Below are 72,089 nucleotides of genomic sequence, written 5' to 3'. Positions count from 1 at the left end.
ATTATGTATATACATATACACACACGTGTTGTGTGTGTGTGTATGGATACATATATACAGCATGAAAGAATATAACAACTAATTTGTCCACACAGAAGTACAGAGGGATAAATTCGCCTTACTCCTATGGTACAGTTCATATACTGGAAGTTCTTCAACTCAAGAGGGATGCTGTGTCTAAGGTTAAAAAAAAAGCAGACAGCTGAGTCTTCCATAGGGCATTGGAGGCAGTCTGGCCACAGGCAGGAAATAGCAGGTCAGGTCACCAACAGTTAGCAGCTCAGGAGCTTAGCAAAGCAGGCCTGGATGGGATATTGAACTCAAGCAATGCAAGATGACAGGATCCACCAGTCTCAAGCTCAAGTGATGTATACACCAGCAGTGTGGCAAAGCAGATCTTGAAGGAACCTCAAGCTCAAGTGACATGATCCACAGGTTGGCTGTCCCACAGGTAGTGTAGCTCACTAGTTGCGGCAGAGAACTTATTAAAGGATCCACACTCCAGTCCCATCAACAGAGAGCAAGAGCCAGAGGGGCAGGGATTTCTGGGCCACTTATCTCTTTGCTCTCCAAACAAACTGTCACTTTATTAATCCTAGATGTTCCCACTGACCAGGTTGGGAATCTATCACTCCTTTTCATTATAAATTAATAAATTTACCATATGTACACACCTATAACTATACTTCTATAAATAGTTTTTCCTCCTACTTCTTTCTTCTATTTACTTTCACCTTCCTCCTATACCACTATCATGCTCTCCCTCCATTCGGCTTTCAGTAATTCCTCTCAGATATATTTCACTTGATTAAACCCCACCAGGTGTTATACACCCCCCTCACCATCAATTTTAGATCTTTTGTTGTTCCCTCATCTCTGAGTTTGTTGGCTTCCCACTCAGCCCTCCCTGCTCCCTCCTCTCCCATGTCCCCTTGGAACCACAGGTCTAGTTTCTCCTTGGGATTGTTTTCCCTGCCTATCTTATAGAGATAGACATAGGGTGAAAGAAAAAGAAAAACAAACACACAAAAACCCCAATAGATAGTTCCAAGTCAGTCTGCTGAGCATTATGTATGTTTTCTCATCTGAAGTCTGATGAGGTGCTAAGCCCTGTCACCTGAGTCAGATGTCTATTTTCAGGATTCCTCAGGGACTTGGTTACTTTGCTCCCCTTGCTGCCTTGTTGCACTCCCTTTGCATTTCACCCTGCTGTGCATGGGGCAGGCCAAGCCCATTGCCACACAGTGTCTCCAGTGCTGACAGACATGATGTGAAAGAGAGGGGTTGGAGTGGAGCCCCAAAGCCCAACTGTAGACAATTGGTCATCCTCTCACACAGGGGTTACAAGGAAGGGACAACTCAACCAGAGTGCAGTAAAGCACTGATGGAAAACACACTTATTCCTCAAGTTCCTGAATGCTTCCTCACCCCCACTACTATGACACAGTTCTGCCATACAAATCTGGCTAGACTGGAAGTACACACATTGGTACAGATAAGAGCCCTGGACACATGGAATTCAGGATAGATAAAACCCCTCAGAAACAGTAGTGGGAGTAGCAATATCATCAGGGGACGGGGATAGTAGGGTAAGAGGAAGGTAGAGAAAGGGGGAACCCATCACAAGATTGGATATATAGCACCTCCCAGGAGGGTGAGGAGAGACAATGGACAGAGCAAAACACAAAATAACTATAATAATATATAATCGATCAAGGATTCATGAGTGTGGGAGCAGAAAAAAAAGAGGAGTTAATACTAAGAGTTCAAGTAGAAAGAAATTGTTTTGGAAATGTTGATGGCAAACTATGTGCAAGGGTGCTTAATACTACTGAATGATGGATAGTTATGAGATTTGTAAGAGCACCCTAATAAAATGATTAATTTAAAAATCAAAAAGGAAGAGAAACTAAAGAGAAAAGTAAAAGAAAAAATAGATGTAAACAGAAGAAAGTTAATAATGAAGATCAGAACAGAAATAATGAAATAACAACCCCCCAATATTAATGAATATAATTGGGAATAAAAGTGGATTCTTATAAAAGATCAAGACATAGACACATTCCTTGAGAGATACAGACTACCAAAGTGTAATGAAAAATAAATTGAAAACCTAAAGTCTGCATTTTCTGGAGAAATTGTACGGGGTAACCGATCTTTCTTCAAAGAGAACTTGAGGTTCAAAGGTGTTACTGGTAAAGCATATAAAACATTTAAGGAAGAAACGTACCCATCTTACTTAAACTTAGAAAATGGAAAAGGAGGAATATTTTCAAGTATGTTTCACACGGATCAGGAGGTTTCCCGTCAGTAAAACAAAACAAAGCCTGTTGCTGTGAGTAGATTCTGATTCATTTTGGTCCCATGTATTTTTTGATAATTTTACTGGAGGGCTCTCACATATCTTATAACAATCTATAAATCAATTGTATCAAGCATAAGTGTATATATGTTGCATCATAATTTTCAAAACATTTTCTTTTTACTTGAACCCTGTTATCAATCTTCTTTTTTCCTTCCCTCCCAGACTCTCACACCCCCATGAACCCTTGATAGATTATAAATTATTATTTTTTCATATCTTACACCATACACTGTCTCCCTTGACCCATGTTTCTGTTGCTCATTGGGATCTGTTCCCCCTTTCTCCCTTTGCTCCCCACACCTTCACTCTACCCTCATAGAATTGCTACTCCCATTCCTGTTCCTGAGTGGTTATCTGTCCTTGACTGTGTGTCCAGAGATCTTACATGTATCAGTGTACATGCTCCAGTCCAGCTCAATTTGTAAGGTAAAACTGGGGTCATGATAGTGGGGAGGGGGTGATCATTAAAGACCTACAGTAAAGTTTTAGGTTTTGTCAGTGTTATACAACATACTGGCTGGCTCTTCCCTTCCTGGTGACCCTTCTGTGAGCTTTCGGTCTCCACTTCAATCCTCCTCGTTCACATCAATATGATTGTTTTGTATGCCTGATACCCGATGCTGTCGACAGCCGGTGATCACACAGGCCCCATGTATTAAAGACAGAACTGCTCTATAGCGTTTTCTTGGCTCTAGTCTGAACAGAAGTAGAGCATCAGACTTTTCTTTTGTAATATGACTGGGTGGGTTTTAACCACCAACCTTTATCTTACTAGTTGTGGACTAATCATTTGTGCCACCTGACCATTAGTCATTTAAGAACTCAAACTCACTGCCATCTAGCAGTCACTGAATCACAGCAACTCTAGAGGACAGAGAAGAACTTCCTCTGTGGGTTTCTGAGATGAACTCTTTACCTCTTTACAGAAGGGGAAAGCCTACTGTTTCTCCCAGGGAGCAACTAGTGATTTCCAACTGCTGTCCTCCAGTGAGCAGCCCCATGGGAAGTCTATGCCCCCGGGGGTGATTAGCAAAGTGCAGATTAAAATCACAATGAAATACTATAAAAACTAGTAAAATACCCCAATTGTAAATGGCAAAATATGAAGTATTAAAGAGAACATGGAGATATCTATTCAGATGGTAATAAAAGTGTTCTGAGCAATTTCTACTATACATTAGCAATTATACATACAAATGTTATGTGATTCACTACTTAAAGAATTATACATGCATGCACATGAAAAATTTACTGTAATAATAAAACAGAGATAAAACCCAATGTCAATCCACATACGAATGTTCAAACCTACAGTGGTATATCTGCCAATAGAATATATATTTGTTATGAAAGGTGATATGTTATTGTACTTATTTACAAAATAAGTAAATATGAAATTATTATGATTAATGAAAGAACCCTCTCCCTAAATTACATGAATCCCTGAATATAAAATTCTGTAAAGCATAGAGGAGGGGCTGCTTGGAGAAAAAAGAGGATTTGGGGAGAGTGGAGAAAGGCTAAAGGAAACACTGGTGGATACAAGAAAGCTTTAGGGAATCAGAAAGCTATGTTCTCCTTCTTGATCTTGGTTATGGCTTTCTGTGTGTAAATTCATATATCAAAACACAAAAATTTGCTTCTTAAAACTGTGCAGTTTATGACACTTCAAATTGAAATGAATAAAATTGCTTATACAAATAAAGCTTCTTTATTTAAATTTTTGCATTTCTGTTTTTATTATCCCAAGCTACAAGGTTGAATTCTTCAAAGTAAAAATAATGTAAAGATAATAATTTTGCATTTAATAAAATGTGCCTTCCTGTAAATTAGTAAAAATCTGCTCTGTGGCTTTGGCTTTGACTTAGCAGTTGGAACTGATCAGCTGAATGTTTATTATAATGTCCTTTTTAAAAAAACATTTACCTGACTTTACTCTCTATGTTCAATGATTTGGGGATCCCTTAGGTTTTCAAAATATTAAACTTCAAGAACAAGATTTATTGTTAATTCTGGATAATTCATATCAAATTTAAATCTAGTTGTAACTTGGAATGTGCTATATATTTAAATTTTCTAAAACACATTAAGTATAAATAAATTTGAGTTAAAAGTAAAATGCCATAACAATTAATGAAGAATAAAAAGTTTTAATTATACACACAAATTGGTTATTGATAACTTTCTTATTTTTAAGGTGGCTTCTGAAAAGGGCCTTTGTATTTCTAGGGAAATGGGACCATGTCAGAACTGTTTATCGTCCAAAGCTGGAAGGTGCGTCCCAGGCTCTGGAGTGCATAGACTATGTCCTTGGCAGTGACAAGGTTGCCCTTAGCTTGCTTTGTGTGGATGAGGGCATTGTGGATTGAGTTCTCCACAAAAACCTTGAGCCTTCCACAGATCATAAAATTCAAGATACAGAATGAAATTAAGAGTTTAGTTATCTTGAAACCTGATTTAAATGCTCCTTTGCATAATGCTCTATGTCAACTTTATTGGTAAGTTGCCCCCACCCCCACCGCATGTGATTTTTTGAAATAGTAAATTCCCTGATTCCCCATTTCCACTCATTCCGTTTATCTGTCCCTCCCTGTTTTCTTATCTTTGGTTTTTGGGAAACATCACCCCTTTGGTCCTGTAGAGTTGATTGTTTAAGCATTGTTTCTCATATGACGTCACCTATTATTTGACTAGAAGGTGGCCTCCCAGAGTATCTTTTAGTAGGTCTAGTAAGTTTGTAGGTTTTCTCAGGAAAACAGTCACTGGGCTCGTCTAGTCCTTTATTTTAGGACTTGAGTTTTCACCTGCACCATCTTACCCCCATTCTGACTGGGACCTCTTTGTGGTCTCGGTGAGTAGTGGATGTTGGTCACCATAAATTGGCGGATTCTGGTTTCCTGAGAGAAGAGGGTGTAGTTCTTGCGGCCTAATTGCTTCCTTCGGTTCTCATGTTTCTTTGTTCTCATGTGCTCCAGGTGGTGAGAGACCAAAATGCGCTTCTTAAATGGCTACTCACAATCTTTTAATACTCCCGCATTACTCTTTGATCTAGGATGTAGAACGTGATCCTTATCAATTTTTGCTGATCGACCTATATATCGCCCAAGGCTATTGTCCTGAACCTTCAGATCCAGGCGTTCAATCTTGAAGTCTAAGTTGTTTCTCTGTGTTCCCTATTATATATGAGTATACTTGAAATATTTGAAACTATGTATGTAGAAATATCCACCACCATACCTATATACAATTGTGCGAGGAAATAGAGTCCTCTTTAGCATGTATATTTACTTATGTGTCTGCTCACAGATGATGGCTAATCACTGCGGTTTCAGGCTGTACATTATGAAACTTACCATGGTTGTCATTGACCCTGGCCTCTCTCTCCACGCTTCTCTTTACCACGATCTCACTGGGCGGCCTTACCCTACCTTATGCGTTGCGTTTCCCTTCAGCAGAGTTGACTTTGTCTACTGTCTAGTTTACCTCCACACACTCGTATTCATCAGAAAATGTTTCTTTTTGTGAATAAGCCTGTTCTCAACTTTTTATAATAATGGTCTCAAATGTCATCTCTCTTTTTGCATCTGGTTTATTTCTCTTGGCACCATATCCTCTAGCTTCAACCCTGCTATGACATATTTGGGACTTCATCACGATCCTTTTTATTGGATAATATTCCATTGTATGTATGTTTCTACATTTACCTAGAGATGAACTTTTAGATTGTTTGTATGTTTTTGCTGTTGTGAAAAATGTTACTGTGAACACGGGTGTGCATGCATGTCACCACTCATTTATGTTTCTAGCTTGAGAAAGTATCATATAGTTTATTAATACCATTTGCTATGGTTTTCAAAATCTTCTCAGTCACCATTTCAACAGCAGACTCTCTTTACTTATTCTTTCCATAGAACCTTATGACCTTGGGCTACTCCTTCGCTTCGTCTACTAGCTGAAGTTCTCACATCTCTTCATGCACTTTTCAGCGTCTCTAACCACGCATACGATTCTGCATGCAATAGAGCTAAAATGCACATTTCTTAGAAATGTGTACATGCAATGCTGTAGTCAGTAGATACAAAATGCGTATTTCTTTGAAATAAGTATTAAATTCAAAATAATATTTGTCTTCTGAAATACTTAAGAATACTTATATTCTGCCCTGGAAGTATATTACACAAGGTATATTTCTCTCAGTTATCACCCAAAAGTGCACCAGTTACTGCTACAAAATAGCTAATAGGACACATATTATTTGACATAGCAATATTTCCTTTGGTGGATGGAAGGCATCCAAATCAGGGTTTAACCCATTTCCTTCGAGGTTGTAGGGAATATCTTCACCTTCCACATACTTGGATAGAACTTTCTCTGGGTTTATCTCCTTCACCACATCAAATTACATAAGGGGCCAATGTACAGTGGCATAACTTTTATGGTATCAAAAATATTTGTGGCGGTTGCTATTGCTTTAAACATTCTAAGCAGTGTATCCAAATTACTGAAGGAGAAACCAGAATTGAGGCAATATTCTCTTTCATAATTCTTGAAAGCAGTTTCTTCCACTCCCTTTGGGTTAGGGAAGCACATATGTGCTCACATATACTCAAACAATGGGGGAAAATAACATAATGGATGCTCTGGGCTATTTTGCACCCCTCTGCTCAGAATGTCTAGCTTGAATCTATCCTCCCTCTACCATCTACTGTGCACCTGAGATGATGGGTAGGCAGGTAGTTAAAGTTCCTTGGTTTATTACTATTGACTGCTGATTCGTCAAAATAACTACAGAAACAACTCTGGTCAATGCTGTGCTTATTAAGTAACAGCAGCAAAAGAATAGCACTACATCTATAGATGCCATGCTATGGATCAGAGGAGAGGTGAGTGATGCATAATTTATTAGATTTGGGATCAGAGATGAACTGTTTAAGGAGAGACTTTCAATACGAGGATATAACTGATATAGGAAAAATCAGTGACATAATATTTTAGACTTATTGGCATAGTAAAATCATAGTCTTGAAGTGAATTTAATAAGTAATCACTTGTTTGCTAGGTAGATTTTGGTGGTTTTAGCTTTCTTGACTACTAAGCCAATGCACAGCACATGGGGAGCTTGTCTTGGCTTACTTGTGGTGGTGGTGGGCTTCCTCATTCGAAGGAGCCTAGTAGTGTGGTGGGCTTTAAACCTAATGTTTTACCTGCTAGCTGCTCCCCGCAGGGAAGATAAGGCATTCGGCTTCTATAAAGTCCGAGAGACCCTACAGGGGAGTTCTACTCTAAGGGGTGATGAGGAGTCAGGTATGACCCAATGGAAGTAGATTTTGCTTTGTCTCAAATCAGAAGTGTCCCTCTACTGATCCCTACTTTTCATTTGCAATCTCTTCTCTCTGTTACCTCAGCCCTCTAGGGACCATTCTTTGTGACGTACTCAAATGCCTTGATTCATTGACTCTTTAAATCATGCATTCCCTTTTTACTCAGTGAGCGGAACTGAAGTGGCCCATTTGATAGACTTGTTCTGTGACAATTCATATTGCAAGGATTACTACAAGATTAATCCTAATAAGGTGGAAGTTAAAAATGTCCTAAATTCCGTTTCCATATTCTCTACCATTCCATTATACCTGATATTAACATCACTCCTCCCTCTTGTTCCTCCTCCTGTACCAGGGTTCAGCCACTTGCTGGGAGTCTCACAGAACTCGTGAACTGTCAAGGAAATGACTCATGTCATTGTAGAGGCTGGTGAGCCCAAAATCTGATTTTCAGATGTGTGGCTAGAGGCTTCTCTTTATTCACACTAAATTGAGCTGTTGACTCACATGGCCGTGGAAACTGGTGAATTGAATCAGGCAATGGATGCCAGCTCAAGTGCCAAGAACCAGAGGTCGGGCCAAGGTGAACCAGATGCAGGACCCAGAACATGAAAGCAAACTTTTCCAAAGTTGTTCACAGAGAGGTCAGATGGCTACTGGAGTTCCGGCCCAGTGGTTTTCTGAGGACAGTACCTGGCATCTGATACACATTCATCACCAGTTTACTCAGCCCTAGTCCTCTGCTCATGCTCAGTTGTGGAACAGGGGGTGGGGTGAAGGGGTCACAAAGAGAGTGTCTTTTCTGTACCCCAGCCTTTGGTAAAGGTATGGTTTTTGCCTTCTAATGTTAAAAGGTTGGGTACTGCACATGGTAAAATCATTTTTGTGTATCTTAGTGCCTCATATCTAGTCTCAGCAAGTTCTGAGACCCCAGTCTTCTGCTTTTCTCAAGTACTCAGTCAGCTGCTGGTTGGCCTATTAATGGAATGGAATACAACCAAAAGTGAGTCATTTTTTCACACCGGCACAGGAGCCCTGATGGCATATGGTTACATACACATCCGGTTGCAATCTGCAAGGTCAGCCATTGGAAACCACCAGCCATCCCGCTGGAGAAGGAAGAGGCTCTTTTCCCATTAACTGCACACTCTCTGCAACTCACAAGGATAGTGCTACTCACTCACTCTATCTAAAAACATTTTTAATCATTTAACTGGGGGCTCATACAACTCTTATCACCATCCATATATACATCAATTGTGTAAAGCACATTTGTATATTCGTTGCCCTCATCATTCTCAAAACATTTGCTCTCTGCTAAGCCCTTGGCATCAGCTCCTCATTTCACCCCTCCCTCTCTACTCCCCCTCCCACATGAACCCTTGATTATTTAAAAATTATTATTTTGTCACATCTTATACTGTTGGATGTCTCCCTTCACCCACTTTTCTGTTGTTTGTCTCCCAGGGAGGAGGTTCTATGTAGATCCTTGTAAGCAGTTCCCCCTTTCCACACCACCCTCCCTCCATTCTCCCAGTATCACCACTCTCGGCACTGGTCCTTAAGGGACTATCCACCCTGAATTCCCTGTGTTTCCAGTTGCTATCTGTACCCGTGTACATCCTCTGTTCTAGCTGGATTTGTAAGGTAGAATTGGGATCACGATAGTGGGGAGAGTGGAGCAGTTAGGAAGTAGAGTAAAGTTGCATGTTTTATCATTGCTACCCTGGACCCTGACTGGCTTGCTTATAGGATCCCTATGAGTCGACATTGGCTCAATGACAGTGAGTATTTTACAAAATTATGGCTAATTGCAGATCCTGCTCTCAAAGTGATTTAAGTCCCAACCTGTTGTATATCCCACTTTAATCCTGTCTTATTAGCATAACAGGTAACTTAGTCCAAAAGGAGACTATAAGCACAGTAGAGGCTATCGTTTAGGATACACCACAGAATGGAGGTTTCTGACTAGAAGGGCTATCCTAAGTGATTGCCTATACTCAGCTCATGTTCTATTTTTTGGACGTTTACAAAATTATTTTACGCATAATTTCAATGCATATGAAAACTCCAAACTCGTTGCCATCAGCTCTATGCTGGCTCATAGGCACTCTGTGGGTTTCTGAGACTATAACTCTATAAGGGTGTAAAACCTCTCTCCCCCAGAGCAGCTGTTCTTCCTCCCATAGAACAGGACCTTCTAATTGGCAGCCTAACTAGGAATCACCATGCTCCTAGATATTACATAGGATGATAGCATTTATCTCTTGGGGCTATGCTGAGTGTTATAGAAGGACAGCTCTCAGACTAGAACTCGGCATTTAAGGAGTGCTATCAGTCTCTGGGTGATACAGTCATGCTCTTACCGACTGGCCACACTTCGGTGTTCAGACCCACCCAGTGATGCCTCAGGAGACAGGCCTGGTCATGTGCTTCTGAAAAGGTCCAACCTTGAAAACCCTCTGTCATAATTCCACTCTATAGACACGGGTCACTCTAATTGAAACTGTCCCAGGAGCAGCTAACAAGTAGTCTGATAATAGTTAATTACATAGCATTGTTGTGATAATTAATTAATTGAAGGGATATCTGTAAAGCAATGAGAACAAGGCTTGACCATCATAAAAGTAGTGATTTCCATTATAATTGTGTGTAGTTCACATATATTCTTTTAAAAAATTTATATAATTGCATTCAGAAATCAATGCAGAACAATGGGAGATTTTTCGTGACACTACATAGCAGGGTAGCTTTGCCCCGTGAGTGTCCAGGAGTGTAACTCTCCACAGGCTTAGAAAGCCTCACTTTTGCCTGAGGAGTGGATGGATGGTGGTTACAATGTGCTTACCTTGGTGTGAAAAGCCCAGAGTGTAACCACTGCACCGCCAGGGCTCCGGAAAGTGGCCATGGCAGTTAGATTGTACGTCAACTTGATGGCACCTGTGTCGAGGTGGGGGTGGAGTCTAACTGACCTCTTCATGCCTCCTTGGGGGAGTGGCTTTTTTATAAGGCAGAGACTGGGAATTTCTATACTCTCCCACCATGCTCTTCCCTGCTTGCTGGTACTCTGTCTGTCCCCTGGGCTAGCGCCATGTTTGCCACTGACCCTGAGTACCAACCTGAGACCTGTTGGTGCCCGGTCTTGTGTCCACTGACCTTGGACCTGGGAGACTCAGCCCCCATTGACTTGTCTTCACTATGTTCTGCTTCCCTTTTCCACATCCTCACTCTGCCGCTGAAGGCTGTACGAGGCTGAAGAGGGCTCGGATGAACCCAGATCCTGTGGACTTGAGTTGGATTGGGCTGAGATTGTTTTCATGTTATAAAATTACTTCTTGATATACAGCTCTTTCTTATACATATATGACCATCACTGCCCAGCCCAACACAGTGGCTAATAAACTGAACGGTCAATGGTTTGAACTCACCAGCTGCTCTGAAGGAAAATATGGCCCCAGGTGCTTTGGTAAAGATTGCAACCACGCAAAATCTCATGGGACAGTTCTACTCTGTTTTGTAAGGTCACTGTGAGCTAGAATGTACTTGACAACAACAGTTTATACTTACAGTAGTAGGACGCTATCATCCTTCTGAGCACTCAGAGAACACTTTAAATATATGCAATCTTGGGTCATTTAGCATTTAAATATATGCAATCTTGGGTCATTTAGCATTTAAATATATGTAATCTTGGGCCGTTTAGCATTTAAATATATGTGATCTTGATTAAATACATGTGCCATGTGAGTGTGTTATATCCTTTTCTAAAGCAAGGCCCCACCATATCCTGGATTTCTCTTGCATAGTTTACAATGCCACAGAGACCTGAGTAGACACCAGCTAATAAGTACTTAATGGCTTGTTTAGCATTCAAAATTCACACACAATGAACTGAAAGGTGCCAGTAGTGCGGAGAGTCATTATTGTTATATAAGTGGAAGATTCATTTCATTGTATTCCAGACTCTCTGGAACACTTCCTTGGGTCACTGAACATACTTAACATATTCATTTGAGGGCAGGGAAGGGTGCCCCTTTTCAAGGTCTTCGTGATAGATTTTAATGAAGAGAATAATGGGGAAGTCTATGGAGCTGAGCCTCAAGCAGGAGATAATAGAATGCTGCTGAATACATTAAAGCACAAGTCTCCAAGGCTTCAAGCCTCCGGGCTTCAATGATGTTATATCATTTTAAGGTATTCTGTCTCTGCTAGGAATTTTTCATTTTAAAAGCGAGCGAGGTAAGTATTTTTGATAAATTGTATTTTATCTCCTATTTCCTAACCTCTTTTCCTCCTAAGTTCAAAAACATGAAAATACAAGAGATAAAGGACCCAGCTTGCTGATATATGGAATCTTGCTTTTACTGATTAAAACTTGAGAAGGGAGATTGGGAAAGAAAGTTTGAGGTGGGGGTGAGAGTAGTTTCCAGATATAGCACTTTTAAGTTTGTACAGATAATCCTCACTCAATCTTTTTTCCTATTTCTCCCCCTATTTATGTAGATTTTGAATCATGCAATCATACATATTATTTGAATTGCCTAATGTCTCAGTGTATACAAATAAAAATCTGCTATCAGAAATAATTATTTAAATATATCTTCACATAAATATGTTACTGTTTATAGTCTTAGAATATTTTTGGTATTAATGTGGTATAAAGTGATATTTTCCAAGATAATTTTCTCTGATGTTAAAAATGATTACGATCATCGATCTAAAATGCCCTGGTACTTAAAAATATTTTGCTTGTCAGGTTGCTTACAGCGTCCCCAAACTCCGGACTTGGAAGAGACTGATTTATATCTCTTAAATTTATTCTCCCAGACAAGAATAAGCAGTTAATATGAAGACTCAAGTGAGATTTGGGGTACATGGCAGGCTCTCGTGAAGAGGTCAGGCTGGAATCCTGAAGTATTAATCATTATTTAAAAGTAAGTAGGAGTGTACTAGTTAGGCTTTATGTCAACTTGACAGGGCCAGAGTTTGGCAATTAGGATTTAGTAATTTCCCACGATGTAACCTCACACAATGCAATCACCTGCATAAGGGGAGCCACTGAAAAGAGTTAATCGACTATAAACAGATTATGGGGGCACACACGCCAATACTCGGGCCACAGTCCTGATCGAATCAATTGAAAAGAGATTTCCTCTACGGTGTGGCCTGCTTTCAATATAAGTGGACACTTGACATTTATGCTTGTTTATTTCTGGGGCTAGATCTTGTATCTGACTTGTCAATATCCAGTCCTTTGGACTAAGCCAATCAATGGATTGCCACTTTGTCTGCTGATCCCGGGACTTGTCCTCACCCAGCCGTTTGATCCTCTGACCTTGGATCCATTCACACTTGCAGTCAAAACCTGTCATCTTTCTGTCTCTCTTGAGTTCATTACCCCCAACCTACTTATATCAGTTTGATCAACAATATCAGATTCTATTAAATCATGTAAGGCAAAGATAGAGAGTTTTGGTAAAACTGATTAGGACAGAGTGATGGGGGTAGAAGAGAGACCGCAGGGGCTTTAAGACTGATGCCTTCTATTTTCTCTGTAAACTAGGAAGGACAATGAATGAATAATGTATTAAATAGAATGAGGGAAAACTTCCAAAAGTCTCTGGAGATCTGAAAAGTGAGTTAAAAGGATTAAAAACAAAAACCATAGACAGGAATTAAGAGTTGCCAGTTTAATTGTTTCAACCTTCTGGTATCTAACTTTATTTGGCTTTTCTTTTTTACACCACAGTTCAAGAGCCAGAGGTGCTGTTGGGGGAGGGGCAGGGTGATGGCTGGGAAACAACAGCAGGTGGAATGCTAACTTATCCAGGTACTGGAGTCCTGTGGCTTACAGAGCTCATCGCTGATTTGCCCTCATGTCCAGAGTAGGTTCACTGAGTGAGAACAAGCATGGGCCTTTGAGCCTCCGTGGGCCTTTCCTTCATATTGAAAAGGTGACAGCGACAACTCCATTCATCACACCATCACATAGGGATCACACACACACACACACGCACGCACACACACACACACACACACTATCCTAAAAGCATTCATAAGAATTCCTTACATCTAACTGCTCAGAATTCTGTCATACAGACCTTAGAGATAAGAAAGAACTAAAACTAGTTGGTGTTCACTTTTTCAGTTCTTAAGGTAGAGATAAAAAAGAGACACTTAGAGATGACATGAGTGTTTAACAAACCCACTCCAAAGCGGCATACGGAACAAATAGCTCGGGTTTAGTTGTGTCGTGTGGATCTCAAAAAAGAGAACGACAAGACAACGGAACAAGCCCAGGACCTGATAACTCACGATGTTCCAATTATATATGGAAAGGTTAGAATATGCAAACAAGTTCATAGTATTTTGCTCATATGGCTTCATCCTAAGAGTCAGTTTTTGCTGTAACATTGAAATGCCTTTTTTCATTGCACAAATTCTTCCTTTAAAAGCAATGTCACTAGATATTAGTCATGCTGATCCCAGACTAGAATGCACATTAACTCGTTCTACGTGGGCTCATGGGCAAGTAATCTTGTTAATGAGTTTGTTGAAACTCAATAACTCAATTCTAAGACATACCTTGGTGAATTAGATGAAACAGACATGGACGTTCAAATTCATAACGGTGTTAGTTAAGCAGATGATCCAATTAAAGAAAACAACTTGTTTTCATAAAGGCAATTTTGACAGGAACTTCTTTGGGATGATGAAGTTTTCAGATCACTTTTTATAACCTTTAAATATTATGAAAACCTGATATCTATTACAAAATACTGTTGTCATTAGAGAAAGCCTAGTGGAGACTAATTAATCTGAGGTAAGAAATAAACTTACATTAGGTAAGTTCAATCAGTAGGTTCAAAAACAACCTAACTCTCTGAAATTATTAAATTACCATTCACTGTTAATTCTAATAGGGAGACAAGTTTAGCATCCTTAATCATCAAGCCAAGAATTTAGTTTTAAGCTAAATGACAACTGCTTATTTTTTGTTCAAAATGGTTTATTAGAGAAATGCAAAACTACAAAGAACAACTGTAAGTGAAGACTCTATCTTCCGTGACCAAGATCGCATGAGCTCATCCACCCTCCGTTTAGTGGAGTGTAAACTAATTGTTCCTTGGCATGCACTGCTCCAGATTTAAAAGTTAATCAATGTAAGATGATGTAAAGGCAAGCTGCTCAGATCTGGAAGCTCAAATTTTCAATAAGGTGGCTTCCAAGACTATTTTTATTAGCTAAAGAGACTTTTTCTCAGGCAGATCTGATTTCTTTAATCTCTTCTGTTTGGTCTCTCCGCATGAATTTTTCTAGAATTACTGTCAGTTCAGGTTCTGTTTTTATTTACACTCTTCCCCTAGTGTGTGATCTCTCCCTTTTCTTTTAAATTTAATAATTGGATCTTAAATTCCAACAATTTTAACCAAACATATTTTGTAAAGTTATCAACAGTATCAGTGTAAAAAAGAAATTATCCAGAAGTGCAGCTTCAGAAATAACACTTAGAATCCCAACTCGGAAGAGTGATAATAAAATGTCTTCTGACTAGAAATTAGATTCATTTTCTCTGTTATTGGCCAACAAACTGAATCATTAGTGAAAAATTAGGCAACTTCTTACCCCTCAAAATTCTGCAGTGGGTCTCTTGATGCCACACAGTAAGTACAATAACCTCAATCCCAATTTTATTTCCACATTCAGTTTATTATTCAATATGTCTTTTGTCTGTGCCCACTGCACTTCAGCTTGGTCAACTTCACAAAAAAATATGATTGCTAACTTCAGCTCCTTTTCTAACTTGTCGGATTTATGCAATCATCTTTATAGAGACTGAAATTTCTTTTCTCTATAGTATTTGCTTCAGAGAAACATTTACTAGAAAAATAAAATTCCTCTTCCATAAAAGATTCCCTAATTAATTGGAAATAAAGCCAAGTTCAAAGTCCTAGAATAGAGGGACAGCAGATGCCTGTGGTTTCTAAACAACAGTGAGAACTGGAGTTTCTACCCAGTCAGTTAGATTTTTCTTAATGCTTGTTTTGTTTTATTTTGCTTTTACTAAACTAACTGATTTGGCATATTATTTTATGACCTAACAAGGCTAATTTTTTCACATTGCCAAACAAGTGGTCAATCCATTAAGGTTGAATTGTCTGTTGGATTTTTCATATCATGAAGACCTAATAAATTGCTGTGGGATTTTTTTATTTTTAAATCAAGGTGTTGGGTGTTATATTTAGATCGAAGATATTTTTAATTGTTTGATTTTAATAAAACAAGGGATAGTTAAGCAATTTTCTACCCACTACACAATGTGTTCATATGTGTACAGTTGTTTGTTTTGTGTTGTTTGCATATATTTTATTAGTCATTGGTTGCAAAAGTGTAATGCATAGAAGGTGATTGACAAATATTTATTTAGGTGATAATGATGTAACTGTCATTGCTATTTGACCTCATTGCAGATTTTAAATTACTAAATTATTTCTGTTAAAATTGCTTTTCTGCTTTCCAAGTAATAGGCAAATTACAACTCTTTGGTCTCCTATCCAGAAATATTTTATTTCATATGTTAACAATGATTTGAAAAACCAAAACAAAAGCAATGATTTGTCCAGAAGACCATCTAGAAATGTTATCACATGCATGGGAAGTTTGCCGTTGTTATATGTCACTAATCTTTCAATGTTATATTTTACAGATAAGCAAGCTGATACTCATGGAGGTAAAACGAGTTTCCCAAGGCCACATAACTTAGATCTGTCAAAGGATGGAAATGGCATTTTCTCAGTATTAATTTTCATACTATTGGAACAGTAAAACCATCATGCTCCTTGACTTCAGAAAAGCATAAGAGCAGTTTCTATGCTCCGTGAATTGGTGAGAAGGGTAGCAAGAGGCCGGAATAGCTTCTTTCCCTCCCTCTAGGATGTGGGGCAATTGAACCAAACTGAAAGAAATAGCTTAAGCCAAATATGGAGATGGAAAGGTGCCTGTGAAATTTATAGGAACAAACTATCTTGTTTGACTTAGAAAATAATGGGTTTAAGAAATCTGGGGATGAAATTGTAAAGGCCTTGTTGTAGGTGCATAATTTCATGGCAATTGATAAATAAGTACAGGGGTGGAGTCTAGCCTGGCAGTCAGGTCACAGCCTGATGATGCTTCCTTGTGGGCGTGGCCCTCTCATGAGGATTCTGGGAACTTCTTCCTTTTCTCCCAGGAGGTGGGACACACTCTCTTTCTGCTTCACTTTCCTGTTGAGGAGCTATGTGGAGACCCACACTAGAGCTGAGATGCTTCCACAGGCACTGGATCCACAGGGCCTTTCACCCACTGGCCTGTGATCTTCCTACATTCAGCATCATTGTGAGTGGAATTGTTAGGTTTGAAGAGGAATTTATAGACTAGGATCGGACAAATGGTCTAATATTGGACTTATGGACTTGATCTGGACTGGGCTTAGATATTATCTAATATATAATTACTCTTTGATGTAAAATGCTTCCTTACACACATTGGAATGTCCTTGGATTTGTTTCTCTAGTCAACCTGATCAAACACAGGCCCCTAACGTAAGGTGAAAAAAATGTAGACTTTATTTAAGGGTTAGTGAGGGCTGATTAAGGAGCCCTCGTGGGCTAGTGTATTAGTCTTTGGACTGATAACTCCAAGGTCAGTTGTAAACTATCAGCCGCTTCATGGGAGAAAGATGAGACTTTTTACTGTCATAACAAATGATAGTCCCAGGATCTCAAGGGGGAAGTTCTATCCTGTCCTACAGGCTTGCAATGCTTTAGAATCAACTCAGTGGCAGTGAGCAGGAGTCATGAATGATCCCTGACAGCATAGAGTGGTAAGCCTGGGTCTACAAGGTCCATAGTTCAAATTTATAAGCTGTTCCGCAGGAAAAAGATGAAGCTGTCTACTACACAGATTGACAATCTTGAAATCCCAGGCGAATTCCACTCTGTCCTCTATGGTTGCTTTAGGTTGGTATGAGGTAGAATCATCTCAATGGCGGCAAGGTTTTTATTTTGTTTTGTATTTTAGGTTGAAATTAAAGGATTTGAATTGAAGAAGAACTCTCTCTAGAGTTGTGTTTCAGACTAATGAAACAGAACTGAGCAATGAGACAATTGAGAGATCTAGATTATATAAAGAAGATCATAGGGGTAGTAGAGGCTTACGGTGATGGAAGACTGAACTAAATTAGTAACAGAGAGAGGGGTAAAGTGACAGAGACACTGAAATAAATTGCTTGATATAAGTGAAGGAGAATGCAAAGATCACATATTTTGAAACCACATGGCAGGAAGAATCAGATCATTTCCAGAAACAAAGAGCATATAAGGTCCAAATCAAACAATATTATTACTATTGCATAATGTAAAATTTTGCTCAGGTTTACATTGAAATGGGGGTGGGGGTGTGGGCAGAAACCCAAGCTAGATTCAGACTAGATCTTAGAACAAGGGGTATCATTGCTAACTTTGGATAGCACGATTTTGGATAAATTTGGATAACCATAATTCTTGGTTGAAAATAGAGAATACCACAAATAGTTTACTCTTGTTGGTTTTCCTCTGGTTTCATTGTCTATTCAAGGACATTTGATTGGGTGCATTGTAACAAACAATGGAAAATACTGATAAGAATGGGAATTACAGGCCTTATGCAATCTCCCTTCCAATAGGATATGTTCACATTAAACTCTTAGTTAATGATCATATTTTCATGGGGAAATGAAAGTTACTACACAGATAATATATTTAAATTCCCACGGAGCTCCCTACACAAAGCAAATGGAAGAAATGACCAAAAGAGCTGAGCAAAAATTCAAAGCTCTGGAGGATAAAACGAACTATTCATTGAAATGTATAAATATATGCAGTTAGAAAGGCAAGAAAGAACACATTGGTTTGTTTCTTTTTCAAGCAGAAAGCTCAGGACAAAAACATCTAAACCTTGAGCTCCACCACCGAAGCATTTTAATGACGAAACATTGCAAGCTACAGGAAGCACCCAAAAGGATGGAGAACATAGCCCTTATGCTAAGCAGACCTGGTAGTTGCCAAGGATTTCAAGAGGTAGTTTATGATTACGAACCAATGGCCAAGGAGGAAAAGGTCTAAAATGCACTGATGACATCGGTGAGGTGTTCCAAAATACCAATCCAGCGCCAGAAGGCCTGGCTAGCAACTTTGAGGCTGAAGATGGGCCTGACCCAAAGCCTTTGCAGTTTCACCCAATGCCTGTGCATGGGGAAGTTGGACAAGAGGCAATGGAGACTAAAGAAGAATTGCTGTATTATAAAAGAAGATTACGGTGTTGATGAAGAATATTAAAAGTTCCTTGGACTGATTTGAGGACAAACCTGCCATGGAAGACGTATACGCAGAACGCGAGAAAGAATGATGCTCAGACTTGACGTCACATAATTTGAGCGTGTTCTCAGGAAGGACCCGTTGCTGGCAGAGGATATCATGCTTGGTAAAGCAGGGGTCAAGCAGATGGATGGACAGAGTGGCTGGCACAACAGGCTCCAACGTAACAATTGGGAGGCTGTTTCAGGGGAGAGTCGGGCTTCTTTGGGCTGGGTCCGTGGTTGCTCTGAGTCGTGGCTGTGCCTTGAGGGCGCCCAACAGCCACAGCAAACTAACAATGACACTGACGGGAACTTTGTACTCACGGGAATAATCTGCTGGCACGGACTCTTTAGAGAACTCATTCTGTGTGTTCAGAAGTGCTTTAAAATGTACAGGTATTAAGCATACTTTCAAATATACCTATGTTCTTCGGCAAACCATGTTACTCTTTCGGAAGATACTTGGTTCTTAAAATGAATCCCTTTAAAAGGACATTCCCATTTGCACAAACTTCTATTTAAAACCTTGACTAGATCACTGAAATATGATTTCCAAAGCAACATGAAGTAGAACAACTCCTGAGTGGCCCATCAATTCAATTTCATAACTTCCCAGCTGCTAGAGCAAATAGTTTTAAGATGCTCTTTGGGGATTTAACTGCATGTTAGTCTTCTTTTGATAAATTAAGCACGTTTACATTCCAGTTGTTTTTAAAGCAATAAAACTGGAACATTTTTGGAAGTTCTCTGTGTAAGAAATTACAAATAGACTTAGTCAACTTATTAAAATGTAATATTCTATTTAATCTTTGTTTCTCTATAATTTACTAAAATTGTTATAAAGCTTCAAACTCTGTACATAGATTTATAAATAGAAATTTTAACTTTTTAACAATGACATTTTTGTATATATTTTGGCATTAAAACAAACAAACCCAAACAATCCAACAAACCTAAATATATTTAAGTAATATATTTAAAGCCCAAAAAAAGCCAATAAACTAAAGTAGTGTGCTAAGTTTGACTACTGAGACAGAGTTGAAAACATCCAAGCAAACCTTTTAAGTAAATTTGAATGGACACTAAGTATCCCAAGTGGCCCTGCTGGGTAGTCATTGGACTTTTAACTTCCAGGTCTGTGGTTCAAATCCACCGGCTTCTCTGTGGGAGAAAGACACATTTATCTGCTCCAATAAAGATTCATAGCCCCGACAACCCTTTATTAGGTCACTAAGGTGGCAATGAGATTTGATTTTGGTTTGGAGATGGACACTGTATAGTATAATATTAACTCTTCTTTAATAGGGACATGATTCTTCTTACACATAGAGATAGAAAAACTATCCTATCCCCTTGGCTAATAAATTAAAATGGTCTATATTGATGATTCCTTAAAGGTATTTAAAAATAGGTTATTTAAAGTGCTTTCATTCAGAAACAATTGATTTGGCTGCAGAATTTTTCATTCTTGATCCCATATACAACATTACAATATTTTTACTAGGATTTCCTTATTGTTTTTTTATTACATGAAAATCAAATGTAGAATTAATTAATGAGCACCAAGTTTGGACAGAACTGCATAAAAATGGAAGCAATAGCATGAAGATGCATTTATTTTGTCAAGTGGTATATTTAGAAGAATGTGAAAAATAGAAAACAATCATCCAAATCAAAATTATGTACGTAGTCCAAATATATTGCAAAGCTATTAGCGTTCATCTTTCTGATCTTCTTTGAGAATCTATTGCACAAATAGTCTGTACAGTAGTACATGCTCACTACAAGTAAGTGCTGAATGCATGCCACTTTTATACCCGATGCTAAAGTATCCCTTATTGGACATTCTGACCCCCAGAAAATAAATTCAAAGGTTTATGAAAAGAGTAGGGAATAAAGAACATAGGCGTAGTTGTAGAATACGGCAACAATTAAATAAAAACCAAATTTTTTAAAAGAAAGGAATTTAAATGTATATACACTGTGTACCATTTAGTAATGATTAGAATAAACACTGATGCTTGAATTACAATAGTGTGGCACGTTGAGAATTGGGCATTCAGAATCACCACTCTGTAGAAAAGGATCCCATGCTTGGTAAAGTAGGGGCCAGAGAAACCGAGGGCAACTCGAAGTTGGAATGAATTGGCAGAATGGACACCATCATAAAGATGGCATGCTGTTGTTATTAGGTACCGTTGAGTCTGTTCTGACAGTTAGCAGCCCTGATTCCAACACAATGAAACGGTGCCCTTACTATCCTCACACTGCTCCTAGATTTGAGCCTAGTCTGGCAACCGCTGTGTCAGTTTGTCTCACTCTCCCTTTTTCTCTTACTCTCTACTGACCAAATCTGATGTCCTTATCATGGATGACTCCCACCTGCTGATATGTCCAAAATACATGAGACCAAGTGTCACAATCATTGCTTCTGGGGAGCATTCTTACTCTACTTCTTCCAACGCAGACCTTTTACTTTTCTGGTATTCCATGGTATATTTAATATTCTTTGCCAATATCAGAATTTAAATGCATTGCTTCTTTCATATCTCTTATTCATTTGAGGCTTTTACATACATCTGAGGTGATTGAAATACAATGGCTTAGAGAAGTTGCCTTCAAAGTGATACTTTGATTTTTAATATTTTAATGAGATCTTTGCAATAGACTTGTCAAATGTAGTACAGAATTTAATTTCCTGAGTATTTCAAGAGTTATAGATCTTGGAAACATTTTCAAGTGAGGTAATCAGGCTGCAACCTGGTTGACAGGTTAAAATCCACCCCTATGCTTTCTTATAGCTTCAAGTTGACATGAAACTATGTAACTACCACGATAGCTGTGTGCAAATTTCTTGACATGGAGGAGTTAGCACCTGGAGACCTGCATCAACTGCTATTTAATCAATTCCTAGAGCCTGCCTCTCTTCAATCTCATTAGTACAATTTCACATTTTTCTTTGAATACTACCAATTCTTTAATATAGTCTACCTCTCCCAATATTTCAAAAAGCTGATGAATCATTGGAAGCCCTCACTCACGTAGGCCAAGAAATATGGAAGACCATTGTGTGTCCCACTCACTTGAAAGGATCCATATTTCAGCCCATTCCAAAGAAAGGCGACCCAACAGAATGCTCAAATTATAGAACAATCTCATTGATATCACATGCAAGTGAAATATTGCTGATGATCATCCAACAATGTTTGCAACAACATGTTGACAAGGAGCTGCCAGAGGTTCAGACCAGATTCCGAAGCGGATGTCATTGCTGATGTCAGATGGTCTTGACCGAAGGTAGAGAATATCAGAACAATATTTACTTGTATTTTATTGATTATCCCAAAGCATTCAACTGTGTGAACCATAATGAACTAAGGATAATCTTGAGAAGAATGAGAATCCCAGAACACTTCATTGTGCTCCTTTGGAACTTGTATATGGCTCAAGAGGACATTGTGCAAACAGAACAGAGGAATACCGCATGGTATAAAATCAGGAAAGGTGTGCGCCAGGGTGTATCCTCTCACCATACTTATTCAATCTGTTCCCTGAGCATATAATCAGAGAAGCTGGATCATATGAAGAAGAATGTGGCATCAGGATTAGAGTAAGGCTTATGAACAACCTGCGATATGCAGATGACACGCCTGGCTTGCTAAAAGTGAGGAGGACTTGAAGCACTTGCTTATGAAGCTCAAGGATTTTAGCCTTCAACATGGATAACAATCCAATGCAAGGAAGACCCAAATCCTCACAACTGGACCAATAGGTAACATCATGATAAATGAAGAAAAGGTTGAAATTTTCAGGTATATTTCATCTTGTTTGGATCCCCAACCAATATTCATAGAAGGAGCAGCCAAAAGATCAAATGGCAAGTTACTTTGGGTAAAACTGCTGCAGAAGACCTCTTTGGAGCATTGAAAAGCAACGATGTTAACTTTGAGGACTATAGTGCACCTGACCAAAGTCATGGTAATTTTCATTGTCTCATAGGCATGTGAAAGTTGACCGTCGAATAAAGAAAACCAAAGAGTCACTGATAAATTTGAATTGTGGTGCTAGACAATAATATTGACAGTATCATGGACCGCTGAAAGAACAAGCAAATCTGTCTCAGAAGTGCAGGATGGTTCTTAGAAGCAAGGGTGACAAGACTTTATCTTACATTCTTTGAACATAATCAGGAGACACCAGTCATGACTGGTAAAGTGGAGCAGCAGAGAGAGGTGTATTGACACGGTGGCTGCAAAAATGGACTCAGGCACAGGAACCACTGTGCGGATAGTGCAGAACCATGCAGTGTTTTGTTCTGTTGTGCATAGAATCACTATGGGTCAGGACCGACTACACAGCAACTGATAACAACACCACCTTCTCAAATGCTTGAACATTGACCAAGTCTTTTTTTTGGTTCAATAATTTCTGCATTCCTGCTGTGTTTTATTTTTAGTCCTTCCTGCCTTCTTTAATATCTTGCTCATAGAACCCACAGAATTCTTCAGTATTGAAACTCAAGGTTTGACTTTTTTTCTTCTTAAATTCTTTGAAAACATTTGGCATTTTTGATTTTCTAACCCCAGGTTGTTGTTTTGACTTTACCTACTTTATTATAATAATTTTTCTTCTCAAGCTACCCTTTCACTTATTTGACTGCAGTATTTCTCTTTTCCTCTAGCTTCTCAGTGTTCCACAGCCAGTTGTAGATCCCATTTGACATCCATTTTGATCTTTTCACTTTATTTCCTCATTTTATAAATGGCCTTTTGACTATTTTCTGTATGATTTCTTTGCTGTCATTCTTTGGTCATTAATGTTTAGCGTGGCAACTCAATTCCTGAAATAGTTTCTAAATCCAGACTGAATTTATTCAAGGTCTTGTTTTGTCTCTCAGGGACTTGTTTTGGTTTTCTTCAACTTCAATGTGAATTTGTATAAGTGCAATTCGCGGTGTTGTTCATGATTGTTCTCTGCTTTTATTTTCATTGATATTGTGTCTTTTTCCTCAGTTGTATTTTGATTTCTGTGCATTCCACCTGCAACGCCAACGTGTATAGTCAAAATTTAGGTTGTTTATAAAAGATATGTGTAATAAATAAGTTCCGGGGCATGCAAAATTCTATCGTGTAATATCTGGTATTGTTTAAAGTCATATTTTCAACTATAGATCTTTCTTCTCTATTTCCAAGTTTCATGTTGCAGGAAACATAATTATTAGTTTACATTGATTAGATATTTAATCAGCGTTAGCTGCGAAAGTTGGTGGAAATATCAAGTTCCTGATCTTTGGCATTAGTATTTGCTATGTAAATTTGAAGGCTAGCACAAATTATTTTTATCACTTAGAATATTATAATTCTGGGTAGATCTAGAAGTGTTCTTTGGAATGTGAATGAGACACCAATTCTTCAATTTGAAAATCCTTGCATAGTACACAATATGTTTTTCTGATTTAAAATAGTCAGTACTTGTCCATTTCAGGTCACCTGACAGGGAAAACTGCTCCTGTGTGTTTCTGAGAACATACTCTTCAGCATATAGCATTGCAAAGATGTCCATGGTTCATCCAAAAGTTTTATTTTATATATAGCTTGTCTATTTAAGGGACAGGGAAACAATTAGTATCAAGGAAATACGTATGGAGAACCAGCCTAGCCTTAGTAAAAGTAATAAGCTGTTGAGACAGAAAAACTTAATTTGACTCAAAAGACAGTCATATTCTATACAAATGGTCAATGTAACTATAATGAAATTCATACATGCCACATAAAATGTTCTGATAGTCAAATTGCACTAAGTAAAATTAAATAGGTAAAAATATTTATTCAAATATGCCCCATTTATTCTCATGGCAGCATACAGTCAATGTTAAAAACTATCAGTGGAATATTTCATAATTTTTGAGGAGTGACTCTTGAATGCTGCATGTGTTTTACCCTTATAGCAAATAACCTCGAGGCTAAGTGTTCACCCAGAATACTGGCTCTCGAGATATTACAAAATCAGCTGTTGTGGTTAGTTGCTATCCCTTTGAACAGTGTAGTACTATTTAGATGTCTTTGATTAAGATTTTTAACTCTCTGGTGATGAACCTACAGGTAAAAAGGACGATAGCAAAATCAGAGCTACAAAAATTTCAAGAAATGTAGACTTGAGCCTGAGCAGCACATTGGTCAGGAGCTTAGCTGCTAACTGAAAGGTTGGCAGTCCAAACCAACCAGCTGTGTCCGGGGGAAATATGCAGCAGCCTGGTCAGTCAGATCACAGATTGGGAAACCATGTGGGCAGATGTATTCTGTCTGATAAGATCACTGAGTTGAAATCAACTCTACAGAATTGAGTTTGATTTGTCAATAATCCTATCATTCAGGGAATTCTTGATCAAATTAACTTAAATTTTCTTGCTTAAATAAATGAATTCTATCTTAGATATATTATTTATGTGGGATGTAAGGTTCAATGATTTCAGATGAATAAGATGTTAATGTATGTCAACAATGACAGGTGACGCTGAAGAAAGTAATATAAACTACCACCAACTTACAAAGGAGGTGAATATTTGCAGTAAATACCCAGAAGAATCTTAAGTTTCTTTGTTTCTGTTTTGGAAACAATAATTTTAAGGGATAAAGGATGCAATTAAATGAAAGATTACTACATAGAGATTTTTAAAACATTATGATACATCACTAATTTTGTCCAAAAAGTAACGGCACGATTCTGTCTTAAATTTGGTAAATACATAAAGAAAAATATAAAATATCTCATGTGAAGACTTAAAATTATATCTATAGGAAAATAGGTAAAATAAGTTTTTTTCAGAGCTCTCAAACATGAAATATTAACTAATAACACTTTTTAAGATGAAATTAAAACAAAGAGAAAAAAAATGACTAAACTGAAAGGAAGCTAAATGTAATTCAATTGTCAAAATTGTTTCTTTTAGTTTACTTTATCGTATAAAATTAGTCAATCAATGCAGATACTTATATTAGGGAAAATTTCATGAGAAAAATTATTTTGTAAATTATAAACAGTTCTCTAAAACAATTCAGAATATTTGCATTACTTAATTCCCTCGATATTAATATATATGTGTGTGTGTTTTGTATGTATGTATACTTTTATACACATACAAATATATGTATGTATAATTTTCCATCCCCTACCCAATCATCAGTAAATTTGGGGACCATGAATTAATATAGATTTCTGGATAAATTCACTATAGATTTCAAAATTCCTATATTGTCACTAATAAATTGTATTTTAAATTGATTACTATATAATTTATCTAGAGTATATTTTTGAGCAATATAGAATCATATTCTTGAAAAGAAAACAATTTTGTGGGTAGGGAAGTTAAATGATTTACTCAGGATGACTGATGAGCAAGAGAGTTAGAACCAAAAATCCAAGCTAACAAGCTGGGATTCTTGCCATGATTCCTGAGAGTCCAGTTGCAAAGTATTTTTAGAATTTCCACTCACTCTGTCACTGAGAGCCAACAAATAATGATTTACATAAGACAATATAATAATGGTTTTCTACAGAGGGAGAACTGAGCTTGAGTAGTTTTTGAGAAAGACAGAGTCTATGAAATTGACATCATTTTTTGCACTTTCCAGGAAAATTACTCTCTGTATTAATTTTTCTGACCATTTTTCAGAGCCTTAATGCACCTGAGATGCAAAGATGGTGAGATTTCATCTCATTCCCATTGCACCTGGTCAGCTACTGAGGAGAATCCAGTGTCTACAAAAAAGACATCCTGTGGAGTCAAGGAGAGGCTCAGAGAAAAAGAAAAAACCCCTAACACAACGTGTAGTCAGGTTGGCTGAACTGAGGGGTTCAAACGTAACAACAATGTTTCGGATGGTCCAGGACCTGGTAGTGTTTGATAAAGTCACAGTGCCCTGTGCTTTTAGGGCACTTGACAACAACACCATGTTTGCACCGCCTTCATGGGTTGATCTTTTTGTTTATTATTGCTGTTTTGATGGTTCTGAGACAGCAGAGAAAAAAACTTAAGGTTGAAATCCTGACAGAGGATTTCATAATGCCATCCAGCCCATTATGGCCCAAACTGATCCTGGGTTTCCACGGCTGTAAATCTTTAATGGATCAGAAACCCTACTAGTGGGTTTCAACCACTGGCGTGGTTAGCAGCCCAATGCCTAACCAATCGTATGACCCGGGTGCTCTCCACAGACCCCAACACACAATCTTCTGCCCAGCGTCCCTGGCTTTTGAAAGACAAAAGCAAGTAAGGTTTGCAATGGTGTTTTACAAGGCTCGTTATCATTCTCTTAACAGCTGAGTTGTTGCCAATAAGTGCATGGAGACCGCAATGTCAAGGAAGAAACCCATCCATGTCCACACTCTCTCTCTTAGATGAGACAACCCCCCCCCCGCCCTTGCTCCCTACTCAAACAACCCTTAGACTGCCTGAAAGGTACAGACTGAATGTATCCATGAGTCCCACCACTGAGGCAACTTGTTTAAGTCTTGGGGCAGCCAGAGCTGGCTGTGGAGGGTGTCCGTAGGCGAGCTTGGAGGTGACAACAGTGTGTGCATGTGGCCTTTCATAAGGTAGTACAGATGTAGGAATGGGAAGAAAAGAAGAGGAGGGCCTACTTCCTGAGAACCCCAATGAATACATTTTTACAGAAGCAGACTGCCGTGTCTTTCTGTCTTGGCGATGCTAGTAAATTCAAACTGTCAATCTTTCAATTTGCAGCCCAATGCTTAACCCAATGCACCACCAGACCTCCTTCCAATATATATTACCAGTCTAAATTTGACCCCACACTTATGCAATTATTTGACAAAATAAAACGATAGGGAACTTTTTATTTGAAAAGTTATCCCCTTGAGTTTTAACTTCTAAGTATTCAGATATGCTGCATATAAGTCTCCATTCCTACCTTTTCCTAGAGTGCTAAATATGATGAAGCAGAGCTGCAGATGATACAGAGTTTATATCTGCTATGCAGTCAATTACTTAATGTGGTTCTTATACCCACTGTCTTTTTAATTCTCAATAAATAACTTTTTCATGATGGGCTTGGGTAAGAGAAGGTAGGGGGCGATGTAAGTGTATGATCAGGTGTGAGTGATTGTTCACCATACTAATTATGATTATAGCAACTTGGAACTGTCACATGAGGATTGGCCAACTTTTCCTTCCTTCTGGTTGTAAAAGGAACCATCTCAGGAGTGGAATTCGGAACTCATTATCATTAAAACAGAACATTCAGGGGTGGATCCCTGTGCATTGAACCTTCTCCATCCACAGACAGAATGCTATGCACCAGAAGGACCACCGAAGAGCATTCACAGTAGAGTCAAGTCAGAGATAGCATGGCGGGATTTCAGGCCCTTGGAGCAGGTAAAGTCAAGTAAGTGTCTTTGGGCAAAAGACTAGGTTTGCTGACCCACAGAGAGAACTGATCAACTTTGGGTTTTGGACTATGGCATTTGTCACTTTTTACATTTGTCCTAATGGGACAGGGTCCAGACTTGAAACAGAGAAAGATCTGCCAAAAAGCACTGTGGAGAAGAGGCTGCCCAGACCAAATAACAGTGTCCTGAACATTTCTGATCTTAAATCACCACCTGTCAAACTTCCCTTATAAGCTCACAGTTGTGTGCATTCCTATATTCTGTAGGTCGATCGCAGTGAATTTTCAAGTTCAGCAGAGAAGGGAGTTCCCCGGGTGTCAGATTGGTAAAGAGGGAGTGGGGTGGGACTGTGTCAGATCTCGCCCTCAAGGGAATCAATCTGGGGGAACTCATGGTAAATCCCTTCTTTTCCATGGTGAAGTCAGCGGATATCAGATACCATCTCCATGTCATTTCCCCCCAGTATCTTATGGGATCACCGTTTTTCTACCTTCTTACATGTATGCATGTTTTTCTGCTTCATCTATGACTTAATGGTAATAATAGCTTTGGCTTTTTAAGTGTAGTGAAACCAAATATCATGATGCATGTGGAGTGTTTAGCTCAGTACCTGAAATATTATATATATTTCCCCCCAGAATATGAATATTAGTTTTCATGGGTTATGTCAATTTTTGGCATATAAAACAAGTTGCTGTGAATTCTTTATCATTTAGGGTGATGATATTTGAACTCCATATAAAATATTAATGAACAAATAGACTTACCATGTAATTAAATTGGCCATACTTTTGTCTATGACTGAGTACCAGGACTAGGATGGGTGATGTGGTAACATCTTCAAGTTTTCTTCCTATTTCTGGGAGAAAGAAGATAATTCTAAGTCAGTGGTAAGAGATCAAATGCACTGGATCTGAAGTTCTACTTTTGCTATACTATCAATGCACAATCTTCTCATTCTAAGTCAGAGAGAGGAAATATCCTAAAGCCTAAGCACTATCCAAGGACAACGATAGGAAAGATGTTCTTCAGGGAGAGCGGGATTTGTTGACATTTTTAAATGGAGAGCAGTATTCAGAGGTGAAGGTGAGAAACAGCGTTCCGTGGTCTCAGGTAGCAGGCCCAGAGCAGAGAGTTGTTCTGAAGGTGCAGACTTCAGATAGCTGCATGATAGTGAAAGGGGTAGAGACACTACCCCGAACTGCTAATAACAAACAAGGGAGGGCATTGGTGAAACACAGGCAGGGGAGAATCTTGGGAACTTGAACTTTGAAGGTAATGGAAGAGAATTGGTTTGAATATAGGCTGGGAGAAGACACTGAGCAAAAGGAGTGGCAGAGGAAACAGATGACTGAATTGTCATGGTGCTGCCATCTTGAATTTTTACAATTAGTATTTGATCGAGACATGGCCAGGCTCAAACTCATGAACTCTGGCCACCTGATTATTGGCAATGGTCAACACCAGTCAAACAGGCCCTCCATTGTGCTGCATGAACAGAGGACTGCAACATGCTCACATTTTCTATTACACCTTCCAGGAGATGAGTGATAAGTGCCTAGCAACACACCAACAGAACAATGATCAATTAAACTCAAATACAACAATGCCTCCAAGACAAAGATTCCCTTCAAATCACGTAGAACAAGATGGAGTAGTTTGTACTAGTGACCAAGATACAGAGCTAGAAACTCTTACTGAAAAACTACTCGATGAGAAACTATTTGATAAGGAATGCTGAAAAATGTTAAGTAATGTGCTCTAGAACTTGAAGAGAAGGTTGGCAGATTTCGAGGAAAAATAGAATGTTATACCAATAACCATCAAGGAGAAATGTGGAAGCCAAGCACTATGATTTTAGAATAAGAAGATATATTGATAAAGCAATGGAACAGAATTGGATCACTAGAGGGCCTAATTGGAGAGCTTGAAAGCTAGCCTTGCATTGTTAATCTGTTAGAGGAAAATCAGACAAAAGAGAAAAAATGTCTGAAGACAGTCCAAGAATTATGAAAGATACTAGCAAGAGGAATAATAACAGAATAGGAAGCCTTACAAAAGCACAGAGAAGATGGTCAGAACGTTATTGGAAGAAAATGTCCCTAATGTTGTAAAAGACAAGACTATATGCATTTAAGAAGTTCTATGGATCCCAAATAGGAAAGATCACAAAAGAAAAGCACCATGATGTATCATATTCAAACTTTCCAAAACCAAGGACCAGGAATGAATCCTAATAGCAGCTTGGGATAAATAAAATATTACCTACAAAGGAGGATTAATATGAATAACATCTAATTTCTCAGCTGAAACCATGGAGGGAAGAAGGCAGTGGAATGACACATATATAAAACTATGAAAGAAAAAAATTGCAAGCCAAGAATTATATACCCAACAAAACTGTCCCTCAAATGTGATGGCAATTTTATGACATTTTCAGATAAACAGAAATGGAAAGAATTGTGAGAACCAGACCAACTTTACAAGAAATACTGAAGGGAATTCTTCAGACAGATAACTGACAATATGTTGTTTACATATATCACAACACCCAAAAGTCAACCTAGGGGGAAAAAAGTCAACCTAGATATAGACATATCTAAGATAAAACAAAATGTAAAAAACTAAAATTAAGGAACCAGATCTAGCACTTTATAGCAAAGACAATTAGAACAATGTAAGAAGAAGTTTCCATAGTTATAGAACTTCCAAATGAAGAGGAAGCCAAGTAGATTTAACTTGGGGAAAGGGAAGGCAATACACATTAAGGGAAGTTCACCAAAAGATGGTGGAGGCAGGGAAACACTGGGAGTCAGGCTACAGTTAAGAAAACAGATAAATACTACTGTTATATATGAATTCCAATAAGGGCCATCTATGGGTAGATCTATGAATTAGACAGAAAAGCTGTGGGTGGGAAAGTAAGCATAAAGCCCTACTGAATAGTTTTACAGGATATTTGTATGTGGATATTTGCCTTTGCTGCAAAACCAGGTAAACGTGGTAAAGCATGATAAGGACAAATATAGGAAAACTCATTAAACATAAACAAATGCCACCAATTTAGGAGTCACTGTGCTTGAGGCTTAGAACCAGAGTCTCCAGGGACACCCAATTCAATCAGCCCCCCAAAACTGTACACCACAAAGATGAGAATCGACACCTTTCTTTGATGAGGTGTGACTGGAATCTTCAAAGTTCATGAAGAGTCATCTGATGGGCAAACATTAAAATGTCTCACTGCGTCTGAAGGAAATGGAAGTGAGGAAAAAGAAACACAATTAGTGACAATTGACTACTGGACCATGCCAACATCAATCTTAACCCTCAGACTAGAACAAAATAAATGGCGCTCAGCTGTAACTACAGTGACAAAGGGATCATTTTAGAAGGTCCTAGATAGAGTTGAGGTGGGGGTGGGGGGTACACATGGAACAAAACTCAGCATCCTAAAACAGATTAGTCTTTTGCTGATTAATCATAAGAACCCCTGAAACGATGGCCTTGTATTGCCCTTCAGTCTGGAACAGATCCCCTTCCATTGGCTAATTTGCAACCAAAACGAGACTGGTCCGTAAGGGGGGGCAATAACAGTTAGGCACAGCTTGGCAAAATAAACCAGTTTGGGTAAAGGGGGCAGCATTTACACAAGGACAAAGCTCAGAGGGCAGGAAAGGAGGAAATGGACTGAGTGTTATGATGTGGGGACAGCAGTGAAAGAACTAAAGTTGTGTGGCTAGCCACCCACTGACAAATTTTATTTAAGGAAAGTCCTAAGTAGATTTAAGGAAAGCTAGAGATAAAATCAGGGGATTGCAACATTGGGCGACCCTGAAAAGCGAGAATTTCATTGCATTTGAATCCATCATCAATGTCCAGTGGTGAAGTTTCATCTGTGGGGATCAATGCTCATGTGTCCCTGAGGAAGTGCCCCAGGTAGGGTGCATCTGCATGAGAGAGAGCAAGCTGGGCACACTTTAGAGTTCTGTCTCTTTTGACAGCTGCTGCTTGTGTGAGTTTAGAAACTTGGTGTGGATGATGCTATGTAACATTTGCAAGAACATGGAGAACTTTTAAAATTGCCATTACAGCAAAAAAATCTTTACAAGGAAAGAGTATTTTTTTTGTTTTTCATTTTATAAAGAAATGTTAAACATTAGTTAATAAAACAAGTCTGTTTCGAGGTCTTTCCTTGTGGCTTTCACCAAAAATATTTTAATAAACATTTTTTGCCCTGTCATTTTGGAATTTTCCTCACATGGGATTGAATTCTTATTTCAAGGAACAGTTCTTGTTTGAAATAAAATTATTCCCGGGTGACTACAGAATTAATCATGTCATACATTAAGGTGTTAAATAACATTTTAGGAGTGATTTTTGGAGTACTGAACCCCTGAGACATATGTGACAATTCCCCAGGGTCGAAGAAAAAATGTTCAGCATTACATCTGGAATTTAAACTTGGACATTTCATTTAATTCACATTAATTCAAGATGCTTATTATTGAGTTTTCGCCTTATCATATGCCATATGCATGAAATGTGTCACAGAAAAATGACCTTGTTTCCCGTCTATAAAAACCATATACTCAAATAACAAATCAATGAACTTAGTTGACATGAGAACATAATCAGTGTTAATATGTCAATTTTCTTCTCACAGATTAGAAAAATAAAACTCTGTTAAACTATTTCTTTTTTACTTTAGTTCAATAATTATACCACTTTATAATTCTTAGTACCTGGATAATTCTGATTCTATTAATGTTGGATTATTTCCTTTCTTTTCTATTATTTTCCTCATTTCTCTTCTCTAAAGAGGAGCTTGGCCCAATGTAATATGTTGTTGATTTCCTAACCGTACTTTCCATGGGCTTTGATTGAGGGTTCAAATACAAGGAAATACTTGACAGCATTACTGTTTCCTCCATTGAGCATGGTATTGATTGGCCCATTTGTGAGAAGATATCTGTTTCCTTTATGTTGAGATGTACTCCATGCTAAAGGCTGTAATCTTTGAGCTTCATCAGTATACATAGCTAGAAATAATACAAATTGTACATTATATTAATAACTGCTAATATAATCATTAGTAAAATAAATTATACCATTGATGAAACTCTTAATATTCTAAATATTATTAATACTTAATATTTTATTATGTAATCAACCATTTTCTACGTATATTTTTACTTACATTTCATTTAGCCAAGTATATTCAAATCTATAGTAAAATTAATGCTTTGGGGTGCAGGTCTATAAACTTTAGCAAAGCACATAGTAATGCAACTACTTATACTGTCAAGATACAGACTAGTTCCTTCAAACCCTTCCTCAATTGTCCTCATCAATACCTCTTCATAATCAATATTCTACTACTATTTCTAGGGATTAGCAACTACTAATATGGTTATTTTTCTATAATGCTGCTTCTTCCCAAAGGGCATAAATGAAAATATGCAGGATGTAGCCTTTTGAATATGGCTTGACATAATGCATTGTGATGCATCTATGTGATCGTATGGGCTGGAAATCCTTATGTATTAAAAAAGAACATATTGCAGCCTAGTGCTTTGTTAGATACTGGCTGTGCACAAAGCATCTCTGAACTCTGGCATTGCTGTTTCTGTTTGTTACTGATGAGCTGGAACACCTTTCTGTCCTTTGCCATCCTCACTTCCTTTTCATGTTTAAGCCCATGGTTGCAGACACCATGTCAATCCATCTGGTGAAGGGCCTTCCTCTTTTTCACGGTGTTCTCCTTACCAAGCATGATGTCCTTCTCTCGGTACTGATTTCTCCTGTTAACATGTCTAAAAGTACCTGTGACAAAACCTCACCAGCCTTGCCTCTACGGAGCCCTCTGACTCTACTTCTTTCAAGACAGACTTGTTTGTCTTTTGGGGAGTCATTGTTATATTCCATATTCTTCACCAACACATTAGCTCAAATACATCCATTTTCCTTCCAACTTCCTTCCTAAATATCCAACTTTCAAATGCATAGGAGGCAATGGAAAACGCAATGGCTTGGGTCAGGTGTACTTTACTACTCAAAATAACATTTTTCCTTGTCAACAACTTATAAGTGGTCTTGTACAGAATATTTATCTAATTCAATGAGACATTTTATCTGTTTTCATGAGCATTAATTGTGGAGCCAAGTAACGGAAAGCATTGACAATGTCAGTCTTTTCTCCATTTATCAGGATGTTACCTATTGGTCTAGTTGTGAATATTTTCTTTACGTTGAGTCAGAATCCACACTGAAGGCTGCAATCCTTGATCTTCATCAGCAAGTGTTTCAAGTCCTCCTCCCTTTTAGCAACAAGGTTGTGTTATCTGCACATAGAAGGTGGTTACTAAGCCTTTCTCAAAACCTGATACCACATTCTTCTTCTTATAATCCAGTTTCTCTAATTGACTTGCATACAATTTAAACATTTTGTAAAGACCTTTTTATTCTCTTGGGTAAAATCTTAGAATTTCGAATGCTGTGCTATGTAATAAGTAAGTACATTAAGAAATTATCAGACTGTATTTCAGCATGGCTCTGTCATTATTCATTCCCAAATGCAATGTATTTTAAATATTCTTGTTCTGAATAATAAACATCAATTGCTATTTTAATAATACAAGTAAATATATATATACAGAGATACACATGTGTACGTATATATACATATACACATGCTCATACATAGACATATATAAATGAATTATATCTAATCATTGGGCATTTTAATAATCTTAAAATTCCATTGTCCCCAAATAATCTATATATCTCATACAATACAAACCCAAACTAAGAAGGAACATGTTTAAATAATTACAAACATTTTATGTAAATGAAGATGAAAAAGAACAACAGTCACTATTAAAGAAGAACAATATGAATGCACTTACCGTACCTGATATCAATACTAATACTACAGCTTTATTATTTATCATGCGTCGTGCGGATGCAAAATTAGATAAAACAGTGATAGAAACAGAGAGCAGGGCCAAGGAGCCTCTGGTGTAGTTGGAAGAGTAGTCCCTTGTAATGCCCATGGGACCCTGTGTACATTTTCTTTGCCTGCCTGTGTAGGAGAGAACATCCCACCATCAGGATAGAATTTGTTACATACACTTCAAGTATTTTGCTTTCTCTATTTAGCTATTCAGGAACTGTCTTATATGCACGGTGCTTTGAATCTGATCTTTTTTCCCTTTGAAGCCCCTTCAAAATAAGTATAAATTTTGCATCATTTTAATATCCCACTTTATAGACTACACTTTTAAACCATTCTCTTACAATTGACCTTTGGGAGGCTTTCGAATAATTTTAGCAACATGATTAATAATGACAAGAGCCTTCTAGTATTTCAATCACTGGATGTGTGCATAATATTTGTTTGAAGTAATTTTCTATATAGATAAATGTTTAGTGAAAGTAATAAAAAATTATGTTTTTTCATAGCTATGAAGATAGAGTCTATAATAATTTTACCTGTTTTCTTTGACATTAGTGGTGTGTGAGAATGTTTCCCCTACATAATAGTACTCTAACTTGTGGTATCATTATGATATTTAATGTTTACTAATTTTACAAGCTACCTAACATCTCACTGTTTTATTTGCATAATGCAAATAATCAATTACAAATTATTCGATGTAAAGGACTATTCCAGGGTAGTGAATTATTTCATGTGGCACTCCTGTCCATAGTCTCTGTAATTCTTAGCAGTTGACTTTATCCTTATGGATCTGAGTAAAAGAAGGGGGGAGAAGATACTGACAGCATTCAGTGTTGAGTACTTAGTAACAAGACTGATTGGGCATGATGGCCAGCAAGACTGCAGTTCATCCTCTGGATTCTAAGATCTCTGCCCAGCGAACCTCCTACTGGTTGAGGCTTACAGTGAAGTGGTAAGTCCCAAAGGAGCTTTGTAAAGTGTCTTGATTGAACATTCAATCCTGAGTATCCTTACCTGATTTCTATCCTATTAACTTCCCCAGGAATCCCCATCACTCTGACCATGGTCCGTGAGCTCTGTGTGACCCCAGAAGAGTTCTGCGGGAGACCGAGCTGGAAAAGCAGAATGCTGCTTGAGACAGAACTACCCATCACATTGAATAAGTAAAACTTTAAGAAAAATTCTAAATTGACCTTGTTTTTCTTATAATTTGATAGGCAGCTGAAATTTCATGGGGAGAAGGTTGCTAGTGATGCTTCTCAAACTGACATTTATTTTAGTGTAATTATATCGCTGTCCAGCGGGCTTAGTTCTCATAAAGTCAGGGGCCTCATAAAAGCAGATGTTTTAGGATGGAGTTTTAAAGAGATATTTAATTCTCTAAGTGTTACTGTGAGAAAGACGTGAAGAGTTACAGTTTGGGGACCCAACGGACTACTTCTCGCCTGTCCAGTGGGGTCACTGTGAGTAGGCTTCCACTCAAAGGCAATGAGTGTGTTCTGTGTTACCAATATGATGTAGTGATATATTTGAGGTTGGATGCCTGCCAGAGTTGCTCATGATTATGTGTATTTATTTTTAGTGGTGCTTGAATTGCCAGAAAACCCAAATGTCTTTGGATCCTGAATTTAGATATCTGAATAGCAACCAAGGAAGCTAACTCAAAGAGGAAAATATCAGCTTGGCAAGAATCCCAGACTTAAAGCTGTACTTGTTCACTACCCTGGAAAGCATTCTTAAAAGCATCGCACTTCCCAAGGCTGTCATCAAAGGCAATGCAGGTGTTCCAGGAGCTGAAAAAGGAACTATCCAGCAGAATTTATCTCCACTCTTAACTTCGAAACCTCTAAAGTGAATGATGTTTCATTGGTATTTCATGCACTCTATTGTTTCCCTAGGTTTTTCCAGCTTCTGTACTTACTAAGGGAGAGAAAGTATGTGTTCCATATCAATTGCATCTCTCTCTCTCTCTATGATGAGCACTCATAGACAAAAGTAAATAGTTGGGACTACTGCTTTTCATCCTAAGCTTTTATTTGGTCTAATGCCAAAATAATTCAAGAGTATGGTGACTCATGCCAAAATCAACATGAAATCAAGGCCTGGTGTCTTCCATTTGGGTTGTTCAAAGGATCAAACCCGGCGGTTTTTCTTCTGTCTGTACATAGCCTATCTTGTAGGCACTTAGTCTCTTGCACAGCAAGGCAGACTTTGCTTCTTAGCATGAGCTTCATGGTCCTTTTGATGTGCTTTTGGTCTGAAAGTGTCAACTTAAAAAGCAGCTTGAGATCCTTAAGACCCCTTGCTTTAAACTGAAAACAATTTTCCCTGATCTTTGTTTTACCTTCCCTTTAATTATGATTAATTCATTACCTTCCCAGCCCAGTGGCAGGCACATGTAAAGAATGTTCAAGTTATTCTCAATAAAAACAGAACAAGAAGGCTTACCAAAGAAATAGGCTTATTTGTTTTGTCATATAAAGTAGTTTTTAACCTTTAAAGAATGATTTAAACACCCCAAACCAAGAGAGTATGTTGCCCCCACCATGATACATTCTCACTTTTAAGTCTGCTTTTTATGGTAAGCCAGTGAAAGCATATTTAGAAAAATCTTGAACTTGCGTGAAGTCAGCTAGATTTTATGGCACTTGAAGAGCACGTCTCTTAAAAAGTCACTGGAATGACTGTGCTTCCAGCTCGACAATGCACGTGATCATAGGCTACTAATGATTTAAAGGGTTTAGCAAAAACTAGAAGATTACTCAAGTGGAAGAATGTGGCGTGTGCGTTGTGTGTGTGTGTGTGGTGTGTGTGTGTGTGTGTGTGTGTGAGACTTAATGAGCTGGAGTAAATAAGCCTATGACTTGGAAGAAGAACAGAAAGAAGCAGTTTGACAAATAACACCTTGAATAGATAAATCAAGCAGCGTCTACATTTGAGGGCGAAATTGCTTCTTTACAACACCATGACAAGATGAGCAAGATTCTGGCGATGCTTGGCCACTGATGATAAATAGGATCTGGCATGAAGCTTTGTTGGGCAGAGATGATACTTACAGGAGGGAGGTGCTGCGGTACGGAACTCTCTACCGATCTATTCTGCCTGTGTCATAACAGGATAAATAAGGTGATGAGCTTGGTTAACCTTGACCATGAAGTCAATTCTGATTCCTAGCTAGGAATCCTTGATAGCGTATTTAAGGCTGTAAATCTTCATGGGAATAAATAGCCTCATCTTTCTCCCAGGCAGCAGCTGATGGATTTGACCTGGTGGCTATGACAGTTTTAAGCCAACATTCTCACATTGTACCAGTAGAGCGTTATGCTCTGTAACAGAAGGTGTCTGTATTTCTTTAGTTATATTGTTTTCAATCATTCTAATTGTGATATTTGATTGTAATTTGTGCTGAAATGTTAACAAAATTAAATTCAGGCAGTATTTATAAGAATTGACTTTCTAAATTATTTCCTATGCAAATCTGGTGCACTTCTTTGTCTATGTTGAACCCAAACCTGTAGTAATGCTAAGAGATATTATATTTACAACCAATAGTCCTTTTTTAGGGATATCATTTCATAAAGTTTTAATTTTCCTATATTAAATTCTATTAACCACAAAAATAATCTGAGCCTGAGGAGTAAGAGAGAGATATTATTGAATATGTCTAATTCATAGCCACAAGGGAAAGAATTAAATTAAGACTCGAGGAAGAGATATAAATTATTTATAACATTTTATGCCAACTAGTCAAGATTAGGTTATGAAAGATGGCCACCAAACAGTTTTCTGCCTGCTGCATTTCCCCCTTCCCCACACCACTGACTTCCTTCCATTTTCCTCAACCCCCACCCCACTCTCTCTATTATGTGTGTGCATATATGTACATGTTGTACATGTTGTACATATGTACATATTGTATAATATGCATATATAAAACACTTTAAAAGTATTGACATACACATGAGAAAGTACCTTCTGACTTTACTGTTAGCGTTAAACATTTCTTCTTTATCTCCCTTAGTATGGTGTGAAAATGCCTTCTTATTTCCAGACCCTGGCTGTGTGCTGTGAAATTTGGGATTTGATAGTGCTGGAGAGGGATGAAAGAGAAGAGTCAGAGGGAAGAGTCTACAGGATTCTGCTTGTACGTTGTCTTCTCTCTCTGTCCTATTCTGTCACTTCAGTCCTATGCCATCTATTTCTCTATATTATTTTTCACTCATTTAAATTATTTTTTGACATGCTCTTTAAAAGTAAAAGCAACATCTTAACAAAAAATTTTATGACACAATTAAATATTAGAAAGATTGAGAAATTTGTTAATGGGGCAGTTCAGAGAAGGAGATAAGAATAATGATAGTGTAAGTCCATAAAAGTTCCACCTACTAGAGTATGATTTTGAAATTATTGTTAGTATCTTAACAGTCAGGTGAAAAGAAAGTCTGGACAGTCATCAGAGTCTTGTTGTTGGTTGTATGCTGGTTACCTTTGACTCCTAGTGACCCCAAGTGATAAAGTAGAAGAGCCCCGAAGGTTTTCTGGGCTGTAAGCTGACAGAAGGGACTCTCAGGTCTCTCTCTCTAGCAGAGCTGCTGCTGCTGCGTAGGTTCAATTGTCACCCTTTCAGTTAGCAGTCAAATGCTTAACTGCCATGCTGATTGGCTGTCTCCATTAGGGTCTCTTTAAGAACCAAGAAAATAAGGGTCTCTTTAGGCATCAAAAGAGAAGAAAAAATTGTGAGCGAGAAGTCTCTAGAAAAAGTTTAAGGCTTCCTTGATGCTATTTCTGCCTAATTATCCATATATTCTCTTGGATGACACTAATATTGTTGAATGCCAGAAGGATAATTCCTCTGTTCTTCACCCACACACCCTCCTTCTCATTCTCCACAACTTAATCTCTTTTACATAAATGTTGGCATTGAAACGGAATGCATCTTCCCTTAAGTCACCAAGAGATCAAGTTGTTTACAAATCTTTTGTTTGCTGATTTGATTGTTTTCCTTCAAATTTTGTCCATAAACTTCATAATCTATAGAGAGTTACAAGCAAAGGCTAAGAAAATATATAAGTAGCCTGGTCGATAATTTTATTACACAAATGATTAAAAATTTAATAACCCAGCCCCTGTTTAATATATAAAATTAATGTATTTTCTTAAAGAAAATTTGGCTTTTAGAAGAAAAAATAATCACTGATGAGTCTATTCCAACTCATAGTGACTCTATAGGACAGAGTAGAACTGGCCCTCTGGGTTGCCAAGAGAGTACATCCGGGGTTCTCAACCTGTGGGTCGCACCCCTTTGGGGTTCAAACGACCGTTTCACAGGTGTTGCCTAAGACCATCAAAAAACACATATTTCCGATGACTTTAGGAACCGAGACACCGCTCCTCTATCCATCTCCAGGCGGGTCCGCCCACATACAGATACGCCCACATACGAGTACCAGACGTGAGGACTGTTACCCAGGCTACACCATGCTTCAAGACAACATTTCACTTATTTGTCATTAGAAATCAATATTTCACAATATGTAATAACATATTGTTTTTGTGATGAATCACTATGCTTTAATTATGTTCCGTTTGTATCAATGAAAATACATCCTGCATATCAGATATTTACATTACGATTCATAACAGCAAAATGACAGTGATGAAGTAGCATGAAAACAGTTTTATGGTGGGGGGTGGGGGCACCACAACATGAAGAACTGTATGAAAGGGTCCCGTATTAGGAAGGTTGAGAACCACTGTTGTACTTCTTTATGAGAGCAGAAAATTAATCTTTCTCTTCAGTGTAGCTAGTGGTTTGGAAACAATCCACTAAGCCACCAAGACTCCCTAAAATTTGGTTTAGAAATAAAAATTATTGCTTTTCTAGAAGTGTTATGGGTTGAAAGAAAAAGCCACTTCTTTGTTTAAAGTGCTCCAGGCTGGAGGCAAAGTCTTCTAGATTTAATAAATATTATGAACTTCATTATTTATAATTTCATATTTCCTTCCTTTAGGTTGTTTATTTTATACATGTTAATGATCCAATTATCTGCTCAATAATTTAATTTCAGAATTAATGCAAAACTTTAAAGTAAATTTTTTGTAAACTAGGTAAACTCTGCTTTCCTATGTACAGCAAATGAAACTCACATGTTGAAAAGGAAAGCTTAGGTAGGTTAGACGGAGTCAGCATGGCAAGCACAAATGGCCCACGTCCTTTGTACTTCCTACATCTGAGTCTCATTACCAGAAATAGATAAGATCCTGAAATATCTGACAACTGACCTGGGGAGGTCTCAGGGTGGTGTGATGCATGGATAGTGAACTAAAACTCTGTGTTTTTGTCTTATTTGATGTTGTAATTTTGTATATTTCACATAGTTTTCATTAGAGCTTTAATTTGTACCTGGATACACTTCTAAGAAAATTGAAAATTCTCCTTTGTGTGTTAAATTGAATGACTACCCATAACTGATAGGAGAGGAAATTTGAGTTGACAGAAGAAACTGGATATATTTTACATGACTCCTATATGTCCCATAAAAATGGAGTTGGCAGGTATGTAAAAATATTTTAAAATACAATTAAAACTATATTAATAGCCAATATTACTTGATAATAATTATTTTCTTCCTCTAAAGTTTCCTAATATTGTTAATATGGACACATCAAAAGAAGATGGTAGGTATACAGAGAATTCCTATCGCAGAAAAAAGTAGTTTGGTATAAACTATTTCAGGAGGTGGCACAGAATCAGCCTCTCTGGTTTTGCAGGCAGAGTTCCAGGACACACGATGATATTAGCACAAACAAGACTCCTGGGCGGATGGGCTACTGATGGAGCTGTGTTGAGGGACAAATGCAAGACTCAAAGAGTTTTTCCACCTTTCCCAACCAATTTGGAAGACAGTTACCTGACCAGCTGATTGGAAGAAATTCCTACTTATTGATCCAACAGAACGTGGAAATTATAAAATAATGTCACTAATATGGCATGAGAAGGTAAAATCTAGGGAAGGTTTTCATTTTCTTAGCTCATTTCTATATTACAAAATTGGGAAAAAGGAACTTTTCCCAAAAGTATATTTTCCTTGTGAGGTAATCAATCTATATTTGAAATTCTATAAACTGAATCTCACTAGGTGCAAATTGTCTAGCAATATGAACTATAGTTTAACCTTTATACTAGACTTCCTATAAGTTAGTTACCAAAAGCACATTTAAAAATAGAATTTTTAGAGTGTGTATTTAGAATTATTTTTTGGAGTAGGTGGTTTTCTTAATGTATAGAAATGACAAATAATCCATATTATAGAAAAACGAACTTATACATATGTTGCATGTACAAAAAGAACACTTAAGTGACTCATTCCAAAGCATAGTGGTGCTTTTCTTTAGCCCTCTTGACCCTCCTTGACCTTCGTTATCATGATGAGCACCATGTCACCTGTTTAACGCATCAACAGTAGAAGCCTTTTAACTTCACGGTACAACTAAAGACACATTGGTATTGCTTACACAATCACACATGACCTCAAAAGATTACTGGGGTTCTCTTCATTTTAAATTTCCTGGAATAGAATCCAAAATGGGGACAAAGCCTTATTTACACAACTAATTCAGTTGAGTGATGAGTTTGACCTACGAAGCTTGGAATACAGAGACAATAAAGCAGTAAATTGTTCGGGACACTTAGAGCATTGGTGAATATATCATTGGGAAGTATTGACTTAATTTTAATAATTGCTTTAAATTATTTAAATTAATCCAATTCATTTTAAATGTGTGTTTTTAAGGTACTTTTATTGAAAATATTTGGGGTTGAGATTACTATACAATGTTTTATTTTTCATCCCTAACATTTGCGAAATTTGGTTACTGAACAAACTATAATGTTAGAAGTGAGCTGAAGGGATGGTTTGATTCAGACCATCAGCTCAAAGCAGGCCCACTTTTTACGCAGACTGCACAACACAGAACCTTCCGCAACCACAACACTGTGCTCGCACCGAAGTGCTAAAGCTTCTATATGCGAAGATGAAGGCCTCTCGTCATAAGTCACAGCTATGGACAAATTCTGTTTAGCAAAAATATTTGCAATGGAGTTACAGTAAATTCAGGAGAAAATGCCAATTAATAATTCAAATATCACTTACAATAATTACACAAAATAAATTACATAATTTATTTTCTTATTCCCATGAATATATATTGCAAAAGGATATTGTAATGGCAAATGCAAAAGAAACAATAAAATGCATTAAATAACCTTCCTTTATTTGATGTAAAATTAAAAATTTCCTTTGATATTTTCTAATTCTTGTCTTCCCTTTCTTTTTCCTTTAATTCTCAATAGATTTTGTTAAATTCATACCATTTTTACATGTTTGGTTAGGACAGCTCTACTCTTGCTAGTGGAGGCCCTCCATGCTTTAAAAATACATGGTAGACAAAACACAATCTCTCCAGGAAATTCCTCAACTCTAACCTTTCAGGGTCATGGAAAGCAGCAGCTTGTTGTTTTAGAAAGTGACCTCGGTTCAGTTCTTTTCCAAACAACCCATCAGATGTTATCTGTAATGGTCTCGAGAGACTGCACTACCAGCTCTTGGCGACCAAAAAAGAGTGGCAAGCTTTATCACTTTCCGTAAATGACACTTATAAGGTAGGGATATGTGTAGGTCCATGCCAAATCCAACTCTATTGTTGTCAAGTCAATTCGAACTCACCGATTGTAGGACAGAGGAGGACTGCCATGCACAGTGTGTACAGTTGCAGCTTGACAGAAGCAGCTTGTCCCTCTGTCCCCACCAACTAGCTGTGCACTGTGAACCACCCACTGTTGTGTGCAGTCTAGTTTTTAATCACCGTAAGACCAGACACATGCATGCGCAATGTTATTATAGACACAAAGGAATATTTTTAACCTTCAGTTGTATGTAAACATTAGAGAACTTCAGGTAAAACTGACTCAATTGTCATTTAATTGACAAATGAACCCACAAGTAAACATAAAAATTAAATATTATGCTCAAGTTTAGATAAGTCTAGGGGTTTTATCATTAAATGCTCAATTAAATATATGCACTTACTATACTCAGATATAATGATTAATGTGTTCTTTAGCTAGCTACTTTAGGGGAACAAATTGGCAAAATTGTTCAATTTTTTTAAGTTGAAAATATATGTTATTCTAAAAGTACAGAATAAGTTCAATTTCAAACATTTTAACAGTAAATATTAATTTATAAGGCATCCCACAAAGTAAATTTAACACCACATCTATATTTATGTATCACATGATACAAAATAGGTGATTTGAGAAGGTTTCATTCCTTGTGAAGTTTAGTGACGTCATCACTCATAAAATCGACTTGTTTAATTGGGGTTGACTAAAGAGTCACAGTGAAATCTGGAAGTGTGTTAAGAAAACATTTTTGCTTGGATCTTCAATGTTTCACAAAGATTCTTGCTGTTTTATACATCATTATCTTCCCGAAGGCCAAATTTAAAGATCCCAATATGGTCCCAGCTGTGAAGGCACCTCGGCAAGTTTGAATTAGATTGACAGCTTCCTACGGCCAGAGAGCAAATCCCATGTTTTCAGGCTATTTCCATGCTGTTTGTTTTTAAAGTCACGTGCAAGATCCATATGTTGATAGCTAAGCATTTAGAGCACATTAATAGACAGATTATAGGTCTATAAGTTCAATGTATCTTATTTTGTTTCTCCTTTCAAGGTCGTTTGACTTATTTTGAACTGTAACTTTCATTTAGACAAGTCTCAGTTAACCCAACAAGTTATATTATTAATTTGACTATGATAAATTTTAACAATTGTTGTTTACCATTAATTGTGTTATGAAGGAAAATTCATGTAAATTACATTGTCAATGTAAAATGTATGATATGGGAAATACACAGAGGTGCCCAAAATCTGTTGTTGCCTTACATTGTATATATTCTGTAATAATAATAATATATATATATTACTCCCTAAAACAAATCTTTGTAGTACACAATTTAACTCTCTAAAATTAGCTACCAGGCAGATGAGCCATCTGACTCAGAAACAGCTGCCAAATGGTTTCCCCTCCTTCATGCATTCCCACATCTCTTGCAATTTTAATTTAGCATTAATACATGCAAACTGTTTAATTGTCAGATTAGTCAGTAGTTCACAATGACAAAGACCTGCTTTACTTGTTAGTTACCCAGGGCTATGAAAATCAGTGTTGTTGGAAAAATGTTCAAAGCAGATTTATTTGAGAAAATGAGGGATGCTCAGATTCTATAATATGAAGTAATGCCATGTGATTAAGATGATCCATTACATTTTTAAAGGGAAGTTGTGTGGAAGTCCGAGTAATTTCTTTAAAACTGAAGGGATATTTTCTTACTTTGCTGAATAAAGATTAAAGTACATTTTGATCTTTTGTTCTTTTCACCAGTAGCTTCATTTCATCACCGTTTCCTTGCCTCCTTTAATTCTTCTCTCTTTGAAAAAAAAATACAATGCATTTCTTTCAAGCTTATGTTAAATCTCTCGGGGTAGGGATATACCTCAGTCCTTGGCTCCATGTGTGAATTCACACCGAAGCCTGGTTTGTGATCCAAGTGAGTTTTATGAGCGTTAGAAGCAGTTTCAGCTTTACACAGGCACCCACAGGGCTCCTCCCAAATGAGCAGCCTGCCTGGAAGCTGCTCAGAAAGTCACATGGTCAGCTCAAGGCTCCTGCCTTTTCAGTTATTCCACGTGGTGGATGAGCCTGGTGGACCCCATTGGCTGAACTGAATTCAAGGGGCTTAGGTGGGCCAATCCAGGTGCAGCAGCCACCCATGTGCATCTCCCTTCCTGGCTGGAAACCTGAGTCTCTGAGCATGCGCAGTGTACCACTCCTTCATGAGCCAGTAGCTCGTTCCTCTGAGCATGCATAATGGATGCCCAACCCCCTAAGCTAGACTACCCAACAGTTCCTTCTTCTTTATGCAACACCACTCTCAAATGACAATCACAGATTGATTGATTGACTGATTGAGTGAGTGATTGATATTGGAAAGAATTCATATGAGACCTCATGATTTTTAAGTAAGGCAATTTACAAAGTCCCATCTTTTACAAGTTGTGCTATAAAACCATCCCATTTGTTTTTAGTATCAGGCTTTGGAACCATATAGTCCTTAAGTGGGAAAATATCTTAAATTTTAAGTATGTTTGACTTTGCAATTTTGTTTCTTTTTTGAAACATCACTAAAACATAATATCTTTTGAGTTTTCAATCACATTATGGATTGCTCTCAGTTCTGAAAAGTGGTGCACATAATTTGTTACTAGTACTGTATAGCACTTTGTTAATTGACTCCAGGTTTTCACCATAACAATGAGTCTTTTTCAAATGCACTGCAGAATGTGTTTTAATTGGGACCCAAAAGGACAGATTTGGAATAAGTTTGCTGAGAACATTACTTTGCATTGTAAAGCTCCTGGTCTCTGTTGGAGACTAGAGTGAACAGCTCTTTTGGATTACCACTGAGCATTTTGGAACTAAAAAATAATTATAATGTTTTTGATATGTCATTTTATTTTTTTCTATTTAAAAATTTCCATTTCTAAAATTCTTATAATGAGACAGAGATATATGAAGGAGTATTTCGAAAGTCTTTATGGAGTTGACATAAAATTTCTATGCCTACTAGACTTTTGAATAAATTTTTAATGTCTTCCTTTTTAGATCTGTTAATGTTCAAATTGGTAATAATGTGACATGGCATATTTTCAGGATGTATCTGCAGTCGATTTGGCATGGCTATCTTAATCTTTGTCAGTTTTCATTATTACTGACCTGGAAGGAATTCTAAGCTTTTGTTGAACATTTCATGAGACATGGAATCAGAATTTTTTTATTTTGAAATGTCTTTGTTGGTTTTAATAGAAATAAGTTTTTAAAACAGAGACACTGTCTGGGCTTATTGTTATTATGTTGATCAGACTTAGATTATGATCTAGAATTTTTCAGTGGATGTGTTAAAAATATAATTTTAGGATAAATACTTCATGAGTTCTGGTGGTGTAGTGGTTAAACACTGGGCTGTGATCAGCAAGGTTAGTAGTTTGAAACCACCAGCCCACTCCTCACGACAAAACTGGGACTCTCTACTCCTGTAAAGAGTTACAGTCTTGAAAATTCAAAGAAGCAATTCTATCTTGTCCTATAGGGTAACTATGAGTAGTTGGCTTCAACTTGATTTTGGTTTTGAGTCTACATTGATACGTTTAATTCAAGATTAAAACCTTGGAATTGACCCCATCTATTTTCTATAAGTCTACATGGATGGATTTTTAACTGGTTGTGAAGTTATGTAAGATTAGCTGACAAATGTACACCATTATTACTGGTATAGGAACTAAGACTTTGGACTTTGGAACTATTGGAACATTGGTGGCATCATTTGTATTATGGGACATTCTGACTCAGAGATTGATGAGGCAAGTCTGTGGACACCAGACTGACCTAGGAAGTCAGATCTTGAACTGATTGTGTAGTATGGCCAGATGGCAAACAGATAAGAGAAACACATCTAGTGACACATGTATGTGTAAGAGAGCGCTTTATATCAAGAAGTAATTATGTATTGAGAAAACATCCCAGCCCAGTCCAATTCACACCCATAAATCCAATAATAGTCCACAAGTCCCTCTTCAGACTCATGCAGCCACATGCCATGATGCAGAACGGTGGGTGCCGTATCATGTGGGTCCCATGGCAATGGAGGCATCAGGTCTCAGAGTGGCCACGGGGAGAAAGCGAAGGCAGAGAGAGGGGGAGCTTCCCAGGAGGCACCAACAGCTGGGACCTGATTGACAGGTTGCATACCAACCCTACACTTTTATATAACCGACATATCTTCAAGTTTTCATGAAATTATGAAACTACCACAGATGTCTATTTGTTGTACAAAAAGTTTGTGTGTTATTAGTAGTAGGTAATACATGGAATACAATCTAAATTTACCTGACTTAATTTTGGAATTCTGACCGCTCTGGTAAATTTACCATGGTTATATAACTGCCAATGAGTCAAATTTAAAAAATACTGTATATTTACCAAGAGCCAAATACAGAAAAAAAATTTAAAATATCAGGAGTACTGACTTATCCTATAACTCAATATCATTGGTAAAATTGAGAATAAGGGAGGATATTGATCTTGCAAATAAGTAAAAAACCCTGGATGTATCCTGAAGGTCACACGGGGACTTTCTCTAAGAATTAAGGCATACAAGAGTGAGATAATATTTAGGTCTACTAAGGAAATCAGGGGGCATTTTATTTAAGTGCTGGGTTACTAATAGAGAGGTTGAATGTCCACAGGATCAAGATGTAGCAATCTGCTCTAATAAAGATTGATAGCAATGGTGCCGTTGTACTGCCTTACAGGATCAATTTGAGATAGAACAACTTGATGGCAATGTACTACATACGGGCTTTGAAAGGTTGTCTATGCTTGGTGAGGGAGAGGGTGAGCCCCAAATAAGAAGACCGTCAAGATGGTGGACTGAGCCAGTGGCTGCAACAACGAGGACACACTCAGCGTTCGCACTGGCCATAGCTGCGCGCTCACTGCTCCCCAGCGCAGCCAGCCACTTTGCTCTCCGCCCTGAGGCAGCTCAGCCAGCCCCAAGTCTGACCGGCTGGTCTCTCAGATGGCAGATCTCCTGGGCAGTTGGGGCAGAGAGTCTCGCTACCCAAGCTCCACTTTTTCATTCTTTGGCCTCCCTCCCTCTCCAGTAAGCCCTCACCACGTGTCCCCCCACCCAAACAAGCCTACACACAGTAACACGTCCAAATGAACAGAAACCACAGGTAAGGAGTGCTTAGTTTTCACATATAGCATTTTATCTTATTTGAATTTTATATTTTTGTTCTATTATAATAATTTTATTGTTTTATTCTTTTCCCTCTGACTTCCTCTGCTGGTGCAAAGCCATCCTCCTGAGAACACACGTTCCCCCAACTCAATCAAGGGTTTTTTTATGTTTTAATTTTTTTCTCTGTGGGTGCAGACACACCCACATTCAAGCTACCATGGCAACAGAACGCTAGCACCCACATGCAAGTCACACCCGGTTTTGTTCACTTTTGTCTCTCTCTCTCTTCACTATCCAGCCACGGTTTTTTTTTTTTACTTTTTGACATCCTTATTTCTCTAATTGACTTTTCTTTCTTTTTTTAATCTTCCCCTTATTTTTTTTCTTTCCTTCTTTTTTCTTTCTAGATATTTTATACATCCTCTTCTTCTGGTCTGTATATTTGCTTCAACTTTCCTCCTGCCCCAAATGTTATCTCTTCCTGCTCTCTCTTTTTTCCTTGTTAGATATATTTCAGTGAAACCTATTAATTTGAATTACCCTTATTAAAATATATATTCTCATGAATATTACAAATATGTTGGTTTATCTAGATGCCTGCTTGTCAGTAGTATCATCACTGCTATTTTATTCCCTCACGTCTTTCCTCACACTCTCCCACTTACCCATCTCTCTGTTCTTTCCTTCATTTCACCGCCATATGTTTTCTTGACTCCTCTTAGACCTCTACTACATTTCCAAACAGAACCAACAACATCTACCCAACCCATCAGTCACATGCCACACTCATGTTGCTGAGGAAGCAGCAGCGAACGACAATAAAGCCCCCAAAGCAAGGACAACAAAAGCAAGCCATCAAAAGTTGTCCAAAACTAGTGGAGTACTCTTTCAAAGAATGACAGGGCACAGGCAGCTCTCTGGGTCACCTGCACATGAAGCTGATCCAGGTGGCAGACACAGAGCAACAGCCAGCAGGAATAGGGAGGGGTGGGGCGAGGGGAGTGCTGCCTAGTGGTTTCTCTTATAAAAAGCCACACCTCCCTGGAGGCATCACCAGGTCGACCTGGTTACCCTTTGGGCTCGGCTCCTACACTGTCACATGAATTCAAGTTGACATACAATCTAACTACCATAGACTTGGCACCTACACAGAGTCCTTTAACCATGCATGATCTTTAAACAAAACATTGATAAAATCATGTTTACATCCAAGATAAACTCAAAATGTATACAACCAAAAAAAAAAGCCACAGCCCCATTTAAATCTTATACTCTGTAAGTGAAAAAAATCTATGTGTAACAATTGCAGTTTTTGAACACCTACACCTGAATCCTACAATCCTACCAACATCTTCCTTCACCCATTGAGGTAGTTAGTTTATTGTGCCAACCTGGCCGATAAACACATGTGGGGTTAATTGAAGGACAGAGGGATAAATGGCTCAGTGAGCCTCATCTTTCTAGTTCTCAGGTTTCTTGCTTTGTGATGGTCGCACCGGGGTGCAGCTTCCTTAGCCAGTTCCCTGCTTCAGCTGGCAAGGCTGACTTCCTGTAAGACATCCCCAAGGAAAAGCCACATGGACCTACCCTGATGCAGCCCTGGGTGCTGGAGCAGCTGTGTGGAGACCCCTGCCAGCGCTGAGATGCTTACACATTCACTGACTTGGCTTTCCTCCTACAGTTGGCATCGTAGTATGTGTTTTGTGAGATGGAGGAGGACATTGTGGACTGGTGTTGGACATATGGGTTAATGTTGGACTTGTGGGCTTGCGCAGCACTAGGTTGAGATGTTTTCTGGATATGCACTTACCCTTTATATAAAACTCTCTCTTAAACATGAGTTTCTGTGGATTTGTTTCTTTAAAGTACCCAGACTAATACATCCATGAAAATTTATGATTCAGTCACTTCGTAGATTTTTTTTACCCCCATTTTGTGCATCCAATTTCTAAACTACCCATCTCTATCAAGCTGAGTTCTCAGGACATAAGTATATTCAGTGATGCAAAAAATCTTCAACCAATTTAAATCGTGTGTGTCTACATCCACAAAGAAAAATCTAAAGGGGGCCATCTCTCAAGTCAGCAAGCACCATTTACAGCAGAAAGGAGCTGGAGACAGCCAAAGACTATTGGAATAGTAGAAGCATGGATAAACTCTGGCATGTACTCCCAATGGAGTACTGAGCATTTCCTTTAAAATAGTGATTAAACCATGAAACAGCTCATGACATCAGTGGACCTGGTAACCTTTAGGTGGAGTTATGCTAATCAATCACAGAAAGACAGATATTGGATGAGTCCAGTACTATAAGGCTAAACAAGATAAAGGCACGCTTCTGCTCTGGGAGCACACAGTCTTCTAATCTGTCTCCTGAGCAGCGAGGTCGAGTGCTTGCGGAGAGTTTATGGACCATATATAACATGTGAAACTCCACTTCCACAGAGGAGACTTTCCCTCAGCTGGGCTCAGTCAGTTTCTCCAGATGGGGATAGAGGGAGAAACTATTCAGCTGCAGCCACGCAACATTGTGCTCAGGTCACCAGGAAATCAAGACATTCCTACAAGAGTGATAGTGAACTTAACTGAAAATTCAGCTCAAGACAGAGGGAGGGAGCATACCTGTCTTAGAGAAGTGGATAAACAGCAACCTCCCTGTTTTGCTTTATAAGAAATTCAAGATAGGTACCACTACAGAGACAATTACTGGATTAATAATTACCTAAAGGCATGGCAAGGGAGGTGAGATGAAATGGTAAGCTAACAACTAGGAGTAAGAGAAGAAAATGTTCTGATATTGATTATGGTGGTGATTGCACAACTCTACTTAATTGGACTAAATGATTATATTGGATGATATGTCAATTATGTGCCAATGAAACTAGTAAACCTAATAGGTATATGTTTCTTGTGGCGGGGTTACTGGTCTGGACGGTTTGCACAGTCATATATGTTTTATAAACTCTTCCTGCCTCTTCTTTAGTGGGTGAATGTGCAGCGTGGGCTGTGTTGGTGCTCAACAATTCTACCATACTTAGCATCGTCAGTGAGGCGTGCGTACGACTTCTTTAGTTCTGTTCACATCCTGGGGTTGAGCCGCATCGCCATTTCTGGACACCTAGTGGGTACGAGAAGGATCCCTGGTAGGGCGTGTTGGGCAGCTAACTACCAAGTCAGCAGTTTGAAAGCACCAACCACTGCGCAGAATAAAGGTGAGGCTTTCTAAGACAGTAAAGAACTACAGTCTTGTAATTTTACTGGGGCAATTCGACCCTTCCTAGCAGGTTTCTATGAGTGGAAATCAACTGGATGCTAGGGAATGGTTACGATTGGTCTTTCTGTGTGTGTCTTAAATGAATTGAACCTGGTCTTTCAGGAGGAGAAAATTCTTGATCTGAAAGTCAACTGAGGTATGTTTTTATAGGTTTCATTAGTTTGTTGGCTTTTTAAAACAACATCACAGTGTCTGTCTTTCTACTCTTAGTGTGTGTTATGATCCTCTCAGGGCATTTGTTGCTGTTCTTTTTAAAAAGGATTTTATGGGGGCTCTTACAGCTCTTATAACATTAATTGTATCAAGTACATGTGTACATATGTTGCCATCATCATTTTCTATACAATTACTTTCTATTTGAGCCCTTGGTGTCAGCTCCTCTTTTCTCTCCCCTCCTCCATCCTGCCACTTTAGTGACCCCTTGAAACATTATAAATCATTGCCGTTTTCATATCTTACACTCTCTGCTGTAACATCCATTCACCCAGATTTTGTTATTTGTCCCACTGGGGGGAGAACTGCCCCTTTGTGTTTCCAGAGTTACTCCTGTAACTCTGTGCAGGAGTACACAGCTTCATCTATCCCCGTGGAGTGGCTGGTGGTTTTGAACTGCTGACCTTGTGGTTAGCAGCCCAATCTGTAACCTTGCTTCCTTGCTCAGGGCATTGTTTCTGCAACTTATGGTTTCTCAGTATATTGCCTGTGTCCATGGTTAATTTAAATTAAAACAAAACTTGCAGCCACTATTTCCTCTGTATACCTTTTCCAACAACTAAAATGCCTTTTTCTATCATATTCTTATTGGGCTGCTATATGGATAAACCAAATCAAACTCACTGCAATGGAGCCAATGTTGACACCGGTGGGTTTCTGGGACTGAAACTGTTATGGGAGTAGAAAGCCCAGTCTTTCTCCCACTGAGCTGCTGATGGTTTCAAGCTACCCACCGTGCAGATTGCAACTCAATGTGTAACCAAATAGTTGCCTGTTGGCAGTCAAAATACTAGGCATATATTGCAATTTAAGGTTTAGTTTGTTAAAAATCCAAATTGTGACAGCTCCATGCCATGCAGTAAAAATCACTTTTAAACTCTTTGACTAGGGATGTTTTAACTCCGGGATGTAGTAAGCAAATATATAAATAGCCAGGGACAACATATCTTCAATTTAGCGGCCTCCAGCTGAGTTATCTGGTAAACCCAGCCATGGAAGTATCTTCCAACTTATATTTAAAAGGTTGAAGGCGGGGATAGTGATCTCATGGCTGCTGGGGAAATGTAAATAATTTTAAATAATCATAGCAAAACTCTCTTCCTTTGATCATTGTAAAAACTTGACGCTTAAGGCATGTACCTTTTTTGATTTTCACTAGATTTTTGAAGCAGCTTGGAGGTAGTAAATCATACTGTTTCCTTCTGTCTTGCATCTCAGAATAAATTTAGAGTTCTTCAAATCAACCTGGTTTCTGTATTTGGCTGAAACTGTGACAGGCAATCCCATACCTTGTTTCCAAACCACAAAAAACAATAATAAATAACAGCAACAACAACAAAAAGGAAAAGTAGAAAGAAAGGATTGGGACAATGGAAGGAATGGAAAAATGGGAAGGGAGAAAGAAAGAGGAAGGAAGGAAATAATCTATATTCTATCACAAGTGATTTTGTAAATCAAGGTACATGCCTGCGATTAAAACTATGCGGCCATTGCAAGTGAAATAAATCTACATAATTTGGCAGGGAAATAACATGGGAAATGACAAAGAGTTAGCAGAATTATAGAACCAGTTGTTCAACAGTGTGCAAAGCCTGATCAGACTTATATATGTAATTGTAAAGAAATACTTTCCATGAAAGTGAAAATTATATCTGTATATTTGTGTCTTGATTTGTTTTGGGAGAGAATGTATTATGTATTATTCTGCATCGTTTGAATTTTTATCATCTACATTTAAAAATTATTTCTGTACTTTTATACTTTCTTTAAAAAGTACACTTACACAGTATTGAAATGGTTGTCATCTGTTAATAGCATGGCTGATTGGAAGCTAATGTGTCAGAAAAAAATTAAAACAAAACGCTCATGCTTACTGAAAAATTAATGTAATAATTTTTTAAAAATAGCTAAAAGTCCAATGTCATTTAGTTTTTCTGTTAGGAAATAGAGGAGTTATGCTAACGAATATAGAATCAAACACATTGTAGTCTTTGGCTTCGCCAAATTAAACTTCTCCTTCAATGCCATGATTCATCATTTCAAATATTCTAAGAAATACCGGAGGTAAAGAGTGGTAGATTAAGGATCAGAGAGGCAAAATAATATTTTATTTTTTATAAATTAGATATTTACTATAGGGAGCCTTGTCATTTCCACATAAATATAATTTTAACATAAATTTAAATAAAAATATTTCTATTGATATGGATTTTAAACTGATTATCATATACTTATGAGATTTAAAATTAATTTTTGGCATTGAAAGTGTTCAGAAGAGGTTTAGTACTTACAGCCTAAGATTCCAAAGGAGTCTAGTCTAGTTACAAGCAATTTGTTCAATAAATTGATTATAACAGTGTCATGGTCTATAATAAACTTATTATATATAATAGGCTTAACATAAAATAGCATCAGGGCTAAGATTTCAGGCTCAAAGAACAATTGGCTGGGGCACTAATCCTAACTCAACCTGATGCTCTAATTCCATTCTTTCCATTCTCTTGATCTACTTCTTTCTCCGAAAGCCCGCACTATAAAAATCTTATTGATCAATCAAATATTGACGAGGAAGGAGGGGGGAGACATCAATAATCAGCATAGTGAAATATTGTCACCATGTCCTGATAACTGCAGGTTTGAGTACTGGGAAATGGACACAGTCAGAAAATGTAGCTATTCTTCTGCCATAGTTTCTCCGAAGCCTGCTGTCTCATTGAAGTAGAGACCAGGGCTGCAGGTAATGCAGTAGGAATGGTGGAGGCTGTGTCAGCTAAGTTTGCATCTAGTTGTTTCTTGCTGTGTGGGAATGCGAAACAGGTTGACATACCTTTTGATGTTCAAGAGAACGCAGGAATTAGGAATGTTTTATAAAATTTCCTAACTTTTTTAATACTGTGATGGTTTAAAAAAAAAGTATAGCTATAGCTCAAATCCAGCCTGTAACTTGGTCATTTGAGGACCCTGATTCCAGGATGACATCTATGAAAATAGTCAGGTGTTGTATATTACACTTAACATTACACACTTAAACCTGTGGTTCAGAACATTACTGATCTAAATGAAATGAAATGAATTGCAGATATATTTATTGTACTTATTTAAAGAATAAATGAAAAATGAGAAAGCTGATTTTTTTATATCTAATCAAGCAAGTACATATACCTTAGAAATGGAAAAGGTACAAGTTAGCTGATTCATAATATGTATTTTATAGTCTCATATATACTATATCCCCCAAGCTAATCAAGGAATCAGGTATATATATATTATTGATAATCAATTATATATGGATATCACCACAGAAGTAAACTCTATATATTCATGTATTAGTGTAATGATAGTGGCCAAGTATGACATGTACTAAATTACTCTAGTTCCATGCAAACTTTCTGAATTTCAATTCCTTTACCTAATTTTATGTCTTTACTTTGCAAAATAAAGACTTTTGAACTTTTTCATTTAATACATAATTAATTTGAATAGATACAGTGGTACGAGGCATAAAGAATAGTATCTAGCTCAAATAATTTCATCATCCCTATTACCAATTATCGCTTAGTTATGTGGCAATGTAATGTGTTTCCCATATGCTCTTGTTTTCCAATAAGCATGCAGTGAGGAGTGTGCAAAAAGTTGCTGCCAGAAAGTCGGCAGCACACACCGCGTGAGAAAGAAGTGAGAGCCCGCTGCTGGTCAGATTTACAGCCTTGGACATCCGGATGCAGTTCTAGTCTGTTTTATAGGCTCTCGATAAGTCAGACAACTCAACACCACCATGTTTATTTTTATTTTGTTGTTGCTTGACAACTTTAAAAAGCATTTTAAACTTTTGACAAACACAACTTTATTCAACAACACTGCTGTGCATGCTTCAGAGGTAGCTTCCTGACAATGTCTTTTCAATGTGCCTGAGTCCCAAACTATATAAAGTGAATTTCTTTTATATAAAAATGTTTAATGAAAGGGCTTAACAAACATTTACCCATTAAGGCCAAAGATAAATTTAAAAGTTAGTATTTATATGCTATATTAGCTTTATTCTTCTGGTCATACAAAGTGGTTTTTCATCATGTAAATGTCGACTGGAAAATCTTTCAAGGTCAGATTTCTGTAAGTACAGAGAAGAAAGGATATGTTCAAATTTTTAATCAAATACAAACTATCATTGTGGACCGTTCAAATGACAGTGAATGGGATTTGGAACGATGCATACCTTCTAGATTTCTGAATCAAATAGGCCAAATATTAGGCACTTTTCTCATCTATAAACAGCCACGAAAAGATTAGCCATTCTGTGCAATAGGTTATGAAACTACTGGCACATCTACGTTCATCAATTTATGATTCATGGCTTCCTACATGAGACCTGAGTCTGCTTATGTACAGAGACATGTACCTGTAACAGATACACCTTCTGAGTACCACAACTGCAAAGAGAAGAAATTAGTGAAAAGGTAAATGTTTGTATTGCAGTAATTCTAAAAAAGTCACAGAAAAACCTTCAAATCATTGTTTTTAATACTTGGGTTTCTTGTTTGTAATTCTGTTTTGTTTTGAGAATCTAATATATTGTGTGGGGACCAGCCTCCCCAACCAAAGGGGTCCAGGGGAGCAGTTGTATAATTAAAGGATAAATTAAAGGAACAACAGATAAGAGAGGTGAGTGCTCACCTAATCCATGGCCACCAGATAGAGTAAGGGATGTATTCTCGTAACAGGCATATATAATCTGGGGCACACAAGCCACCTCATTCCCTTACGTAACAGGAAGGGGTTGTCTTAGAGGCATGCATGTAACAGGAAGGGGAGGAGCTAGAGGCATACATGCAACAGGAAGCTAACAAAATGGGTGGATTCTAGAATTAAGGCGGCAGCCTAACCCTGTTTGTCTCTGAGATGACTGGACCTGGTGTCCCTGAGCTTTTCTCCAAGGGAACAATGTATGATCCTATCAGAAGGGACTGCGTCATACTTAGGCTTAAATGGCCAGATTGCTTTTGTTGGCAGATGCCCGTCAGGCAGATAGCCTTCAGGCAGTTAAAATTGATAAATATATTAGCAGCCTGTGCTTGCAAGCAGCACCTTAAAAATGGCATTATTATGGGGGACAACTTTGACTTAGGAGAATGTGACTGGGATGTATCTCCAACTCATGAGCATGAAGGGCTCTCTCCATGATAATTTGGGTCTCCCAGACGCCTTAAAAAACAAGCGTAAGGAATTTGTCCTCCCGCACTCTCTTCCCGGTTCTCAATTTCCCAAAATATCTGAAGAGGTGATGTGGTGGCATAATGGGCTGCACATGGAGCTCCTAACCTCGGGGCCAGCAGGTCACACTGACAGCCTCAGAAACTCCCGGGGCATTTCTCTGTCCGGTCAGGTCACTGTAACCTTGAGTCCACTCACTGGCCCTGAGTGAATGAGTGAGGGCCAGTGTGTCGATGTTCTTGGTCTCAACCGTAATCAGCATAAGAATAACTAGTAAGCTTCACCATGCGAAAGATGAACACTCAGGACTGCCCCAAATCAGCGATATTCTGTAACCTCTGAGAAACTGAGTCTGTGTCTTTGATTGAGAGAAGCAGGAAGAAGAAAATGCTCAGAGTCTCACATGATATAAACATTTCTGCGAGATCAGAAACCTTTCTGACTTCTCTGCCGCTGTATCCAGAGTTTAAGAGTGTGGCGTATCATAGGTTCACAGTCAATATTTGTTGAATGAATGTTGTAAAACATACAGATTTCCTAAGCATACATTTCTAAAATGCTTCATTTTTTTCATGAGTTAGAAACTTCCCTTTTATGCAAATTGCAAATCTTCATTCTTAAATGAACAGACACATAATAATTAAATTAAAATATTGACAAGATAATTATTTGACTTCACCGATTGATGAATTTGTGATAATATTAAAGATGAAATTTAATTATTGGATTTGGTTGCTATAAAAGTTCTAAACACGTATAAATTTATAATTTTAAGTTATTTAAGCATTGTGCTAATGAGTTAGTTTTAATCTTATGTAAAAAGCTTAAGCTGATGGAGAAGCTTTAGAAGACAATTATAGTACACCATTGATTCATTTTTAGAGCCATAACTCAAAAAAACAAAAACAAAATACCTGCCATTGAGTTAATTTTGACTCATAGAAACCCTAAGAGGACCATGTAGACCTTGCCGTGTGGGTTTTGAAACCTGCCCATCTTTAAGAGAACAGAACGCCTCCTTTTTCTCCAGCGGAGCTGCTGCTGGTTCCCAGCTGCTGGCCTTTCTGTTACAGCCCAATTGGCAAGCCACCACCCCAGGCTTTGAAGATACTTTGAAGCTTGTTTTTAAGTGAAGAGTAGCGAAAGCAAATGGAAGAAATGATGAAGTCAGAGAGCTGAACAGAAAAATGTTAAATCCAGCTCAAAAAGAAAAAGTAAAATAATCTAATGAAATGTGAAAAGCCCTAGAGTTAGAAAACCAAAACAGAAGATCATGCTCAGCATATCATAAATTGAAATAATTTTGTTTTAAATTCAAGGCTTGAGTTGTAATATGGAAAGATTTTATGGGCAAATATTCAATGAGGAGGAAGCAACAAAAGCAGATGGAACAAACACATAGAGCCACTGTATCTAAAGGAGCTAGTCCACATTCCAGCATTTCGGGGAGTTGAATATCAACAAGAACCATTGATATTGAAGGAAGAAGGTCAAGCTGCTCTGAAAGCATTCATCAAAAACAAAACTTCAGGAATTGATAGAATACCCTTTGAAATGTTTCAGCAAGCTGATGATGCACTGGAAGTAAGTATTCCTCTATGGCAGGAAATTTGGAAAACAGCTACTAAGTCAATCAACTGGAAGAAATTCATATTTTTTAGCATTCCAAAGAAAGATGACCCAACAAAATGTGCAACTATAGAACAATACCACTGATATGACATGCAAGTAACATGCTGCTGAAGACCATCCAGCACTGGTTGCAGCAGTAATTGACATGGAGATGCCAGAGATTGAGGCTGGATTCATTTGAGGACATGGGACAAGTGATATTGCTGATGTCAGCCAGATCTTGGCTGAAATCAGGGAATACCAGAAAGATGTTTACTTGTGTCTCATTGACGATGCAAAGGCATTTGTTTGTATGGATTGGAACACACTATGCATAGCCTTGATAACAATAGGTATCACAGAACACTTTATTGTATACTCAAGGAACTTGTCTATGGAGCAAGAGGCCACTGTGGGAAGAGAACAAGGGAACCGTGCATGGTTTTAAATAGGAAAAGGTATGCATCATTGTTGTGTCCTCTCACTCTACTTATTCAGTGTATATGCTGAGCAAATCATCTTGCAGAAACTAGATTCTATGCAGGCAAATGTGGCATTAGGACCGGAGGAAGGCTTATTACAATCTGCAATATACAGACAACACAACCTTGCTGGCTGAACATGAGGAGGATTTGAAACACTTGCTGATGAAGATCCATGATTGGAAGATCCACGATTGACAGCCTTCAAGCATGGATTACAATTCAATGTAAAGAAACCCAAATCCTCACATTGGACCAATAGGTAACCACGAAATGTGGAGAAAAGGATGAAGGTGTCGAAGATTTTGTCTTACTTGGATCCACCATCAATTCTCATGGAACCTGTAGTCAAGAGATCAAATGGCAATTGTAAACGGGCAACTCTGCTGCACAAGAACTCTTTAAAGTATTGAAAAGCAAATGCTCCTTTGAGCACTAATGAGTGCCTGCCCCAAGCCAATGTAGCCAGTTGCCTCATAATCATGTGAAAATTAGATATTAAATAACGAAGCCAGAAAGAGAACTGATTGGTTTGAACTATGGTGTTGGTAAAGAATATTGAACATCCCATGGGCTATCAAAAGCAAATGTCTGTCTTAGAAGAAGTACAGTCACTGTGTTCTTTACAGGCAAGGATGGCAAGACTTTGTCTTTTATACTTTGGACACGTTGTCAGGAGAGATCAGTACCTGGAAAAAGACATCATGCTTAGTAAATGAGAGAGGCAATGTAGAAGAGCCAGGTGCTCAATGAAAGGGATTGACACAGTGGCTGTAACAATGGGTTCTGGCATAGGAGCAAAGGTGAGGATGGCACAGGACCTGACAGTACTTTGTTCTATGGTCCAAAGGGTTGCTATGTTTGGGAATTGAGTCAATGGCCCCTAACAACAACAACAACAACAACAACAACAACAACAACAACAATAATAACAACGAAATGTCTTCAGGGCTCCTTTTGTTAATTCCAAAAGTTCTAGCTATCATCGATTATTTATCTTATTAAGGTTTTTAATATTTACTAATATTTCCTGTTGAGATTTTATAAATTTACTGTTTATCTGGTTTTGTTTCTTTTCTTGCTTTTATGTTACATGACTAAATGTAAGTAGAAAGGTGTTTTTTATTTAATGTTTTTTTCTTTCAATCTACCATTGATGGTCCATTTTGTCAGATAGTTAAAAAATGAAAATATGGTTTCGTTGGTCCTTAGCTTTGGATATTCTAATTTGAATTTTTTAATTTTTGCTCAAGTTCATAATTATGTGTTATATGTTAGAGAGCACTGCATTTATAATCTGTCCCCACAAGCTTGAGATATTAGTCAACTCGAGCATTAATTAAACTTACTTAAAATATTAAACAAAGCCTAAATGTACAATATGGAGTACTTTGACATATCTTGACACGGCTGGCTAGCTATTTCAAGATAACACTATTTGGTGGAATTGGCTGTTTTTCTGCAATTGAGTACAAAATGAAAACATATAAACAAACTTCAATCTACTGTATTCATACATCATGCATTAAAATGAAACAATACATATATTTAATAATTTTTGGTGGGATAGTATACTGCATAGTATACAATGGTAAACAGCATTTTCGGCCCTGCTTTTCTTCCTGGTCTTTAAATATTCCCAACAACATCAAATGTGACTCCACATAGAACTCTTCTAGAAAGAGTGAGATAACTGCCAGGCTCCACACTTCATTAAGTTGAATTATCAGTTACTCACTCTCTAGCTGATTTTGTTAGAATATGCTTGTTATTATTATTTTTCTGGTTTTGGTAATTATAAACTCCAAAATGAACTCCAAGGCCATGAAGTTAGTCCTGCCTCACAGCGGCCTTATCTCCCAGGGGAGAATGGAAACTGTTGGTTTCCATGACTATGACTCTTTATAGGAGTAGAAACTTCATCTTTCTCATTCCACGTAGCTGGTGGTTTGGAACTGCTGACCTAGTAGTTAGCAGCCTGATGCATAACTGCGATGCTACAGTTGCAGTAAATTTAAAATTTAAATGTGTTTTGAATAACACACAAATAATCAAAATTAAGATGCTTTTTAATAAAATACTATTTTATTCTTTGGCATACGAGAGGGTTGTAAGATACTGTCATTTGTCCAATACTGGTCTGCTAGATTGACTTCTTTCATATACCTATTATAACCCACTATTCACAGAAATTTTATTATGGTGTGTGAGGATTTCATAGAGGTATACACACTGGTTTTTTTATCTTTCCATATCATTTCCATATAAGGAGAACAATGAATCCATTCCACACAACCATCATTTCTCCCCTGTGGAAATTTTTTATTTTTCTTTTAGTAATTTTTGCAAGCTCTGGTTCTTTATAATGTCACAAACCAGTGTATTGTTTCTCAATATCCCAGGAGTAGACATGCTGCTGTAGTAATTACCTTGGTAAACATGATGCCAAGAACTAAGAAAAGGCCGTCAGGTGGGTAGTAACCAGTCTTGCGATATTTGCCCTCACCAAAAATAAATCTCTAAGTTGTAAGATTTTCTCACTCAAATATCATCTTCAATTATTTGTGATGGATTATATCTGTGTTAGTCTCTGATGACTACAGAAACGAATGCATTGACACTCATGAATGTGTAAGAGAACTTTATATCAAAGAGTAGTTGTATATAAGGAAAACATCCCAGTCCAGTCTGGAACAAGTCCATAAGCACTATGTTAGTCCATAATTCTGATACAAGTCCATATATCCTTCATGCAGCACATGCAATGATTCAAAATACAGGAATCTCACAGACCAGTAGGTACAAAGTCTTGTGGATCCAGTGGTGGTGGAAGCATCTCCAGGGCTCTCAAGGGTCTCTTGTCAACCAGAAGGTGAAGGTGAAGGTGGAGAGACGACGAGAGAGAGAGAGAGAGAGAAAGAGAGAGAGAGAGAGAGAGAGAGAGAGAGAGAGAGAGAGACTGACCGCCAGGGAGTCATTTCTCTCAGTTGTCCTGCAATCAAGTTGTGACCTGATTGACAAGCTGAACTCTACATACATGTTTCTATGAGATCCATGTTGCCACAAAAACCTATCACACTACCTTCGGGAGCTGATATGCCCTCTTCATGGTATGCCTGCTGTTTTGGTATATATAACAACTAACATTTGGAGTGACGTGATCCAAAGTGTGAAGTCTGCCTTTGTTATATGGAGCTTGTGAATTAGCGCTAAAGTGAGAGAATGTAACGATGTGCTTGGACCTCCTTGTAGTCAGTGGTAGGAAACAAGAGTGCTTCCAGCGAAACATCAGTTGACCAGTGATCTTTCTGAAGTTAGTAAAATAGCATTTTCCATCCATCCTTTCTCAGAATCATTTTCACTATAGTATGTCATCACATTTCTTTTTGTCTTCATTATGGTCTAATATCAGGCTCATCACTATGTTCTGATAAAGCATCATCTTCCAGCTGAGTACTATGTATCCCAAAGTCATTAAAAAAACCAGACAAAGTATCTGAACATAATTCATTGAATAGTTCTTCATAGTCATGGCTTCTCAATTTTGAAACTTTTCCTATACTGAAATATGGATGGAGGAAGTCACAGGTATTGAAGGTCACATCTCTGTGGATACTCAATGAACAACAGTGGAGTTCAAAGGCACACAGAGCAAGGAGGAAAATGAGACTTGCCAAAATAAGAGGCATTAGAGTGCATGAGTTTATTTCACAAATCTGCACTTAGAATCTCAGTCTAAGCTATGATAACTAAGACTATGATCTAGAATGTTGACCTAAAGCTGATGTAAATGCAAACACAATTTGACTTGTAACTAGTCAGAGCTCTTTGAGCATGAAAATATGAGTCTGTTCGTCATTGGTCAGCAATGTTCTGACATGAAATTATTTCTTAAATTTCTCCTTCTTTCGTTCATTTATTCTAACATAGTTTATCCTTCTTTAGTTCATTTATTCTAACATAGTATGTCATACAAAAAGTAAGTACGTGTGCACTGTTACATACAGGAATCTCAAAGAAAATATATCTAGGAAATATACCTACACAGACTTGATAAATTAGAGCCTCAAAAAATAATAGAATGGGACACATGATGCTTTAATTTTTTTTTTTACCAATTCCTGGTAAAAATCTAACAATGCCTCCCCGCACCAAAGAGATTTTTTTGATGCTTTACCAATATGTCAAGCCTATGCGAACAGACTATAAATACAATAAATCCACTCTATTGAATGGGTGCTATCTAATAACATTTATGAGTTGTATCAAAAGATCAAAATGATTTATATAACCCTTTAAAACTGGAAAACTAGTCTGTACTGTGTCATATGTCACTTGGATGCACTTGCCTTATCCATAATTTTATTTGTTAAAGTTATATAATGGTAGCTGTTATTAGATGAATATCAATAAGCCATAGTTCCTCATAGAGGGCTCAACACAGTCAGCACTGATTATGAACAAACTCTGTTCCTAAAGCTGTCTTTAAGTTGCATTCGTATGTAGCGCCGGTATGTGTGGTTCTCATCTAATACCGATTAGCCAAATGTTTGCCTTCATTTATAGTCTATAGTGTTCCTTTGTATGAATAGATGGTTAAAGAAATACTACCGCATTCACCACAACCTTCCATATAATAATATTGTGATAATGCTTTGACTTGCCTGGAAAAATCACATCTATTTATTATCAACTATTGTTTGAACCTTGAATGTTGAATAGTACAGGTTTTACATGGTGTGGGATTGTAACTATGAGTTGTACTAAGTCAGATGTTCATAATCTGTGGACTGCCTATAAATTAATTTTTGTGTGTGAATGTGTCATAAACCCAAAAGGAAACAAAATATTTCTATTTCTTTAGAGACAAATGAAAGATGCCATATATTACAACTGATATATCATTAAGTGAGATACTTTTAATGACTGAATCTTTTAAATAACAGAGTGTTAAGAACTAATAAATCATCTTGCAGGCTGCCCTGCAGTTTCTTTCTCTCCCCAGGACCTCCCATAAATCTCCTACATTTCCTGTCCATGTCATTTATACAACTGACTCTAATATGGAATAAAGCTGCTTCTGGTTCTTCACTAGACAAGGGATGGTTCTACAGCACTACTGGTGCTATAGATCATGTTTTATATGGTTTCTAATTTGTCCACTGCTGACTTCAAGTTCTCTCTAACCCAATGGTTCCAGTGGAATGAACTTGCTTTAATTTTGATTTCTAATTTTTTAATATTTGGAAATGTCTTTGATAATATTTAAAGTCAAGTGAAGTGAATGTAGCTATGTTGGCCATCAAATTAAATGTCATATATCTATGAGTATAAAATAATTTTTGGATTGCTAACCACAAAGACATTGGACACTCTTAAGCAGAAAGATGAGGTTTTTACTCCTGTAAATACTGACAGTTACAGTGTCAGAAGCCCACAAACAGTTCTGCTCAGTCCAATAAGGGCACTATGAGACACTGGTGGTCAGTATATGAAAATAGAAAGGTGCTAATTGACTTAATTGATCAACTAAAACAAATGTATGTATTTGCTAAATACGTTTAATTAACTGTGCCTTGCTACATAGTGGATAAAGTGATTTTTTCCTACTTTTGTAGAAATTGACCTATGTTATATAAATACTAACAACTGTATCATGAGTGTCAGCACACTTATTTTTCTTAAACAGTCGGGTAATGACTATTTTATATTTTGCAGGCCCAAAGACTGAATCATTTTGTTATGCCATTCATTGTAGCCTAAAGGCTCTCATAGAAAAGACTTAAATTAGTTGGTGTTTATGTTAGCAAATCCTTGAGCCCTAGTGGCATAGTGAGTAATGCACTGGACTGCTAACATCAAGGTCAGCAATTCAAAACCACCAGCTACACCTATGCAGGAAAATGAGGCTTTCAATTCCACTGACTTGCTCACAGGAGCAGTTCTACTCCGCCTTATGGGTGACTATGACTCAGACATGAATTGATGGCAGGGAATTGGGCAACTCTCTTTGCTCCATTGAGAAGTGTTCAATTCATTTTTGATTATATTCAGAATATTTGTTGAATACATATATGAATAATGCTGAATTATTTGTTTTGAAAGAACTGATAATAAAGGACATATACTTAAAAGCATTGCTTATATTTTTTATTGTTTATTTTATTAAAAGATCACTTTATTGGGGACTCTAACAACTGTTGCTGGAATCCATACAATAATTCCATGTGGGCTTTATTTAAAAAATAATTTCAAAAAAATTATTGAACTCATGCTAAGAATCAAATATTGCACTAGATGCTTACAGAATCCTGAAATGGTTTTTGTGTTCAAAAAGTTAATAATATAAAGCACAGACCCAGGAGATTTTATGAACTATTAAAAAGATATATATATGATTAAAAGTATATATTGTAAAAATATAAGTAAAAATATTGTCATTGTTGCTATTAAGTGGCATTGTGCCAGATCCATCTCACAAAGACCTCCATGTGAAACAGACTGAGAAACAGCCCGTGCTGCGCCATCCTCACAAATGTTAGCTTCAGACCATCGTTGCAGCCACTGTGTCAACCATCTCACCAAGGACCCTGTCCCCCAAATAATACCCTTCTACAGCAGTCTAATGAAGAGTCATACACGATGGTCAGAATGTGCTTTATCTCAATCTATGACATCTTCATAATTTAGAATATTTTGTTTTCATTTAAAGATGCATATTATCTAAGAAAGGGAAGAAGCAAACTATAGAAAAATGTTTCAAATTAAGCTAAAATATGTGCTACCTATCTGGGTCGTTTGTGTAACTTTAAAGAAATTTCTCACTAAAAATTCTGTCACCTGTATATTTTAAATGCACCATTTAAAGGTATTTGAGTAAATATAAATATTACACATGCTTATATACTAAAAACTAAGATGGGAACATAGAATTATTTCAGTTGAAAAATGTAAATCCTAGAGTTTATGTTTTAAGTGAAATACTACTAAATTAATAATTTACCATATATTCTCAAGTAGTAACCATTTCTATGTTAAATAAATTTACTATTTAATAACAAATGTTAAATATAGTAACATTATAGATGACATTCATCATTATTTTAGTAAATATTTAATAAGTATTATCCTTCCAGTATTAATATTGAAAATAATGAGTTTATTCATTTGCAACTTGAAAATTTAATATTATTTGGGGGGACTTTCCAATGCAATTCTGATGTCAATTTGTACAAGCTAAAATATATTAATGATAAAAATATATATATAAGGAAGAGAGAAAGAAGAGGAATAAAAGAAGTAAAGAGGTAAAATAAGGAAGGTGGAAGTTTTAACAAAATGTAATGATAAACAGGAAAATTTTTTGAAGAGATGAATGTTTATACTAATATATTTGTTAAATCTCTAATATACTCTAACTAACCTTGAACCTTGTTTCAGGAAGAGACAAACCAAGCCAAACCAAAGAAAAAATCCCCAAGAACTGGAAGAACTGATTCATATCCTTTCTGACTTTTGGAAAATAGGTTTCATTCATGTGGGCTGTGAATCATGTAATAAGAACACATGTAATATTTATGGTAAATAGGCCTTGTTGGAGGAAATGCAATTTTATTTCCAGTAATATTACTATATGAAAATAAAGATTTTGCAATATCTTCATTTTATTTTGAAATTGTCAATGAATCTTAGGTTTCATTAATTTATGTATAGGCAAATCTGATACTCCAGTAAAATGTATAATTATATCAATGTCAAATAAAGATCACATGTACACTGAGAACCATCAGGTCCCGGAAATAAGAATGATGAGCTTTTATTAATCATATGTATATATTTCAGTCTAGTGTTTAGACCATCTAGTAGTTAATGATATGTAAATGATTGTAAGTCTTCTGTAATAATGGTAAATAATTAACTGTAGTAATCATGTAATTCTAAATTATACTTTCTTTTCAATTATTGTGTACATATATGTCTTTATATCATCTCAGCAATTAGTTTAGTTATTTAAATGGTTGTTATTTAGTTATGTAATTATTTATGTAAATGTTTTTGAGGAATTTTGTGTATGAAAATATTTTGTACTTAATGATTGGTTTAAAATTTTCTTCTCTATGTTTAAAAATATACACGTGTGAACTGAATTGAATGACCATTTATCAAAATAATTTAACTAAAAAATATACTCAACCTAATTACTAAAAATAGCATTTCCTTGTTGCTGAAAGGATGCTAAGTTAAAGGAAAGACACAGGAGGAAGCCAAATCTCTCGAAATCTAAAGGTCACACGGATAGAAAGGATCACGTTGCGCGGAGGCTGTCCGACGTGTTCCCGTGACAATTTCTAGTGCTCCAATTTGAGGCAGGATTTCAATTTTACCTTCTTAAGGCACAGTTGGTCTAGTGTCTCTTTGATTATCTAACTAAAATTCTTTTTTAAAATTAATCATTTTATTGGGTGGGTGTTCTAACAATCTTATAGCAATTCATCATTCAATTTTATTAAGCATGCAAGCACATAGTTAGCCATCAACATTTCCAAAACATTGTATTGCTTTTTTTTATTAAGAGATCATTTTATTGGGTGCTCTTACAACTCATAATAATGCATACAGCAATTGTATCAAGCATATTTGTACATATGTTGCCTTCATTCTTTACTAAACATTTACTTTCTATTGAGCTCTTGGTATCAGCTCCTCTTTTTTCTCTCCACCCCACCTTATAACCCCCTGGATAAATTGTAAATTATTATTTTCATATTTTACACCAACCGCTGTCTCCCTTCCCCCATGCTCTTTGTTGTTAGACCCCCAGGGGTCAGGGGTGGTGGTTATGTGTAGATCTTTGTGATCGGTTCCACCTTCCTTCCCTTGTCTCCCCACCTCCCCATCACCCTTCTGGTATTGCTATTCCCTTTCCTGATCTTGGATTCTGTGTGTCATGAGCTCTTATCTCTTATCATACCTGTGCACATGTCCCGGTCTAACCGTCAATGAAAGGAAACACTGGGGTCATGCTAGTGAGGAGTGAGGAAGTCTCAAGAGACCAGAGGAAGATTGTTTCGTGGGTGCTTTACTGCATCCTCGTTGACTCATCCCTTCCCTGTGATCCTTCTGTGAGGGGGTGTCCCATTGCCTACAGATGGCTTTGAGGTCTCTGCTCCAACAGCTCTTGTTCTCAACAATATGTTTTTTGTTTATTTGTCTGTTTGTTATGGGTCTTCTGATACCTGTTAGCCTATCCCATCAACTCTTGATGATTGCACAAGCTGGTGTGCTTACTCCGTGAGGGCTTGTTGCTTCTCTGCTCGATGGCCACTTGTTTAACTTCAAGCCTTTAAGACCCCAGATGCTATATCTTTTGATATCTACTCACCATTCACTTTCTTCACCACATTTTCTCATCTGCCCATTTTGTCTTCAGTGATTGTGTCAGGAGGGTGAACATCACAGAATGCCAGTTTGTTAGAACAAAGTGTTCTTGTCTTGAGGGTGGGTATGAGCACAGGCCCATAGTCCATCCCCTGCCTCAGTGTATTACCATATAAAGATATGTACAGAGGCCAATACCTCTATTTTTATGAATTAATGTGTTTACATATGTACACACCTATGCTTATACCTCTATTCATAGCTCAGCTTCTTAGACCCTCCCTCTGTTTCCTTTCACCTTCCTCCTGCCCCACCATCACACTTGACCAAAACATTTTCTTTCTCCTTGAGCCCTTGCTATCTGCTTCTCTTTTCCCCCTCCCTCCTCGACCCTCCCACCTTTATGAATCCTCAATCAATGATATATTATTATTGTTGTTTTGTGTAATTAAAATTCATGAAATTTGTATTTCAATTACTTAGTTCCTCGGTCATGAAATAATTACTAGGTTTGTTTTCACAAAGTTTATGATACATTTATGCCAATTAATCCTAACAATTTTAGTCCTTGTGTAGGAAAAGAATTCAAAAGCTGAGATGCCAACCAAAAGATTAGAGGTTTGAGTCTACCCAGAGGCACTGCAATGCCGTGAGTTACTTAACACAGTGTTTCTAATCACCATCTAATCGGCTACTGGGCCAATTGACTATATGTTTGTACCCATTCCAAAGAAAAGTGACCTAACAGAATGCTCAAATTATAGAAAAATATCATTAATATCACAAGCAAGTACATTTTTTTCTGATAATCATCCAAAATCAGTTGCAGCAGTAAATTGACAGCTGCCAAGTGGTCAGGCTGAATTCAGGAAAGGATCTGAAACAAGGGATATGATTACTTATACCGTGGACGGTGGCTGAAAGCAGAGAATACCAGAAAAATGTTGACTTGTGTTTAATTGACTATGGCAAGGCATTCTTCTGTGTGGACTGCAACAAACTATGGAGAGCCTTGAGAAGAAGGGAAACTCCAGAACTTTCCATTGTGCTCACGTGGAACCTGTGCATTGGGTATAAAGGGCACAGGGGCATATGGCATTGCTTAAAATCAGGAAAGGTGTGTGACAGGGTTGTACCGTTCACCATATTATTTAATGTGCATACTGAGACAATAACCAGAGTACCTGGATTTTATGAAGAATAATATGATATCAGGATTGAATGAAGGTTTGTAAACAATCTGTCATACGCAGACGACACAATCTTGCTTGCTGAAAGCAAGGAGGCCTTGAAGCACTTGCTGATGAAGAGCAAGGATTTCAGGTTTCAGAATGGATTACAACTCAAGGTAAAGAAATAAAAATTCTCACTACTGGACCAATGATAAATGCAAAAAGGTTGAAATTGTCAGGGATTTCACCTTGCTTAAACCCCCAACCACTGTTCATGGAAGCAGCAGTCAAGAGATGAAATCACAAGTGGCATTAGCTAAATCTGCTAAGCAAGACCTCTTTAAATTATTGAGAAGCAAAGTTGTTACTTTGAGAACTAAGTGCACATGACACAATCGGCAGTATTTTTCATCACATCGTATGCATACGCTAGAGCAACCCTGAATATGGAGCCCAGAAGAAGAATGGATACGCTTGAATATAGAAGACGGACTGTCAAAAGAACGAGCAAATCCACCTTGGAAGAAGTACAGCCAGAGTGCTTGTTCAAGGCAAACACGACAAACCTACACTCAACTACTGTTCCCAAGAGCGACCAAACCGTAGAGAAGGGCCTCGTGCATCTTTAAAAAGAGGAAGACAAGACAGATCGCTGCGGTGGCTGCAGAGATGGGTTCACACAGGGACTGATTGTGCCGATGGCACAGGACCAGACCATGTGTTGCTCTGTTGCCCACAGGGTGAAATCAAGTGAGAATTGACTTGGTGAAACCTACCAACAACACCAATCTTTGTCACGCTTACCAAATGACGTCTTCATAAAGAATCTGAGTAAGAAGACCAAGAGCTCACAGGTTCCTTCGTCTGACTGATGTGTCATTGTTTGTGTCTCATCCTTTTCCTGTATAGGATTAAAAACAGTATTCTTACATTGTGTCTCATGTGTTTGTGATGCTGCTTCTTCCCAGAAATAGCTATTTTGAGGAACATATATGCATCCTATTCCTGTGGTTTTTGAAAATGAGTGTATTTTTTCTGCTTATGATTATTAAATTTGGTCCGGAAAGACATTTCACGAAGCAGAAGTTACTAACATAAAACTGGTCATAAAAGACATTTCAGGGAGTCTTTACCTTTCAATTACAGGAAAATGTTTTTTTAAATAAAACATAAAACATAGAATAATTTTCTAGAAGAATGTTTTTAAATGAGAACACTAAACTTAAAAATAACCAGTGTAGAAAAATGGTTTTTAAAAATCATTTGACTTTAACAGATGTAGCAAAAAGAAAGAAAGAAAACTCAAGAAAATAAAATATACTACTTAAAAACAAATGTATATGGAAGAAGGAAAAAAAGGCCAGAATCCATCTCAGATACTTTAGACATGTTATCAGGAGAGGCCAGTATCTCGAGAGAAACCTCATGCTTGGTAAAGTGCATAAGATGACATTCGATA

Source organism: Tenrec ecaudatus, chromosome 8 (genome assembly GCF_050624435.1).
Source record: "Tenrec ecaudatus isolate mTenEca1 chromosome 8, mTenEca1.hap1, whole genome shotgun sequence".
Taxonomy (NCBI): Eukaryota; Metazoa; Chordata; class Mammalia; order Afrosoricida; family Tenrecidae; genus Tenrec; species Tenrec ecaudatus.
Note: the sequence above shows the minus strand (reverse complement) of the source record.